Source organism: Pinus tabuliformis, chromosome 9 (genome assembly GCF_031772625.1).
Source record: "Pinus tabuliformis cultivar Carrire ecotype Pingquan chromosome 9, CPIR1, whole genome shotgun sequence".
NCBI classification, from domain to species: domain Eukaryota; kingdom Viridiplantae; phylum Streptophyta; class Pinopsida; order Pinales; family Pinaceae; genus Pinus; species Pinus tabuliformis.
Genome location: NC_142307.1, coordinates 1,879,689,409 through 1,879,761,497, shown reverse-complemented (window position 1 = coordinate 1,879,761,497; position 72,089 = coordinate 1,879,689,409).

Below are 72,089 nucleotides of genomic sequence, written 5' to 3'. Positions count from 1 at the left end.
GGCCATCCACCTCAACCCATCAAGCAATGGTTCCACCTCATATTTGGACATCACAAAACCATCATCAGATTAGTCTCTATCCAAGCCTTCTAGGGCTTCCAGAGCGTTTGTTCCAACCAAGGCTTCTAGGACTAGTAACTCAACCCACAATTACCATCGGGCTTTTAGAGAATTTGTCCAACCAAGGCTTCTAGGACTAGTAACTAAACCCACCAAGGGCTTCTAGAGTGCTTTTCCAACCAAGGCTTCCAGGATTAGTAACTCAACCCAAGCTGTTACAAGGCTTCCAAAGCACTTGTACAACGAGGGCTTCTAGGAACTAATAACTCAACCCAAGCTAAGGAAATATGAGAACCAACCAAAAGAAAAATCAGGAAATAAAACCACAATCTGCATGGCTATCCAGGAAATGGAAAGGTTAGGAAATCCACTGTCAATCCAAGCAATCCTCCACGCCAGTGACAGATCATGACCAATAATCTACATGTATTTTCCATGCATGAAAAAACTAGTGAGGAAAACATACATGCAACTCGGTACCTGCAAGAAAAACCCACTCTAGCTACTAATCCCGATGCCCTCTTGCACTTTCCTGCTCTTCCTTTGCCTTCTTGCTCCAAAAGTCCAAGTGTGCCACACCCTCCAAGAGTGCTCCAAGAAAAATCTAAGTATCCAAGAGTATGAGAGAGAGAGAATAATGAGAGAGATTCAAAACTAAACTGACAAAATGTTACTAACTGATCCTTGGGAGCCTTTTTATAAATGAGGCCTCTATTTCCTTCATTTTCCATTATTTTTGTTCAATTTCCTCCTCACATGCAACCTATGACCTTTCACCTCCATTTTATCCTAATTTCCATTATTTTCATAAATAAATGTGCCAAAAATGCCATTTTTCCTTTCCAAAGCCTTAGCCATTAATCAATCACAATTAATCCCCATCACTAGGATTTTTCCCAACATTCAACTTGGAATAAGTGTTCCATCAACCGTGGTTATTATTTTTGCCTTTATTAACTTTTATTACATGAATTTTTCACCAGAGATGTTATAGAACCCTCCCCCTTGAGGGACCATCATCCTCAGTGTTCAACAACACCTATAATGACAAGACTACTGTAAGAAAAACATACTACTGATGGAGCTTTATAACTTAGCTCGATGCAATATTTACAATGATCATTCTGCTGAGAAGCAAACCAACATGAAAACATAACAAACATAGAATCATAATGACATGACACCCATACCACTTATTGAAGCTTTATAAGATAGCTCGTTGCGGTATTTACATCCATATATGTATGTACATATACCAACATATACCAAGACATATACCAAAACACCAAACCAAAACTGGTTTGCCTAAACAGGTAAACAAGGAAGGATACATAGCCCGAATTTGATCCACCATCTCCAATGTAGCTTCATCGGGCCCAAAGTGCTTCCATTGCACCTTAACGTACTGGAGTGTTCAGTTTTAGAGCATGAGCACCCTTTTTAGCAATATACACTGGGGCTATTGTTGGAATCCCCCATCTGGTTCCACCTACAATACATACCAGTCAATCACATGATCAACATCTTTAACATCCTTCTTAGCCAATGACACATGGAAAACATAATGGAATTTCACTGACAGAGGTAGTGCAAGTCGATAGGCTACTGGAACAATCCTCTCAATAATACTAAAGGGTCCACAAAACCATGTTGCCTGCTTGGCACATGATCCAATCTGTAAGTGTGCCTTCTTCAATTTGACGCACAAGTACACTTGTTCCCCAACCTGGAACTCCTTGAAAAACCTGTTCCGATCTGCATAACATTTTTTCTTATCCCGTGCTTCCTTTAGATTCTTCTTGATCACCTACATTTCCCGTTCCATGTTTTCCAACATGTCTAGTCCAATAAACACTCCATTAATCAGATCACTCCAACTGATAGGAGTATTGTAACTTTGCCCATATAATGCTTCAAATAGACTCATCTTCAAAGATTCCTGATACACATTATTGTAAGCGAACTATACTAGTGGAAGATACTCTTCCCACTCTTGATGTTGATGCATCACATACATCCTCAGCATGTCCTCCAATATTTGGTTGACCCTCTCTGTTTGTCCATCTGTTTGCGGATGATAAGCTGTACTTAAGGCCAAATCTATGCTCAAACCTGCAAACAACACCTTCCAAAACTTGGAAGTGAACCTCACATCCCTGTATGACACAATATTATTTAAAACACCATGCAATCTGATGACATCTCTGATGAATACTTCTACTACATCGCTAGCTGAGAATGTAGACTTCACTAGAATGAAATGTGCAACCTTTTCCAACCTGTCCGCAATAACCATGATGGAATAGTGTTGTCTCACTCTCCTTGACAAACCTGTGATGAAGTCCATGGAAATGACTTCCCATTTCTACTATGGAATCGCAATCGGTTGTAGTAGTCCTCCTGGATGTTTAAACTCTTCCTTCACACGCTGACAATCGAAACACCTAGCCATAACCTTTGCTACACCCCTCTTCAGGTTCAACCAATAATAAAATATCTTCCCAGTTGTTAGTGTATTCTGGTAACCTGGGTGACCTGAATAACGTTTCACATGAAAATCCTGCAAGATCACCTTATTGAGCTCACTACTGTCTGGCACGTATATCCCGTCTTTGAATCTAGCCAGTCCTATTGTAAGATAATAGTCCACATCCTGCGCACCTGCACGCATACTTGTACCACTACCTGTACCTGTACCTATACCTGTAGCACCACATGTACTCCCACTTGTACTTGTACCAATACTCTGTTGCAACTTGTGCATAATCTCCATATATCTGACATCCTGTTTACTTTCCTGCAAGATCCTATCCTGTAAGTCTGTCCCATAAGAGCTCATAGTTGCTAAGTGATTTATTGTACCTACCTACTAAGAGCATCTTCCACTCTATTCTCTTTACCTTTGATATACTTAATCTCAAAATCGAACTCACTGATCGTAGCCAACCACTGAGCCTTCCTACCATTCAGATTTGGTTGGTCAAATAGATACTGCAAACCACTGTGATCACTCATCAATGTAAATCTCCTGTCCTGAAGATAGTGTCTCCACATCTTTAATGCATGTAAGATCACTGCCAAATCAAGATCATGTGTGGGGTAGTACTTCTTGTGCTTATTCAGTTTTTGTGACTCATAGCATACCACTTGTCCATCCTGCATAAGGACTCCACCAAGTCTTTTCTTGCAAGCATTTGTTCATACTGCAAACTCTTTTTCCGTATCTACAATCTTTAACACTGGTTCATGTGTTAACAACTTCTTAAGATGCTCAAACTAGCCTCACACTCCTCTTTTGATTCAAACTTCTTACATTTCCTCTGTAATAATAAAATAGGATAATAAATCTATTAGAAGTTCCTGATGAACCTCCTATAATAGTTTTCCAACCCCATGAAAGATCTCACCTCATCTACATTCCTGGGAGCTACCCACTCCATGATGGCCCTTATCTTTTTTTGGATCTACTGCAATGCCCTTGTTGGAGAAAACATGCCCAAAGTAATGTACCTCATTCTGAAAGAAAATACACTTGTTGAGCTTAGCATACAATTGATGCTCTCTCAACAACCTCAACATTGCTGCTAAATAATCAACAGGCTCTTTCTCATTTTTAGAATATACCAATATGTCATCAATGAACAAATTAACAAACTTATCCAAATACAGACGCGACACACTAATCATAAAGCACATACATGTAGCTATAACAATAGTTAAGCCAAATAGAACTACAAAAAACTCATAATGCCCATCCCTGGTCTAGAAGGCCATCTTGTAAATGCCCTAATATTTGATGCATACTTGATGATATCCGGATCTTAAATAAATATTTGAGAACACTGCTACTCCCTTCAACTGGTCGAACAAGTCATCAACCCTCAATAACAAATACGTGTCTTGATGGTCACTTTGTTCAACTGCTTGTAGTCAATGCATAATTTGAGAGTACCATATTTCTTCTTCACAAACAATACCGGTGCGCCCCATGGTGATACACTTGGCCTAATGTATCCCTTGTCCAACATTTCCTTCAACTGTAGCTTCAAATCTACCAACTTAGGTGTGCTCATCCTGTAAGGTGCTTTTGATGTTGGAGCTGCCCTTGGCACCAACTCAATAGAAAAGTTTACCTCCCTGTGAGGTGGAAACTCTGTAATGTCCTCAGGAAATACATCCTTGAACTGCTGTAGAACTGGGTACCTGCTCAAAACATCTACATCCTCAACTTCCTTACCCTTTTCACTAGAAATGTGTACTGCAAATAACACACACCCTTTTCGGCGACTGCACTTTGCCTGCATAACTGTCACCATCCTAATTGATGTGGATTTCTTCTTTCCCTACAAGACTCTTGGTTCACCATTTGTCATCTAAGCACTCAATGGCCTTGTAATAGAAATCCACCTTGGTTCTATTAAGATACAACCAATCCATGCCCAACAACATACTATATGATCCCAACAATAATACATTCAAATGTGTTGTGGTAGGAAAACCATTCAAATAAAATGCACAAGCTCTTACCCAATGGTGAAATCGATTCTTTGTACCTGTAGCCAACTTCACTAACCAAGATTCTACATGCAATTTCTTACTCAAACCACACTTATCCACAAATTCAAGACTAACATAGCTATAATTAGATCCAGGGCCAATCGAAATACAAATAACTTGATCACAAAGCTTATCGTCCATCTCAATGATAGATGTCTGATGGTCTACCTATTTGTTATCCAATGTTGCATAAATACGAGGAACACTCTGACCAACATCCCCAATAGTCTATGCGTCCTATGCACTATATATCTAAGGCCTACCACCCTCATTCTGCAAACAATATCTCTTGCGGTGATCTTTGCCACAAGTCCAACACTTTATCGGCTTCCAGTCTGCATCCTTATTTCGCTCCTCAGATTGAAGTCCCTAACTTATGTCTGATACATTGAAATTCCTAGATGGTGCTACATTCTCTTTATTACATGTACCCTGAGGTCTCACTCACTTCTTGTCCCATTTTCCTTTGTTTCTTGCATTACCTTTCCAGTCTAGCTTAGTCTTAGATCTGCGCTTTGATTGTTCATATCAATGCCTTAACTTTCGAATGGCCTCCTCCAATGATCTAGGCTCATTGAACTCAATCCTATCTTTGAATGCAACCGGTAATCCACTAATGAACCTCTGAATCTTGGCCTTCTCTTCCATGAGATAAGGCACATACCTCAATAGATCCAAGAACCTGCTAGTGTACTCCTCATCTGTCATCGATCCCTTATTTAGCTCACAGAATTCTTTTGCCTTGTCATCAAAGTATCTCTTTGACAAATACTTCTTTTTGAATAACCACTCAATCTCACTCCATGTCAAGTCTTCCTCATGAATACATTAGGTTTTTTGGAAGAAAAATCACACAAAGTAATATCTTCATGCTAGTTCCCACCATTTCCCTACTCAAAAACTAGGTGTACTCAACACCTTAGCCACTTGGGTGTTGCGATTTTCTGACGAAAATCACCTCGAAGCTGTAAAAACCCACGTCGTTAAAGTTTTTAATAGGAATGGTTATAGTAGATCCCAGGGCCTTAGAGCTTTCCTTAAGGTTGAAAAAGCTCCCAAGATTGAGAATGATCCCAAGGATCAATTTCTGGAGTTCATCTTTCTTTTATTCAGGGGACCACGGTGTTGTAGCAGCTACAACTACCCTCCAAAATTTTTCCTTAGCTTCATTTTGGAGCCTCCCTACCAACCATCCTCGTAGCATGTCTTGCATTGTCAAGTACATAAGCTTTAGTTTTTTTTCAATAGCTTTCCAGCTTGTGCATGATTCTTTGATTCACTCCCCTCACACGCTGCCATTCCAAACTTGGGCCGGTTGCTAGCTGAGCAGCTCCCTTAGAAAATTGTGAAATTATGGAGGGGAACCAACCTTCCCTCCAGAAATTGTGCAAATATGCTAGGCAGCCTACTGGGCCTAGAATGTGTGCAAATCAGTGAAACAAACTCCCTCAGGAAAATTGCACAATTAGGCATAGTTGTGCAGCTTGGTCCAGAAATTGCACAATCCCTCTGGACAACCAACCCAGCTCCTCCCATAAATTGTGCAAAAACCTCTCCCAGTCAAGCAGGCCATTTCATGTGCCTTCAGGTTGACCGGTTCCAGCCGAGATCCAGCAACTTGACTTGCATGCATGGGCTTTTTCCCAAAATAGAAAAAATAAACATGCAAAAATCATCCCTAGATTTTAGGGATCTGTTAGTGCCTAAATTTTCCTTAGGCTAAAGGAAGGCAAAATTCAGGGTAACCACAAACCACGCTCAGTCTGGTAGATAGCCCTACCAGAATAGGAGAGGGCTCTCTCCGGGTCACGCTTAGGAAAATAAACAATAGGCTCTGAGATGACACAAGAATGGATACTGATTTTAGGCTAGGTAAACAAATATGACGGAGGTATTTTGAAGAATGACTGAGTTTTCTGGGATGTGTGGGGCCAAGGAACAACATGAGCAGAGAATTTAACTCAAAGACGTAGGTTATTTCGTGAGGCAAGACAGGCGGAAAGTCTAGCAATTAAATTCGAAATAATATGAAGTGGAGAGATTGTTTAAGAGTGTGAAAAGGGCATAAATACATGAATCCTTTTCAACAGAATAAAACATAGAACGTGAAAACTATCCCAAGGCAGAGCAGTACACTGAATTCTACCTTTTTTACTCAGAAAGCTTTCACTGGAAATGAATATGAATGAAAATAAAAAACATAATGGAATACATATGAAACATAAAGAAGATACATTTGCTAAACTCATGCCACAGGAATCTCATGAACCAGAGCTGCAATCTTTCATTAATTCTCTGTCAAAATGTATAGTGAGTGACTGGGTTTATCTCCCACAGTTTCCCAGAAATTCCAACCAACCATTACAAAATGACTCTCAATATAGTAAATAAGTTTGCCATGAGAAATTTGATCAACCCAGGAAATGAAGAGCCAACCATCAGTAGTTACATTTAATTTCTATGAGGACCAATTAGAAAAAAGCAAACATGAGCATAGATTTTTTGGGTGGTTGTTCGCCATCGTTTGGCCACTTGAATAGAAGCCAAAAATGTTTTTTAAACTTTGCCTTTGATGCCAGGAAAAATGTGTTGTAAATGAGTGGGCACACTTGGAGAAAATTGCGAATCGAAATTTCGTGGAGCGGAAGTGATTTTGGCTTTTGGGTCTCTGTGCGCCGCGCCAAAAACTGTATGCGTCATGCCACTTTGGAGCTAGTTTTGAGGCACCTTATGAAGTACACATTGAGCCCAAGTGTACTTGTTGGAAAGCCCTACCTGTCTACTTTCCAACCCAAGTGGAATTTCTTAATTTGGAGCCCATTTGCCCATCCAAAAATTCAATCTCCCAAGACTGCTTCCTGTGTGTGAAATTAGGGGCAGAGAGGTCATTTTTTGGGTGTTTTTGACCTCCTAAGGACTCAAAATTGGCCCAAACTTCTTGGCCATGCACCAATAGTCATGATTTTCCATAGAAAACCCAAAACTATAAACGTTTTTGCATTTGGAGCCTCCTATTGTAAGCGCGCGCCACGTGGCGCAGCGCACAGGGAGAAAACCCTGTTTTTTGCACAAAAATTTACAAAAATACCAAAACTGCCCCAAATTTCTTGAAATTTGGGCTGGAGCTTCTTCATTAAGTGTTATGGTGGGCCAAGGATTGCCTCGGCCAATATCCAGAGTCGATCATGCTCTTTTTTCCTCTTTTTTCCTCTTTTTCCTTTTTGATGCCTTCTTGGTGCATGCAGTTCAGTGGTGGAAATGACTGTCTTGTTCATATGATGTTTCAGTGTCTGTCTCCATAATGTCCATGCAAGGTGTATGTTTAGCAACTTGTTGAAAAAGAGAATTTTGTACCCTTTATTTCAATGCCAAATATGTGCCAAGTAGGAAGGGACTGTGATGAATAGGGACAGTGGGTATAGTGGAGTGTGGGAAAAATGTGGTTCAATCAAGTGAAGGTGAGGACAGTCACTTGACTATGTTTGGGAATTGGGATTTGAGGATTTTACAAGTGAAATGAGAGAAGGAGAGTGATAGGGAATGGTAGGGTTTAGGAATAGGGATAATAGAACTTAGGAATAAGTGATTTGGGAATTGGGAGCATGGGCTTAGTGAATTTTGGGGGTATGTTAACTTGGGGAATAAGGGAAGTAAGGAGAGTATGGGATTAGGGAGTGATGAGGTGAGGGGATACTTACTTGCAACACAAAACCCTAGCAGCAATCTTCTTGGCAAATTTTGAAGAGATAGGGTTTGTTTTCTTTAACACACTTCACCATTCATCAAACACCATCAACAACCATCAATCTTGGATGAAAAACCATGAGAGAAGTTCAACCTACTTGTACCAATGGAAATCCATGCATTTTGGGGAAATCTTGGAGAAATTTTTTTAAAAAAATCAGCCTTGGCATCTCTATGCGCTGCGCCTTCCCAGTGCGCCGCGCCAGTGTAAATTTACACTGGAAATTTTCTCCCAGTGCACCACGCCTCCCTTGTGTGCCGCGCCTTTTTCCAGGTGACTTTTGGAGGCCTTCCCGGTGTCAAAATTGGGTGCAGGATAGCTCGTTGGAAAGGTCTTTGAGTCTAATTTTTAACCCAACCATAATTTTTCAATTTGGAGTTCATTTTCCCTATAAAAAATCAAATCTCCCAAGACTGGTCAAAATGTGCCAAATGAGGCTTCCTCAAGGCAGAGTGCTGTTACAGTCAACTTTTGAATGCCTTTATCAACTCCAAATTGATATCATGATAGCTCATTGGAAATATCTCTATGTCTAGTTATCATTTGACTCATCAAGCAAGTCATTTGGCCAACCGAGCTAGGAGAAAACTTGATTTTCCCAAGGTCACTTCAGAGGTGCATCAATTCTCCCGAGGCAATTGTATTTTTGACATTTCTCTAAAACCATGACACCTGTGTAAAAAGTGAAGGAGGTTTTTATTACTTGGCTTATTGTGGACAAAAAAATCTCTCAGGTTTCCAAAATTCATTTTTTATTTCTCAGAAACATCATTGGAGTAAAACCTATCCCGATGTGTGGAATAAGAGATTTGTCGAAATGAAGCGAAATGAAGGGGATAAGCGGCTTCTAAATTCTTGGGAAAATTATTGGAAGTAGGGAGGGATGTTAAGAAGCAGGGGAAAGTGGAATTTCAAAGATTGAGTGAGGGGAAGGGGTCCAAAAAGGAAAAACATAGGTCCAACCTAGAAAATTGCCAGGTTGTAGCAAGAAACTAGGGTTTGTGTGAAAATGAGGAATTTGGGGGATCTCAGTGATGGGAAGTGTGTGATAAGGTAATTTAAGGATAGGGGAAGGTGTATGAACATCAGGATACAAGTTTTGTCGATGATTTGACCGTCCAAGAGAAATTGCCTTCAAAACCCTAGGAGAGGGAAATGACCTTACCTAGGCGCAACTGAAGCATGAACAAGGTGTAAAATGACCCAGTGGAACTTGACATGATAATGAAAACCCTCTAAATGATGGTACACTCAGCTGAACGGTGACATGGACCGACATTTGGACAACTTTGACAGGAATAAAAGCAAACCCTAGATCTAATGCCTAGTGACCAAATTTTGCTTGAAGACTTACTGAAATGACAAAATTTGACCTTGACACTCTGAGACCACTTTGTAAGAGCATATTTGATCACTGGAGGAAGGCTGAAAAGACTGACACTAATAAGATCTATTTTTAGTAGCTTGAGGTTACATGCAAAGTTCATTCTAGAAACTTTCATCCAAGTGTCGCTTTTTCCTTGATTTGTGGCATACGCGTCATGAGCCTCAAACTTATTTATTCGAAGCTTTAGAGCTCATTATTCACATTGATTTTGGAGTTATGACATCCCACAACACATCCAGGAGTCTTCAACAAATCTAGCTCAACTATTTTTAGGTAAGTCTGCTTTACTTGTCTTTTGTAGCATTTCTGTTGCTTTTGTGTGTTTGACTTGTGTGAGTGTTGTCTGCTTGATTTTTGTGAACGATTATTTTTGTTTGAATGAATGTTAGCCTGTACAAGCATCGTTTCAGTTTTCATTTGCATCTCACTACTGTCGCATGCATGACACTGTTTTTCACGAAAGGTCGCTGATTCGACGACTCATTTCACACACATGCATGTTTTTCCATTTTCTGAATCTTGCATTCATTGTTTGAATGCATGATCATTCACATCTACTTACACTCAGTATCACCATGCATTCATATCTTCATATGCTTTCATTTTCTCGTAGGTAGGTCTGGGAAACCTTGGCTCGGACTCTGCCTTGCCCGGACAACATTGTGCAATTCTGAGATGGAAGGCTATGCCTTCCTCCCAAAAAAATGTACAAATATGTCCAGTCAGTGCCCTCCAGTATTGCTTTGAACAATATTGAGAGGTAGTGTCTGTTGGCCCAGAAAATTGTGAAATGTAGTCCTTGAGCCTGCATAACTTGCTAGCTGAAATTGCGGATTGCGCAATCTCAGCACCTAGCAAGCCAGTCTGGATTGCGCATTGCGCAATTCCAGCAGTCAACCAGCCTCTTGACAGTCTGGGCTGCATTTTGCACAGTTCCGATAGTCAGTATCTCGACCTCGCAATGAAAATTGTGCAATCCTTGTCAGCAATTCCCTGGGTATATTGCATGTCAATCCTCAAGTTTTCTTTAGTTTTAACTGACAGATTTCTTGCCATGCATGTCACCATGTCTCCAGATATAGCAGGTGTTTTTCCATCTCTTAGCAGCTCAGGATCAATGGCCCCCAAGGGAGCAGGGTCAAAGGACATCGTTGGAAGCGCAATTGGAGATGCAGTTGAGAGAGTGTCAACAAGTTTGCCGATTTACGAAGACACCAAACTGATTGTAGACAAATACATCAAGCTGAAATGGTAGGAGATAAATGGTACATTCTTAGGCACATTTGGGGAAGATTACTGCAAAGTCTATGTGAACATTCACAAGTCTGACTTGTACCAGATTGCATGAAGATATCATGCATTTCCATGCATGAACATGATACATTGGATCGTCTCGCACACTGATCTCGAGATGATGGTATTGAGCTGTGTCAGAGTGACAAAGATTTCTACCTTCAGGGCACAAGACTATCAACAGATGTACCACTTGGTGCAGCCAGTGATCACCATGGAGGCACCCTTCAACATACCCAGCAGCAATGCCAACTCCAGGGATATCTTGAAGAACTGGGTGAAGGAGCCAGCCAACTTTATGATGACGCCCAACCACATTTACAAGAGGAAGATACTACGAAAGGCATATTAGTACTAGGTCATTTTTTCATGTCGCTTTTGTGGCCAAGAGAGCACGAAGACCTTCCTGTAGAGTTGGGTGATCGTGTTGGACCAACTGGCCAGTGAAGGTAAATCATGCAACTGGTTCAACATATTGGCTCATAGGCTGAAGGAACATGAAACAGGAGCTCGAAAATGGCCCAAAGGTCAGCAAGCATAAATCAACATGTCCACATACATATTGGATGCAATTTGTGCCTCTTAGGAGTTCCCGGGCATGAACTGGGCATGGACATCAATGGAAACCTCTGTGAACACTTATTGCAAATTGTTTTCCAAATGCAGCTTCTGCAGAGTCATCACACAGTTGTCAGACCATTTTGTGACCCCAGTGTACAAGATGATATTTGAGTAGGATCCACCTTGCATGTTGAAGGAAGAAATAGAGGCATTGATCGACATAGCAGATTGGTACGCCTCACCTTTTGGCACCTTCATACAGATGTATAATGCAGAGAAGCCTCCGCATATTTTGTCGAAGTTTTCCACGGACAAGCTCATCATGCAAGAAGTATCATACCACATCTCGATAGGACTGTCAGCTACACTACATCGGAAGAATAAGGTACCCTAGCCCACTCTTCTTTTGCGGATCGAGTTGTATGAGATAGAAAATCTCAAGCATGCAGATGTCGTGACAGAAGAGTTCAAGAAATTCACTTTCGACACCAGAAGCTTTAATCCGTATGACCCATATTTGTTTGTGAAGGATCACTGTGCGAGAGTACAATTTCCATGGATCCATGGGGCATGTAAATAGGATGAGGAAGACCCATGGAGATATTGTCCCAAGTTCTCCTGGCCCAATGAACTAGTCAGCATCGCTGTGGAATGGTTAGAGAAGCAGCATCTAGGAGAGCACCAGAAGCAACAACAATATAGGTCAACATACTTGCACATGACAAAGGAAAGAGAAAGATTGTCGAAAGTGCAGAGGTAGAAAAAAGCTACAAGTTCAGAGTAGACCCTCTTGTGGAGAAAGAAGCTTTGGAAATAGAGGCAACAACGTGACAAGAGGACCGCATAAAGGTAGAGAGAAAAATAGAGAATGGAGGAAACAATGAAGGAATTGCAAGAGTTGAATGAGCAACTCTAGAAGGAACAAGAGCTACAGAGACAGGAGAAGGAAGCGCAGCAGGGACAGGTACAACATGGGGTGCAACATGTATAAATTGATGAAACTACGCCCATACATGTGGTAGACTCATCTGAGTAGTTGGCACAAAGCAGACAGGGTGAGCAGTTGTAGGAGTAGGACTTCGTTCAAGAGATTGAATGAGTACTTGAGCACATGGATACGGAGATGAAGCAGCCATAGTTAGAGAAAGGCATCGACCTCATGCCTTACCACCAAGATGTCAATCCACCAAATTCACCGAATCTAGAATCAGAGAAGGTCCCAAGCGACCAAGGAGATAATGTGATCCTTGGAGACAATATGGAAGTAGAGATGCACAACATATCATTCAACGAGTCACAACATAGAGTTGTGAAATCACACAGAGTGTCTACTCCGGATGACCACACATCTCCTACACAGTTTGAGGAACGAGTGATCATATTTGACGTGGACAAGCATCCAACATCATTGGCCAATGCTACTAGAGCATATGTCGAAGCCACTAGCTTGAGTGTTCACTTCTTGATAGCAAAAAACAAGTGAATAACTAAGGAGATACAAATGGCCAAGAAGGGAGGATAACTAGTTACAACATCTGCTCGAGAAGATTTGAAGAAGGTGATAATTTATGAAGTATCATCCCTTGGGATGGTCATGGGGGCATTGTATTCCAGGTTTGGTACCATGCATAGGGAAGTTGTCCATCTCAACGGTTGGCAGTAGCGATGTTCTTGGAGAGCATGTATCTTGACAAACTTGCATGTTGTTCTCAATTACATGAAAACATGGACAATGAGATACAAGGGATGCCCGTTACACTTTCCCAAGATGATGAAGCCCAGAGCGGTTGAGTTGAAGGCATGCATTCGAAGTCAGATCTGGAACTATGAAGAACTCCCATAGCTCATCACTAGTTTGTATGCTTCCCATGCACAGGTGTTCAGAAGCTTGGATGTTGTTGTGCGTGCACCTGCGATACCATCTATTGGGACACTCACCGAGGAAAAAAAAGAGGGACAAGTCCAATTGGAGTTAGACTCGTACTTTGATGAGTTGATGCACATAGTCGCCAGTGCAGACTTGGCGATCAGTGTTGACACCATGCATATGTATGTCGCTGGTCTGGCCACACTCAAGAAAATGATGCACATGTTATCAGATGAGCTAGATAGAGGAGCCAAAGTAGTGTACCCGGATGCTATAGAGGCAAGAGTTCATTTCCAGAAAGATGTCACCATAGAGTACATAGAAATCATCACGGACTACCGAGCTTGGCATCAGTTCGCTGTTGAAAATGCAACAAGATGATGGAGCTTAGTGAAAGGAGTCGCCTTCACTAAGTGGGCTCGCAGGTTATTTTTGGCGCAAAGTCTATTTTTAGACTATGTCTATTTTTAGCCATATGGATCATGGTCTATGAGTTGCAGGATGCTATTTATGGATGATTGGTCATGTTGGTAAAAAATAGATGGACTTCCATTTTTAGACATATGGGCGGATTCTATTTTTAGACTGCCAGGCTAAAAATAGAATAGTCAAATATTATTAGCTCATAATAATATTTGGACTATAAACATTATCTTATCCTCTTGGAGCACTTCAGTTTGAGCTACAGATGTGGCACATGCAGCTGTCAGAAGGAAATACACTTTTCTTATGAGTCAGTTGAGCTTTTGCATGGTGGACTTCAGTTAGAACTCAAGTAGTTGAGTTTGGTGGAGTTGATTGAGGAGTTGATGGAGTTGTGTTCAGTTTGACTTGGTTAAAATAGTTGTATTTAGTCTAACTGCAGAATACACTAGTGATGAGTGATGTGAAGTAATTGTTAAATTAATTCACTAATTATTAACTCATAAAGCAACTAAAGAATACATCAGTTAACTCAGTGCATGGACAGTTCAGTGGAGACAGGTGTTAGAGGTTGAGATTGCTATCAACTGTGACTATAGTTGTGCATGAGATTTTGCACATGCATGGATTGAGTATTGCCAATGAGGATTGTGTGGTTCAGCCATGGAAAAATGAGTTTTCTTCATCCATTCATCATTATTCTCATGCAGGATTGCTCAGTGGAGGCAGGCAAGCAGTGGAGGAGATTTGAACCTGTGATTGATTCACATTTGAGCTAGTTTGTGTGTAACAGGTGGAGATAGTAATGAGTACTTGTGAGGAGTATTGTACTATGTATTGTTACATGTTCTCAATCATTATAATATACATATAGTGTGGGGTTTTTAGCTGTATTCTTTCCCTGGTTACATACTGTGTTAATGTGCGCATGCGATTGATGTTTCATTGTTTTTAATTCCGGAAAATTGATGATCAATGTAGAGGAGGTTATGTATTATGCATGTATTCTGCAATAGTGTATAATTGGGATAATCTCTATGAATAAGTGTTTAATTATTCAAAATTTCTACATGGTATCAGAGCTGTTGATCATCAGATCTATTATTCAGAAAGTGTTTACATTTTATTTCTTCAGGCAGAGTCTGTAACCGGGCCAGGTAGACTCTAGATTCATCCTTCCTTTGGAAGGTGAGATATCTGGTGAAAGCCCATACAGTGAATCTCTATACAAGAAATAATTTGTTCGCACGAATTTTAGATCAGAAGCGGTTGAGTTTTGAGCTGGTGGAATTCGAATTTACAGCAGTGTTTTCTTGGTGTCAACGTTGCAATGTCTTTCAACAGATTGCGATTGGAGTATGATCTTGAGGGCAGCTCGAATTATATTGCATGGAAAGATAGGATGGAGGTGGTGTTAGATGATAATGGGTTGAAGGAGTTCATAGAGGCTGAGGTCCCAAAGCCTACTGATACTGCTCAAGTTGATGCTTGGCAAAAGAAGACAACAAAGTGTCAAAGGATTCTGTTGGAGGGCGTGAAGGATCACATTGTGTCCAGCCTGCATGGAAAGGCTTCTCCATACTTGATGTGGAAAGCGTTGACAGATCTATTCCAAAGCAAGAGCGACCAGAGGAAGTTGGCGCTCAAGGATAAACTCAGAAACATTAAGTGTGAGAATGGAGACAGTATGCCCAAGTATCTCACGAAGTTCACCCAATGTCAGGATGAGCTGGGAAGTGTGGGGGTGACTGTCGATGATGAGGACTTGGTGAGCTTGGCTCTCCTTGGTCTTCCGAAGAGTTGGCATTCCGATCAGGACTCTGTCAATGGTCGGGAGAAATTGCGAGGATGGGAGAGACTCTGGTCAGATCTTGTGCAAGAGGAGATCAAGCGGAATGACAGGGACGGATCTTCATCAAAGGCATCTGATGAAGAAAATTGTGCTTTGGCTGCCAAAGCAAAGAAGGGGAAGGAGAAGGGTTCTCTTTCCAAATCCAGTTCTTCCAATGATGGGAAGAAGGTTGACAAATTGAAAGTGCGATGCTTTCGTTGTCATGAGGTGGGCCATTATGCTGCAAATTGTCCACTGAGGAAATCCAAGAAGGGATCGGGGGAAGGATCTGAAGGTGAGGCACTTGCTTCACAGTTTGAGTTGGATTTCACACTCTTCGCATCCGCGGTTTCATCCATGGTGGGAAGTGGTTGGTTTCTTGACAGTGGATCTTCTTTCCACATGACCGGTGACAAGAGTTTGTTCAGTACTTTGGAGGAGAAAGATCTCCAGATACTCATAGCAATGGGTAATGATGAGAAGTATAATGTCTCAGGTGTAGGCATGGTTATTTTTCAGAGGGAGCATGGAGCTCGCCTTACCTTGACCGATGTCAAGTATGTACCAGGACTAAAGAGAAACTTGGTGTCGATCGTGATGCTGGAAGATAGAGGCTGTGATGTAGTCTTCAATAAGGGAAAGGTTTTCCTTAGACACATCATCACTAGACAGGTGAAGCAGATTAGTTCACGGGTCAATAACCTGTATGCTCTTGAGGTTCAAGATGCATGCAAAGCCTTGAGCAGCGAGGCAACTGTTAGAGACTTGGTGGTTGAGAGGGAGCGTATATTACCTCTCAACATGTAGAGCCAGAAGAAGTCTAAGACGATTGTGGAGGAGCCACGATTGGTGCAACAGCTTCAAGAAGTTGTGGAGCAACCACAACAAGGGAAGCTGAGAGGAGATCGAGTAGAGACATCTACTCATGCAGAGACCTCCAGTAGGGGGAAACTTCGGGCCAGGTGGGCTGAGGGATCACATGCAGCCATACCTCCAGGTAGGAGGTGGGGCGATATAGAGTGATCGTCCCAAGGAGGAGGGCCAGATCCTTGAGGTACCCAACCTCTTGGATGAGACCTTGCTACGGGAGTCCCGATGTGAAGTAGAAGGAATTGACTGATTGGGTAGAGACAGATGCGGATGGAGCAGCAGAGAGAGCGATAGTGTAGGGAATCCCAGGACAGTGCATAGCTAGCAGGCTACAACAATGCGAGAGGCACAAGTGTTTTGCATAGTGCTAGGTGGCACAAAGAAGTGTGCAATGGTGCAAGATGCATGGAGATGTTGCAGTAGCGCAGATGTCAAAGAGGGAGCACTTGTCAGTAGCAGGTAGAGCTTCAGTATCAGAGTATGTTCCTAGCCCAACATAGTGGTCAGTTGGGAGTGTTTTTGTTCCAAGTGTTGTTGGAGCAAGTGGACCGGGCAAATGTGTTGCATGTAGAACATTCCAGAGTTGCAGGATAGGGGTTGCAGATAATCCATATCTTGTTGAGAGGGAGTGTTGAAAATGCAACAAGATGATGGAGCTTAGTGGAAAGGAGACCTTCACTAAGTGGGCCCGCAGGCTATTTTTGGCGCAAATTCTATTTTTAGACATATGGATCATGGTCTATGAGTTGCAAGATGCTATTTGTGGATGATTGGTCATGTTGGTAAAAAATAAGTGGACTTCTATTTTTAGACATATGGGCGGATTCTATTTTTAGACTGCCAGGCTAAAAATATAACAGTCAAATATTATTAGCTCATAATAATATTTGGACTATAAACATTATCTTATCCTCTTGGAGCACTTCAGTTTGAGCTACAGATGTGGCACATGCAGCCGTCAGAAGGAAATATGCTTTTCTTATGAGTCAGTTGAGCTATTGCATGGTGGACTTCAGTTAGAACTCAAGTAGTTGAGTTTGGTGGAGTTGATTGAGGAGTTGATGGAGTTGTGTTTAGTTTGACTTGGTTAAACTAGTTGTATTTAGTCTAACTGCATAATACACTAGTGATGAGTGATGTGAATTAATTGTTAAATTAATTCACTAATTATTAACTCATAAAGCAACTAAAGAATACATCAGTTAACTCAGTGCATGGACAGTTCAGTGGAGACAGGTGTTAGAGGTTGAGATTGCTATCAGTTGTGACTATAGTTGTGCATGAGATTTTGCACATGCATGGATTGAGTATTGCCAATGAGGATTGCGTGGTTCAGCCAAGGAAAAACGAGTTTGCTTCAGCCATTCATCATTATTCTCATGCAGGATTGCACAGTGGAGGCAGGCAAGCAGTGGAGGAGATTTGAACCTGTGATTGATTCAGATCTGAGCTAGTTTGTGTGTAACAGGTGGAGATAGTACTGAGTACTTGTGAGGAGTATTGTACTATGTATTGTTACATGTTCTCAATCATTATAATATACAGATAGTGTGGGGTTTTCAGTTGTATGCTTTCCCCGGTTACATACTGTGTTAATGTGTGCATGCGATTGATGTTTCATTGTTTTTAATTCCGCAAAATTGATGATCAACGTAGAGGAGGTTATGTATTATGCATGTATTCCGCAATAGTGTATAATCGGGATAATCTCTATGAATAAGTGTTTACTTATTCAAAATTTCTACATTCACTACCGTCGACCATCATGAGGATGTCGAAGAGTTGGTCTTCCCACAGTTGTCCGAGTCATAGTGATGTCTCGCATGGCTTGCGCAATCCTATTTTGTCTGACATGGGTACATGTGCAGATTGTATGTAACATCTTGTCAAGTGGAAGTTCAAGTGTTGATAGTTGAATGTAACAGTCATAGAGTAGTTGAAGAGTCATGAGGGTAGATGAATTGTCACAAAGGGGAATGTCAAGGGTCACCCCACCCTTTGCTATATATAGTACCTCATAACTCATTGTATAGGCTTTTGGTCAACCAAGCTTCCAATAGGAGTATCTTATAGAAATATTGGAGGGTATTGTAACGAGCCTTGGCTCCTCCACAGTGCAGAGCTAGTACATCTCTTTGGAGGAGCAGGTGGCAGTGACTGTAACATTCTGCTATTGGGACTAGTGGTTGGTCATGGTTGTACTATATGATTGGAACTTTCATTTTTAATATAATAGAGCCAGCATGTTTCATGCATATGTTGTTATTGTAGTTCATCTATCTTGGTTACTCTAATGATATATGTATCTATTTTCTTACGCATGCATGTATGGAAATTTTCTGTATAAGTATGTAAGAATATTACTGAGATGTGTTTCTGGTATAACCATCACTTTGGATTGTTATCTTACTTGATTTCTAGTTCGTGATGAATCTTCGCTCATGTGTTCCCTTCCAATCCGCGTGCTTCCACAAGTTTTCAAGGGGCACACTCACCTCACTTTCCGTGTGTTAGAACCATTCATGCACCTTCCTTGGCTTTCTGCATTTGTCACACCCTTGCTACCAACAAGGAAATCTTACGTGCCTCTATGTGCAACAGTGTCAAGGCTATACTGTATGACCCACTGCTGGGGCTTCTATACCAAACGATTTGAGGTCTAGTTGGGACTTCTTACCTGGGAGATCCCCTGACATGTTGATGGGTCCATCACGGTCAACATTTTTGGCGCTAGGAGGGCCAGATGACAAGTTGTGTCCTCTCATCCTATTTTGAACCTTCGCACATCTATCATGGATTTTGTTATCCCTCCACTATGTTTTTTGCATGCCGAAACTCTCAACATCAAGAGGGAGTTTTCTCATCTCTTGTCCAAATTCACGTATGATGGTGAGAGGGAAGTGGCCTAGCCTATGTACCTACAAGACTTCTTTGCCATGATTGACAAAGCAGATGAATGCTATGATGAAGAGGCCAGCCTGCTGCTTGCATACACACTTCACGAATCCCCCACTATGGTGATGCTAGAGTCTACCTTCTGGTAGCGTGCACTCACTTGAGCAATTCTATGATCTCATTGAATCTACTTTCCATCATTTTGATCTAGAACCTCTTGAAAACAAATGTTACAACAATAGAAGGCCTCACATGAATCGCCTATGGAATTTTGGGACCGTTTCCATGTGTTGCAGTTTCAAGCTCCGAAAAGTCATATGAAATTCGAGTCTCTCATGGATAGATTTGAGTACTGTCTTACCAAATCTGTTAATCCTAAAAATAAGTTCAAGCCCAATCCTTGCTCAGCATACTTCGATGATGGAGCTACACAATCACAGACGGACACAATCACTGTCATAAGTGATTGTCTGTTGTCCCCTCATAAAACAGCTCCACCACTGCAGAGTGATGTGGAAGAATAGGCACACACATTCGTTCAACTGTCACTTCTTGCCAACTTCGCTTCTCTCAATTTTCACGCAGATTTGGTTACGAATCCCATGGGTTGTCACATGTATTTTGTACCTCAACCTTCGTCTTCGTATTCTAATGATCCTCTAGATTGCACTGTATTGTGTTCTTCCATTCCGGACTCTACACCTGTTGTGAAAGAGGATCAAGCCATTGACGGATTTGGTGTTTCAAAACCAACCTGCGCTATCGTTCATGAAGAGTATGACTGGGAGTTTGAGCATCAATCCTTGGTGAAGGATGACAACCTTCTATCTGAGCCTCCTCTATTCTTCCCTGGCATATTTGGTGATTCTTCCATCCATGATTTCACATGTGTATCTCCATCTACAGATGCAACCATTGTTGATTATTTTCAGAACACCCTAGATTTCAGTCCATCATCCGAAGATGGAGAGGATAAATCATTCATTGAAAATCCACTTGATTTTTCAACTAACTTTTCCAGAAACATAGATGGTGAATTTTTCCACTTCTCATCTACCCCTCTGTTTGATTCATCTGATCATGAGGATACCACTGAAATCATTGATTTTGTTGATCATAGATGTCGTGATCTATTTACTCCCATATTTGATCACGATGAGGATTCTATTGCTATTGATTTTTCAAAGCCATCTATTTATGATGATCTATCTGTCGATGAAGTCGAACCCCCCATAATGTTGATGCACTTCAGCCTGAGCTGATGGCTATGTTAGGCCTTCGTTGTCCTGAGGTTGGTTTTGCTTCCGATCAGGAAATTGTTGAATCACCTAAGGCTCCTCATCACTCATCTGTATGCATTGAAGATCAATATCACACACAGATTATGCTTCTTCCACTCAAAATACACGATCCCATCGCTCATTCATTGCAGGAATCTTACATAGCAAGCACACGTGCACGATGCAAGTTTTCTTTGTTTCTTTCGTTTGCTTTCATGTCATAGTCAATAGTTTGTGTATGCTTAGCAACTGCATGTAGCGTCACATAGTATCATGGTAAGTTCATAGATTACATCCCATGCACTTGCACTCCCTTATGTTCTGTGGACACTTTTAAAATCAGAGTGTGTTTGTCTTCATTGTTATATCTTTCTTGTCTGTTGGTTCGCACAACTGTGTTTTTCGCAAACCATGCCTTCACCAACATGGGTCAACCAATGCACCGGTGGCTGCATTGGAAGTATCACTTCAGGTGAGCAGACCCATGCATCGTTAGCTCAGGAGTAGGAGTAGTGTTTGCTTGCATGATTGTTTGCTTCTTGCTTTGCATGTTTTTTTGCTTGCCTACTTTTTTATTTACTTGCTTTGCTTATGAATTTACTTCTGCTTTTTCTTTGTTTTGTCTTTGTTTGCTTGTTTTATGTTAGTAGGTTAGTTTCACATGGAATTGTGTGTGACTCTTGAAACAAGCTGGGTAAAGTACAAGAGGACTTGTGCAGTTATCAATACTTGGTTATCTGTCATCCTGCCTCTGTATGAAGAACTTGTTATCTTCATTCCATGATATGCCAATGGAAAATATGTACTGTTCAAAGTGAACCTTGGTGAAAACACAACGCTTGCGCACTAACTAGTATCACCTACTCTAGTCGGTTGTTTTTGGGTTAATCCTTGTCATCTTAGTGAAGTAGAGTAAGGGGAGGGGGAAAACCTTATATATCTATCTATATATATATATATAGATATATATATATATATATATATATATATATATATATATATATATATATATATATATATATATATATATATATATATATATATATATATATACATATATATATATAAACTACTTCTCTGAAGGAACAACCTATTCTACTCTCAATAAGTTGGGATCCCTCTTCTACCTTTGAAATCAATAAGTGCTATGCATAGTTACAAAAAATAAAAAATAAAATGTGAAAATTTTCAAAAAAATGAAAAATGACTAAGGCGAAAGAAGATAAAGGCTTCATGCGCAGAGAGGTCATGCAAGTAACTCCGTCGGGGTACTGTCCAGGCTCGCTAGCAGCGGAGTGATGCTTGTGTTCCTGCGTGACTCTGTCGGGGTACTATCCATGCCTGCTAGCAGTTGAGCAACACCAGAGATGAAACTAAAAATCTGATGATCATACGACTTGTGCACCAATATACCCCTCATCCCCAATTGAAACAACTGTTTTGGTTTGGCTTGGAATGTGTGTCAATTGACCAAGAGTCTGGCAGATGATACATATTACAATTAAGAAAGTGTGGAAACTAAGATGAACAGAGAACTAAACAATACTTTCGAAGGTGTTAGACTTGCTTTCCACAAACAAGGTCCATTCAAAGAGCTGGAGTTCTACTAGTGTGTTGCCAAGTGTTGTAGCGGCTAGAACCACCCTCCAATATTTTTCCTTATATTTTTTTTGGAGCCTCCCTACCAACCATCCTCGCAGCATGTCTTGCACTGTCAATTACATAAGATTTAGTGTTTTTTCAACAGCTTGCCAACCTATGCTTGATTTTTTGATTCACTCCCCTCACAGGTTGCCATTCTGGGCTTGGGCCAGTTTCTGGCTGAGAAGCTCCCTCAGAAAATTGTGCAATTTTGGAGGGGAACCAACCTTCCCTCCAGAAATTGCACAAATCTGTCGGGCCCAAAAATTGCGCAAAACAGTCAAACAAACTTCCTTAAGAAAATTGCGCAATCTGGCCTAACAGTGTAGCTTAGCCCAAAAATTACAGAATTATGGGCAGCAGTCACCTGCTCCTCCCAGAAATTTGCAATACCTCTAGACAGCCAGCCAAGCTCCTCCTAGAAATTGTGAAAAAATCTTTCCCAGTTAAGCAGGCCATTGCATGTGCCTTCAGGTTGACCGGTTCCACTCGAGACCCAGCAACTTGACTTGCATGCATGGGCTAATTTTTCCCAAAATAGAAAAAAGCAAAATGAAAAAATCATCCCTATATTTTAGGGATCTATTTTAGCAACTGGAGGTTACATTCAAAGTTTGTTTTAGAAACTTTCCTCCAAGTGTCACTTTTTCCTAGATTTGTGGCATGTACATCATGAGCCTCAAAATTATTTATTCGATGCTTCAGAGCTCATTCTGCACATTGATCTTGGAGCTATGACATCCCACAGCACATCCACGAGTCTTTGGCACATCCAGCTTAGCTATTTCCGGGTAAGTCCACTTTACTTGTCTTTTGCAGCATTTCTGTCACTTTTTGTATTTTGGCTTATGTGAGTACTATCTGGTTGATTTCTGTGAACGCTTACTATCATTTTCATGCATGTTAGCATGTACAAGCACCATTTTAGTTTTGTTTGCATCTCACTACTGTCGCATTCATGACACTATTTTGCACGAATGGTCGTCGATTTAGCGATTTGTTTCACACACACGCATGTTTTTCCATTTTTTCTAAATCTTGCATTTGTTGTTTGCATGCTTAATCATTCAACTCTACTTACACTCAGTAATTCCATGCATTCAAACCTTCATTTGATTTCAGTTGCCTGTCAGTGGGTCTGGGCAACCTTGGCTGGGACTCTGCCTTGCCCAGATAACGTTTCAAAATTTTGAGAGGGAAGGATCTACCTTCCTCCCATAAAATGTGCAAATCTGGCTAGTCAATGCTCTCTAGTCTTTCTTTGCTCAATTTTTAGAGGCAGTGTCTGCTGGCCCAAAAAATTGCACAATGCAATCTCTGGGCCCGCATCACTTGCTAGCTGAAATTTTGCATTGTGCGATATCAACACCCAGCAGGCCAGTCTGGATTGTGCGTTGTGTAATTACAACAGTCAAACAACCTCCCGACAGTCTGAGGTGCCTTTTGTGCAGTTCCAGCAGTCAGTCTCCCAACGTCCCAGTGAAAATTGTGCAATCCTTGCGAGTAGTTCCCTAGGTATGTTGCATGTGAGTCCTCAAGTTTGCTTTGGTTTTAATTGACAGATTTCTTGCCATGAATGTCATCATGTCTCCAAATATAGAAGGTGTTCATCCATATCTTAGCAGATCAGGATCAATGACCTCCAAGAGAGCAGGGTCAAAGGACACCGATGAAAGCGCAACTGGTGATGCCGTTGAGTGAGTGTCAAAGCGTTTGTTGATTTACGAAGACACTGAGCTGATCGTAGACAAAGACATCAAGCTGAAATGGCAAGAGATCAATGATACGTTCTTAGGCACATTTGGGGAAGATCTTGAAGACCACAAAGTCTATGTGAAAATTCACAAGTCCAACTTCTACTAGATTGCATGAAGATATCTCACGTTTCCACGCGCGGACATGATACATTGGATCGCTTCGCACATTGATCCTGAGACGATGGTATTGAGCAGTGTCAGCGGGACAAAGATTTCTACCTTCAGGGCATAATACTATCAGCAGATGTACTACTTGCCGAAGTGAGTGATCACCATGGAGACACCCTTCAACACACCCAAAAGAAATGCCAACTCCAGGGATATCTTGAAGAATTGGGTGAAGAAACCAGCCAAATTCAGGATGACACCCAACCATATTTACAAGATGAAGATACTACAGAAGGAGTATCAGTACTTGGTCATTTTTTCATGTCTCTTGGATGGCCAAGAGAGCACGGAGACCTTCCTACAGAGTTGGTGATCACGTTGGACCAACTGACCAGTGAAGGTAAATAATGAAACTGGTTCGACATATTGCCTCACAGGCTGAAGGAATAGGTAACAAGAGCTTGAAAACTGCCCAAAGGTTAGCAAACATAAATCTACATGTCTGTATACATCTTGGATGCAATCTGTTCCTGTCAGGAGTTCCTGGGCATGACGTTGGCATGGACATCAGCGAAACCTCTGTGAACACTTATTGCAAACTATTTTCCGAATGCAGCTTCCTCAGATTCATAACATAGTTGTTAGACCATTTTGTATCCCTTGTGTACAATATAATATTTGAGCAGGATCCACCTTGCATTTTGACGGTAACAATGGAGGCACTGATCGACACATCAGATTGGTACACCTCACCTTGTGGCACCTTCATACAAATGTACCGTGGGGAGAAGCCTCCACATGTTTTGCTGAAGTTTTCCATGGACAAGCTCGTCATGTAAGAAGTGTCGTACCACATCTCGACAGGAGTGTCCATGAGAATCCATCGGAAGAAGAAGGCACCCTAGACCACTCTTCTGTTTTGGATCGGGTTGTACGAGATACAAAATCTCAAGCATGCAGATGCCGAGGCAGAAGAGTTCAAGAAATTCACTTTCAGCACCAAAAGCTTTAATTCGTATGACCCGCATTGCTTTGTGAAGGATCACTACGCGATAGTAAAATTTCCGTGGATCCATGGGGCATGTCATTGGGCTGAGGAAGATCCATGGAGATATGTCACAGCTTCTCTAGGCCCATTGAACCGGTCGACATCGATGTGGAATGGTTAGCGAAGCTGCGTGAAGCAACATCTAGGAGAGCACCACCAACAATAACAACAGAGGTCAACATACCTGCGTGTGACAAAGGCAAGAGAAAGATTATCAACAACGCGGAAGAAGAACAAACCTATAAGTTCAGAGAAGACCCACTTGTGGAGAAAGTAACTTTGGTAATAGAGGAAAGAGGCAACAACGCGACAAGAGGACCGTGCAAATGTAGAGAGAAAAACAGAGGATGGAGGAAACAATGAAGGAGTTGCAAAAGCTAAAGGAGCAACTCTAGAAGGAATAGGAGTTGCATAGAGAGAAGAAGGAAGCACAGTAGGGACATGTACAAGAGGGGCCGCAACATGTACATATTGATGAAACTGAACCCATACAGGTGGTAGACTCATCCGCGCAGCTGGCACAAAGTGGACAGGGTGAAGTCGCAGGAGTAGGACTTCACTCAAGAGATTGAACGAGTACTTGAGCAGATGGATCATACAAAGATGTAGCGGCCATAGTTAGAGAAAGACATCGACCTCATGCCTTACCACCAAGAGGTCGATCCACCAACTTCACCGAATCCAGAAGCAGAGCAGGTCCCAAGCGACCAAGGAGATACTGAGATCCTTGGAGACAATCCAGAAGAAGAGATGCACAACATATCATTCGATGAGTCATAGCATAGAGTTGTGCAATCACACAGAGTGTCTACTCCAGATGACCACACATCTCCTACACAGTTTGAAGAACGAGTGATCATATTTGACATGTGCAAGTAGCCAACAACATTTTTCGATGCGGTCAAAGCATATGCCGAAGCCACTAGCTCGAGTGTTCACTTCTTAAGAGCAGAAAATGAGTGAATGACTAAGGAGTTACAGATGACCAAGAGGGGAGGAGAACTGGTTATAGCATCTGCCCGAGTAGAGTTGAAGAAGGCGATACTAGATGAAGTATCGTCCCTTAAGACAGTCATGTAGGCGTTGTATTCTAGGTTTGGTATCGTGCATAAGGCAATTTTCCATCTCAAAAGTTGGTAGTAGCGATGTGCTAGGAGAGCACATATCTTGTCAAACTTGCATGCTGCTGTCGATTACATGCAAACATGGACAATGAGATACAAGGGATCCCCGTTACATTTTCCCAAGATGATGAAGCCCAGAGCGATTGAGTTGAAGGAACGCATTCGAAGTCAGATCCGAAATTATGAAGAACTCATGCAGCTCATCACTAGTTTGCAGGATTCCCATGCACGGGTGTTCAGAAGCTTGGATGTTATTGTGCACACACATGCGATCCCATCTCTTGGGACACTCATCGAGGCAAAAAAAGGGGACAATTCTGACTAGAGTTAGACTCATACTTTGACGAGTTGATGCACATAGCCACCAACGCAGACTTGGCGATCAGTGTTGACACCATGCATAAGTATGTTGCTGGTCCGGCTGCACTCAAGACAATGATGCACATGTTATTAGATGAGTTCGACATAGGAGCCAAACTAGTGTACCCGGATGCTATAGAGACAAGAGTTCATTTCTAGAAAGATGTCACCACAGAGTACACGGACACCATCGCGGACTACCGAGCTTGGCATTAGTTCGCTACTGTTGACCATCACGAGGATGTCAAAGAGTTGGTCTTCCCACAATTTTATGAGTCATAGTGATGTCTCGCATGGCTTGCTCAAGCCTCTTTTGTCTCACATGGGCACATGTGCAGATTGTATGTAACATCTTGTCAAGTGGAAGTTCAAGTGTCGATAGCTGAATGTAATAGTCATAGAGTAGTTGAAGAGTCATGAGGGTAGATGAACAGTCACAAAAGGGAATGTCAAGGGTCACCCCAGCCTTTGCTATATATAGTACCTCATAACTCATTGTATAGGCTTTTGGTGAGCTAAGCTTCTGATAGGAGTATCTTAGAGAAAGCTTGGAGAATATTGTAACAAGCCTTGGCTTATCCACAGTGTAGAGCTAGTACATCTCTTTGGAGGAGCAGGCGACAGTGACTGTAACGTTCCACTACCGGGGCTAATGGTTGGTCATGGTTGTACTGTATGATTGAAACTTTCACTTTTAATATAACAGAGCCAACGCATTTCATGCAAGTGTTGTTATTGTAGTTCAACTATCTTGGTTACTCTAATGATATATGTATCTATTTGCTTATGCATGCATGTATGGACTTTTTTTGTATAAGTATGTATGAATCTTACTGAGATGTGTTGTTTGTTTAACCATCACTTTGGATTGTTAGCTTACTTTCTTTCCAGTTCGTGATGCATCTTTGCTCGTGTGTTCCCTTCCAAGCCGTGTGCTTCCACAGGTTTCCAATGGGCGCACTCACCTCACTTTCCATGCGTTAGAACTATTCATACACCTTCCTTGGCTTGTTGCGTCTGTCACACCATTTCTACCAACAAGGACATATTACTTTCCTATGTGCGCAATCGCGGTCAAGGCGATACCATATGACCCACTGCTAGGACTCCTAACCAAACAGTCTAATGTCTAGTTGGGACTTCTTACTGGGGAGATCCCCTGACATGTTGGCAGGTCCACCACCATCAACACACGGATAAAATTGCAAGAATCCTGAAAAAGCATAAGATTTCTTTGACATTTAGGCCCCTTAGCACTATTTGGAGTTCTGTTTGATTTGTTAAGGGCCCGATAAACCCCAAAGATGGGAAGGGTGTCTGCATCATTCCTTGTTCCTGTGGGACCCCTTATATTGGTGAGACTGGTCGATTAATAAATCAAAGGATTCATGAGCATGCTACGAACATCAAGCATGGGAGGTCTCGCTCTTCCGCTTTGGCAGAACATGCATGAAAGACCAATCATCACATCTGCATAGAAGAGGCGAGGGTCATTACTAGGATTGACCATTTTCATCATCGTAATTTAGAGAGGCCTTAGAAATTGAGAAGAGGCTTGTTAATATGAATAGAGATGATGACTGGAGCATCAATAGGTGTTGGATCTGTGCTTTATATTTCTAGGTTTTTTTTTTTTTACATTAAAGTATATCTATATCTATATCTATCTATCTATCTATCTATATATATATATATATATATATATATATATATAGATATATATATATATATATAGATATATATGAATGATTAATGATAATAGTGGTAATATTAAAAATTCATTATAATAATATCTTAACAATATTATCTATAGTATTAATCATAATACAAAATTTGAGTAACAATATTACCTTTGATATTTTCTTTTTTTGGTTTCATAATGTATGTATTTATTATTTATTTATATATTCTTTTAAGATTTTATAGAATTATTTATATTTATTTTTTTAGAAAAATCTATGTGATTAATGATTCTAATGCTAAGAATAAAAATTCATTATAATATTTTAATATTATTATCTATAATATCAATATTATCATAATACTATTTTTAGTAATAATATTACCTTTGTTAGTTTCTTTATTGATTTCATATTTTTTTAACAAAAATCTTTTTGATTAATAATATTAAGTATTAGATTATATTTAATTAGAATTTAATAATAATTGAACTTATAATAGAATTTAGTTTGGTTCCCTTTCCCTTCTTGGTCAAATCATAATTTTAAAAATTATTAGTAACGGGTATGAAGTCAAACTAGTTGTTATATTCTAATGGCTAGTTAGCTCCTCTCTTCATTTATTTATTTCATTGCCTAAATCCGATCCCTCATCTTGTCCTAAAGATGAACCACATAGGTTGGTTCAAAATGCATCGACGAGATTGTCTCCTATGTTATCTTTACCGAAAGATGTTGTCATAAATATTTGACATTCTTCACATCTTCCCACCAAATGTCAGCTTTACCTTTGAGACTTAATGTAGCTACTCTGGCTTTCTTGTTCTTTGAATAGTCATGCAGCCTCAGGAACTTCCTCAAGCCAAGAAACCATGCCTCTGCATCCTGTGTTTTCTTCATCTCTACATGAAAATTACGTGGCTTTTCTTTCTTAAACTCATCCGACAAGTATCCCCTATCACTCCCTCTACAAGGATGATAACAATGACGATCGTAGTTCCGATCTGAATCAGAACTAGAATAGTACCTGTGCCTATCCCTTCTCTTATCTGAAGTGTCCAAAAATCTACCATCTCTAACCATGTCACCTCTATCTAACCTATGACCACCATGCGATCTACTACCATATGCCCTATTAGTTCAGTCCTCTTGCTCATAGCTAATCCGCCGGTCCCTGTTAGGTTCCTATACCAATAGGAGTTATAATTTTGAATGACTAAGGTTAAGCCTTGTAATATTGTACATATCTTTGCTTTCTGCAAATGTTTTCCATATTAAAAAATTAAAAAACGTAAAGAGGGTATGTCCTAAAAGAACAATCAAAGGACAAGAAGAATGAAAAGGTCAAAAAATGAAAATATATGAACCCCAAAAGACAAAAAGAGACCATGAAAGTGTGCAAGTCAAAATGGCACTACTATTTGATTTTTATGCATAATAAATGATTTTTTGCAACTTGTTACTCATGCCACAATCCATGATAATAAAATTGTTTAAACTTGGCTATTTCATGTTTTAAATTTTATGCTTATAGTTAGAGAATAAAATCTAACCAAACAGTGTAATCTTGGCAAATCATTAGATAGGTAGAGTGAATAAAAGGACTTCATCAGTTTAATCTGAGCCCTTGGATGATATAAGGTTAGATTTAGATAGTTTTCCATGTAAAGAAAGAAAAAATATTGATAAGGGTTTGCTAGCCTAAATGCACCCACATAAAGTGAAGAAAAAATGGTAGGGTAAGTAGTAGAAAGGTTGCAGAAACATCATGTGATTGCACAAAAAAGCAATTATGTCATTGTTTCAAATGCATCTTTCAAACATGCATAAGTGGTAAACAAAGCAAAGGCAATGGTTCACAATATGATTTAGTTAACATCCCCATCATTCATTTTAACCCCTATGACATTCACTAACTTCCCTTTCATAATAAAAATATTAATAACTATAGTTCATTAAGTCAAAAAGGCTAAGAGCATTGCTCTGACTTCTGATGGGACCAAACCCTCGGCTTGATGACTTAAGAAGGAAAGGTGTTAAATTCCCTTGCAATTCATTCATCCCCCTCACAAAACCCCTTTTCCTAAAGGTTAAATTCTTTTTCCTAGGAAAACCCCATGATAAACATATTTTATGCAAAAAACCCACCAAATTACATTTATCCTAAGTACTAAATATATGGAAAGCATATAATATTTTCTTTACCTAAGTACAATACCCCTTCCGCTCATTTCACCTCATATTAACTTTTAATTAAATATATAAAATTCTCGAAAAACCCATTAGCCTGTATATATTTAACTCCTTTATATAAAATAACCCCACCCCTTAGTTTAGTTATAAACTATATGACTACCCCATATCCCACAGAAATATATTAAAATCCTGCCCTCAGTCCTTAATCCCATATTAAGGTGCCCCCGATGAGATTAAGTATTAATCTAATCCTATACCACCGGTGATTAGACCCATGGCCCCCCCGAAAACTTTATGTGTAAATCACCATGCAACTCCATCTCCCGACCACCGTTGATCATCCCTCCCCCTCATCCAATGGCCCATGATCATATCGGTCACGCTCAATGTCCGTCCTTTACCCCGCCTGATAAGTCAGTTTTCCCTGACCCCCAAGATGCTACATGTCGCGTGCTCGACTAGATTGGGTGAGCCCCCCTCAAAACCACTTCCCTCTCAAAAGCGGTGCGATGACCCCATTAAACCACCTTCCCATATAACCGAAAAACTGCCCACTATTCATCATTTAATGAACTCGCCAAAATTAACGTTTTTTCCTATATAAGTTCAATTAACCCTCTTTTCACTCTTTCCGCATATCCGTTAGTGAAAACTCAAAAAGTCGTTGCGACCCTTGCAAACTGAGAATTCGTTCACAAACCTCTGCCATTGCTCCACAGACACTGCAGATAGTCCAACTCATTCATCAGCCCGTAGCAGAACTGTACGAACCTTTGTAGCCTGCATCAACCACCAGTTACAGTCAATTTCACCCAATTCCAGGTTTTTAACCGTGGAAAACCAACTCCATTGTCAAATTCCAAGTAAATTCACCCTCATAACACTGTTAATTAAGTAAAAAATATCAAATTTACTTTGATTTTTACACTCTGAGCCATAACCATCTGCAAAAGTGTCGTTGCCCTAAAAACTCTGAATTACCCCCCACACTCAAATCCACAAGAACTGAGTATGGCTACCCAATTGAAATGGATATAAGGCCCATCTCCACACCTCATTTAGACCCGGACCACCTTCCTTTAGCTAATAAATATTTCAAAATAAAAGATACCATTGCCCTAGAGTCCCTACTCAAAGTACATTGCCAAAGTAGGGACATATACCTCAACCATGCTGATGAGGTTGGCCTTTGGGAGTCAAATTTTCCCAAATACCAGTTCCCCTAAGTCCACATTTTCCCAGAGATTGTCCATTACTGCCATGCCAATTACATCCCTAGTCAAAGAGCAGTCATGTCCCCAAACCAAACCATACTTTTCACCATCACCGCTGAGTCCATAAAAGAAATGTTGCAGCTCCAACCAAGGCCAAGTTTAACTCCCCTCTCAATTGGAGACCTGCTGGACCTGTATCCCAAGCTTAGTCCTGCAAAGTTGGCCCAATTGTTCCAAACCTTTATTAGCGACGAAAAACACATCCCCAAGGACGCTATTCCATATGTATCAACCACTTTCTCTCCATGGGGCTAGAACATTGTAGCTATGATATCATGTGTGTTAGGGTACACCACTAGTGAATACATTGATGACTTAATCCTTGCCTTCATGTCCATCTACACTCCAGGACAGCCTCCTGCTATCATTTATGACTATGCCCAATTTATAGCTGATAGGATGCATGAACAATTCCTTAGAATGAGCAATGAAAGAGTTTTCAAGTATTCCTCAATCTTATACCATATGTTCTTGTATTATAAACCTGATAAGTTCCCATTCACTCTTCAGAAGCTGGACACCTAGGGTGAGCCCAGGTCAGTCATTTTTTGGACACCATTGATCCACCAATATCAGTCTCCATACTCTTATTCTAATTTCATTGATTTATTTGTACACCCAGTCATGGAAATGTTGACTGGAAGCCCTCCTCCTAGAATTAGTCCAGAAATAAAAAGAGTCCTCTAACTTTCCAAGCAGACCAAAGTGGGTGATTGGTACTTGTACCAAAACCACACCAAAATTAGAATCTACGGTTACATGTTGGCACCATACAACCTATCCAGATACCTCCCCATGAGGTTGTTTTCCTTAGAATACTATAGACAAATCATCAATGCAGATGAAGTAAACTTCTTCAATGCCAAGAAGTAGGCCAATTTCAAAATAAAAGACCAACTAGGCCCCTTCATATGCAACTCTAGGGAGGCAGGCAAAGAAGAAAAATTGATATTGCAGAACATGAAGTTCCAAAGAAGTTTTGCTTGGAGATATGACCCTTTGCAATTCATCACAAAGAAGAGACAAAAGGTCAAGTTAGGACCTTTCATTCACCATCCCATACCTGAAATAGAAGCCTATGCCAACCAAACAGAATGGGTGGAAGGTACCCTAGTGGACCAAGACAACACCAGGGTAGACATAGAGAATACTCTCATTGATCTAGAAAGACAACTTGATGAGGGTTCTTTCTTGCAGGTATCAGAGCAATCAAACCAACCAGAGATAGCCATGAGTACCCCTCCAATTATAAATACTCCTCAAAATGAGGAGAAAAACCTAAAGAGAAGTAGGGAGGAGGCACCTACATCAACATGAGAAACCTCATTTGCTCAGCCAGAAACAAGCCAAGCAAAAAGGCAAAAAATGAATCCTGTATTCGAACAGGAGGATATAGAGGGCTCAGCTGAGGTCACAAACACATAAGGAAATAGAAGTATGCCTACCACTCCATCTGAAGGCATGCAAGAGACTTCCACATCACAAACTAAGATGTTGGAAAGGCAACTTAGTGTGGAAGTGTCTTCATTCAGCAGGCCTACTGATAGAGACCAGGACATCAAGGAAAGATACAAGGAAATCAAAGCAAGAAACAAAAGGCTCAAGGCCCAAACCTATGCTCAATATCTAAAGATGACTCCTACCAATCAAACAAGGCTAATGTCAGCCTTTAACATTAAAGAGGTAAATTTGCAGATGGCATTCATTAAACCTACAGCTCAGCAACCAAAGACAACATCTGATTTCAAAAAGGTAGACTTTGAAGTGTTGGCAAGGGATATTCATCCCATAGACCAAATTGAACTGCAAAAACAGACTGCAAAGATGATATACTCCACCCTGGAAGGTAAAGCCATAGCTTCTCACCAGCTACAAAACTCTCTAAACAACATTTCAACACAATTTTAGTTAGATAAGGCCTCCTCACAGGCCAAGGATACCAGGATCAAGTCCTTAGAGGACTTAGTGATTGAATTGGGACATGATCCCAAGGATATAAAAGCCACAGAACAACTTATTAAAAAGAAGAATGATGATATAGTTGCATTGAAGAAACAACTAAAAATACCTCAGTTGCAGCATCCACAAACATTGGAAGTCCTAGAAGCCCAGCAGGGGCATGAAGAACTCATGGACTTAGTCTTAAAGCTGAATGATCAACTAAAAGAGACAGAAAAGGAATTGGATGCTTTAATCCAATTAAAACAAGTGGATGTGGCCACTTCTTCAACAAATGTTATCCCTATAATCTCCACAGCAGTTCCATCAACACTAGCAACATCTTTGGCACCTACAGCTCCACTTGCAACAACCTTTCCAGCAACAACAGAATCTACATCAACATCAGGTGCATCAGGAGAGAAAGAAACAGAACTGATTAAAGCCATGGAAGAAATGTCTATCCAGGGTATTGAAATGAACAGGTTAAGAGAAAAGATTGCAAGTTTGGAAACTGATTGCAAACTTGCCCAACTTAATCAAAAAGAAGAAGCACAAAAAGCCCAAAGAATGAGTGAAAGAATCAAAGTCTTAGAGAAAGACTTAACACTGGAGAAACCACTTGGGCAAACCAAGGAAATGCAATGGGCCAATATCATTGACTATTTCAATGATATTTGGCCATCAATCCAAGTTATTTTTGAACAAATAGAGTTAGTAAAGATAGCTACAGAAGTTATCCAGAAAGTGAAGGAGGAGTTGGGAGATAAGCCAAAGGATGCCAATAGACTCATCCACTTCCTCAACAACAAGAATAGATATGAGCTCCATGAGCTAAATATAGAAGATAGGACTGTGACCATTTTAGAAATAAGGAAGGTCCTTTCCAAAAGGAACCTTATGCTTAATTTAGAAGAAAAGTGCCACAATATGCAGGTAGCCATTGATAGGTTCATTGCTAAATTCTAGATTTTGAGGGAGAAAGGTCTGCCCAGTCCTATGGTTATCAATGACAAACTCATGACACAGTTGGACTATGGTAATAGACTCAGACAGTTGGCTAAGGAACAAGCCAGCTCTTCATCCATAAAAGCATTGCCAACAGGCAAAGTTTTGTACAACACATTTGAAAACTTGTTTTTCTTGAAGCATGAGATCAAAGATTTATTCCTCACCAAGCACAATTTTGCCAAATATACTGAAGCTGATGAGATCTATAGGAGGATGATGAATGTAAAATTACCTGATGTAGAATGGTGAGAGACAATGACTGATTTACTGTGATAAATTTATAGCAAAAAGTTATTGCCCAGTAAAAACAAAACAACCAGGTAAACAGGTGAAAACAACACATCAGGGTCAAAGAGTATCAGGGTTAAAGAGTATTAGATAAAAGGTAAAAGTTAAAGAAGACTCCAGCATGAAACACTACAACAACAAAGCCAGCATAAAGGGCTACAAATCCAACAATAAAGGCCAACTCAACCATAATAAAAGGGACAACATGAAACAGTTCAATAGCTATCTCTATCTTCTTGCAAGAAGATATTTGTATTTCCTAGATTAAATATCAAGTTGTTTTGAGATATTTTGTAATAATTTTTTGTATAAATACTTCATAAATCGAAGTATGTAGGGTGGATTCCAAAGCATTTCTATAGACTTCTTGTTCTTAAGTCTAAAATTCTATTGTATCAATGACTGGATCAGCTAGTTGGATCAAGGAATAAAGATCAGATATTTCACTGGATTCTTGTGTAAAGCAAAGTTCAAATAAGTATTCTCTCACATTCAATGTTATTTTCCTTTAAGTTTTTCTGCAATCTTACTTGTATCTCTAAAAATATGAATGCTATAACATGGAATGTGATCCGGATTTAAACGGGAACACAACAAATTACAGAGATAACCATAAACACAAAGATGCATCATAAATAATACTTCATTTCATTAATGTAAAATACTGAAATATGCTTACAAACAAAAATGGAAGTAAACCAGCTAGGGCGATGGTAGCTTATCTCTAACAAGAGATGTGGCAACTACATGCCTCTGAGCTGCCTTACAATGAGGCTCAAGGCCCATTTTATTATTGAACAATAAGAGCAAACCCTAAACAACCAAAACCCTAACCCTAGGAGATGTAACACCAAGAGTTTATGGGCCCTGTTGGGGTGAGTTGGACAGCCAACTTCCCAAGGTCGCGACTTGGTCATATTATCTCTGTTTGACACGCATGATAACCCATTAGAAAGATCTCTCTGAGGGCTACGACGAAAAAATACGATTTAAAAAAATAAAATTAAAAAAAAAATCGCTGGCAGTAGATTTCCAAAAAAAATGTTGTTTAGGGCCTCAAAACGGCTCCGGAATTTTAGGACCCGAAAAACTACTAAAAATAGTAAACTATGCTACAATTAAGGAAACTAAAAAACTGAAAGAAGCAATGGTGGGGGTCCAAGTGGAATTGGTAGATGGCCACCAATATCCACCTGGATCATTTCTCCCCACTTAGGAAGTAATGGTGCCCATTGCGTTGAGTTCCTCCATGAGATGAGGAAACTTCTGTTGAACTTGGTCCCTGGTGAGCCACTTGCCATGGTGAAGGAGTTGGCCTGCTTTGACAACTCGATACAGTTGGATATTCTATTGGTGAGTGTGCTTTATCTATGTGTCCATGATCCGATTAGTTGCAGCTTGTTCCATGCAATCTGGATTTAACTCTGTGGGTGTGAGTTGTTCTGCAATGTCAGATGTGTCTAGTAATGGTGGAAAGTATGGCCGCAGGCAATTCACATTGAACACTAGGTGCAGGCCAAGTGATGGGGGAATGCTGAGCTCAAATGCATTGTCTCCAAAAACCTTGGTAATGGTGTAAGGACCATATCAGAGTGATCTGAGTTTTCGATAGGCTTCATTAAGGTGTTCCTTTTGCAAATGCAACTAGACTTTGTCACCCACCTGAAACTTGTGTGGCACCTGATGTTGATCATGTCGATGCTTGTACTTGGCATTTGATTTCTCTAGAATGTCATGGACCTACTGGCGAATATGTTGGATGTGCTCAATGAAGCTGTTTGCCTTATCTGTTTAAGACTGGACATGAGCCGAATCTGCGTGAGTAGCTATAAATGGCGTGGCCACATCAATGGGACATAGTGGCTAGAATCCCAAGCCCACCTGAAAAGGGTTATGTCCAGTCGAGCTGTGGAGAGCCCGGTTGTAGCTGCGCTGAACATAGGGTAGGCTCTCATCCCATGTGCATGGATGCTTTGAGTTGTACATGCTCAAAATGTGTGCGATCATCCTATTGACAACCTCTGTCTGGTCATCAGTTTGAGGATGGAAGGTTGTGGACTTAGTGAGTTTGGTGTCCAGCATCGACCAGAAACTGGACCAAAATTTATTGAGGAACCTGATGTCCCGATCTAAGATGATAGACTGTGGGATCCCAAAGTGTACCCATACTTGTTCAAAGAAGAGTTTAGTAGTGGCTTCGGCTGGGATATTCTTCTTGCAGGCCGCCATAATGGTCATCTTCGAGAACCGGTCGATGACCACAAAAACACGATCATTGCCATGCTTAGTGGAAGGAAGGCCTGACATGTAATCCATGGAGGTGGATTCCCAAGGTCGACTAGGGGTAGGTAGCGGGGTATAGAGGCCTTGCTTCTTGATGGTCAGTTTGGCAATGGCATAGGCAATGCATGATCTGATGTACTTTCCGACATCCTGTTGAATATTCGGGCACTAGAAATACTTCTATAGGACTGCCACCATTTTCTTGACCCCGAAATGCCTAACATCCCGACTGTAGTGTGCTTACCAAATAGTCTTGGCAAGCTCGCTTGAAGGAACACAAAGGTGACCCAGGGGGCATAACAGGGCATCCCGGAGGTGAAAATCTGGAACATGCTGACCCTCTAAGAGTGTCTGGTATGTGTGGCTGAATTTTGGGTTGCTTTTGTAGAGAAGTGTCCAATCAGAAGTCTCATGCCCAAAAGAGTTGAGCACGGTGGTTAATGCCATGATCGGTGGTCGACTGAGGCAATATGCAACATTATTGGTGCTGCCCTTCTTATACTTGATATTCAAATGGAACTATTGCAGGTATGTGTACCACTTCTGATGGTGATCATTCTGCAATTTCCCTTGGGTCTGTATGAACTGAACGGGTCGGTGATCTGTGTGGATGACCATTTCCTTCCCCAAAATGTAATGCTTCCATTGTCGGCAGGCCTGCACAATGGAATACATCTCTTCGTCATAAGTGGGATACTTCCGAACTATGTCTGAAAGTGTCTCACTGTGATATGCCACTGGATGCCTGTGTTGAGTAAGGATTGCCCCAATAGCATAGTCAGAGTCATCTGTCTCGACCTCAAATGGTTGTTGCAAGTCTGGTAATGCGAGCACTAGTGCCAAGCAGAGGCAATATTTCAACTCTATGAATGCCTTCTGTTGAGATTTAGACCAAAATAATTTTGCTTTCACTCCTCCCTTGGTGACTTGAATCAAGGGTCAAGTGATATGAGAAAATCCCAACATGAACCTGCGGTAGAAGTTGGCAAGACCTAGAAAGCTGCAGAGCTTTATCAGAGTGGTTGGAGATGGCCAATCCCAAATGACTTGGATCTTGGCTAGATCCACATGCACCCCTTTTTCATCAATAATGTATCCCAGATACTAAACCTGGGTCATGCCAAAAGTTCATTTCTCCAAATTGGCACATAACTTGTGTTGTCGCAGTGTTTGGAGAACCTGTCAGATGTGGTGGAGGTGCTCTTCCCAACTTTGGCTGAAGATCAGGATGTCATCCAAGTATACCACTACAAATTATTTGGTGAATGGCCACAATATGTCATCCATTAGCCTCATGAAGGTTGCAGGAGCATTCGTAAATCCGAAAGGCATAACCAACCATTCGAAAAGGCCCTCCTTGGCTTTGAAGATAGTCTTCCACACATCGGAGGGTTCAATTGGTACCTGGTGATATCCTGACTTAAAATCGATCTTGCTGAAATATTTTTCCCCCTTCAGTTGGTCTAAGAGGTCATCAATCTGTGGGATCGGGTACCTATTAGGGACAGTGATCTTGTTCAGCGCCCGGTAGTTAATACAGAGTCTCCAAGTCCCATCCTTCTTCTGTACTAACACAATCGGGCTCCCACAGGGCAATGAACTTGGACGGATGTGATATTCTTGTAGCAGCTCCTAAATCTACCTCTTGATTTCATCGTTCTCCAGAACGGAGCGCCGATAGATTGGTCCATTGGGCAGTGGTGCACCTGGGGTCAGATTGATGGAGTGCTTGACCTAATAGTGCAGAGGAACCCCTACGGGGGAGGTGAAGATGTCCTCGTACTCCTCCATGACCTTGTCCATCTGTAGTTGTCATGCGGAGGGGCCCTGTCTAGAGGTCGTGGCCACCGTCTTCTTCTTTCCTTGAGGGTGTATCATCAGGAAAACAAATTTCCCAGTTTTGGAAATGAGCTTACTGAATTGTTTTGCAGTAACCAAAGAGATGGCAGTAGGTGGTGCTACCTCTGGTATCCTATACAACTTATTTCCCAAAGTAACAATAACAGCACGGGGCCTTGATTCATACACATCATGTCACTTCCACAAGTATGGTTTTCCTAATAATACTTCACAAACTTCAAGGGGAGCAATGTCACACAATATCTCATCCGTGAAGGGCTTGATGTTGTATAGAAGGCGACACTCTTGGCTCACGTGAAGATCCCGTCCTTGGTGAAGCCACCTGATGGTGTACGGTTGTGGATGTGCTGTGGTCGGTAAGCCCAACTACTTCATGACCTCTGCCGAAATGAGGTTCTTTTGGCTCCCGATGTCGACAATGAACTATAGCGGGGAGCCCTTTACCCACATCTAGGAGTGGAATAGACGCTCCTCCTCCTCTGGATCTTTGGGTTCCTCCTTCTGGATCTTTGTGGTGGCAACAGTAGCGTTGGGCTCCGCATCGATAATCTGATTTCCTTTGTCATTCCCCTTGTCGGGTTTTGATTCAGAGTCGGAACATGCATCTGATTCTGAAATCGTTAGCTCAGCCACTAGTGACTGCTTGGCCCGACACTCACTTGTGTTGTGAGTGGAGCTCTAATGGAACTCACACCACTTTCTGTGTCCTTTTTTGGCTTGATGGTGTTGTTCTTTGCTTGTGGCTTTGGCGAGTTGTCTTGGGCCGCCTCGCCTTGGCTTTGTCCTTTGTTCTGTGGTTTGGGGTCACCTTTCCCTTACTTCAGATTCGCATATCCAAAGTCTCGCTTATTCTATTTAAACTTTTGCTTGACCTCGACAGTATATCAATATGCCGTGATGAGCAAGGAGATGTTTAGGAATTCTATTTCTTCCTGGATGTACTTGTGCAGGCAGCCACAGTATTTGAGTACCAAATGTTGCTCTGAATCCTTGATACCCAACTTTGTGTGAAGGGTATGGAAAATATTGGTAAACTCCGACACGTCTTGGTCCCTTCCCTGCCGCAGCATGGTCCACTTTATGTATTGATCCTCATAGCTTCTGACAGGGTAGTACTGCTTGTTGATGGCATCCCGGAATGAATTCCAAGTGGGTGTGGCTGAAAATAGTGAGCCTTTACTTTCATCCTTCTACTTGCAGTAGGTTTCCCACCAATGCTTGACGTGGGGTGTTGCTTTGAGAAGAGTGAAAATAATATTTTCCCGATTGGAAAAATCATGAATAGAAAAATAACCCTCTATCAGATTTAACCATTTATCGATAGCATTTGTGTCTATCTGACCATCGAATATGGGGATTTCAAAATTAACTTGTACCTTAAAAGGTGTGGCGTTTCCATAGTAGCTATTGGAAGTTGATGCGTTGCCCTTGGGTAGCCGCTGAAGGATTCGGGAAAAGTTGTCCATCATTGCGTTCTTTTGTCACTCAAGGGATTCTTCGAGTAATATTTTAATAGGATCTCCTGCCCCCTCGTCTTTCTTTTCATCCGCCATGGGAGGTCGTTGGGATTTTCGAGGCTGGTCTTGCAAAGGTTCGACCAGTTCAAGCCCTAAATCCTTATATCCTGACCACATTGGGGACATGCAAAGAAAAAAAAGAGAAAAATTAGACCCCTCTAATACCAGTGATCCAGATTTAAACAAGAATGCAACAAATTGTAGAGATAACCATAAAGACAAATATGCAGTGGAAATAATACTTTATTTCATTAATGTAAAATACTGAAATATGCTTACAAACAAAAATGGAAATAAACTAGCTAGGGCGATGGTAGATTATCTCTTAGAAGAGATGTGGTAGCTACATGCCTCTGAACTGCCTTACAATGAGGCTCAAGGGCCTTTTTATTATTGAACAATAAGAGCAAACCCTAAACAAACAAAAACCTAACCCGAGGAGATGTAACACCAAGAGTTTATGGGCCCTATTGGGGTGAGTTGGACAACCAACTTCACGTGGTCGTGACTTGGTCATATTATCTCTGTTTGACGTGCATGATAACCTATTGGAAATATCTCTCTGAGGGCTACGACAGAAAACACAAGTTTTGACAAAAAATTGCTAATGGTATATTTCCAAAAAAATGTCGTTTAGGGCCTCAAAACGGCTCCTGAAGTTTAGAACCCAAAAAACTACTAAAAATAGTAAACTTTGCTATAATTAAGGAAACTAAAAAACTGAAAGAAGCAATGGTGGGGGTCGAAGTGGAATTAGAGGATGGCCACCAATATCCACCTGGATCAGAATGATATCTTAGAAATTTCTTAGTTGCACTCTGTTTTGACTGTTATGCATACTGAATGCTTTCTTCACTAATCTAAGTTAAGGAGTTCTTGATTTCTCCTTAGTTTAGGTGGTTCCTTGTGATCTATAGCAAAGGATTCTTAATTGCCCTTTGTTCATGATTATCCTTTCTTCATTTTAACTCCGGCCTGAGAATTCTTAAGTGCTCTCTCACCCTGATTAGGATCATTTCACCCATTCGACCTAAATATTTGCACTTTAGTTTGCTAGCCTACCCTGTGAACATTCCCTTTAATGAATTGATCCAATTCTGCTATCCATTTGTTGACTCCATATCCCAATGGCTTAAAGACCTTGTTCTATCTGTCTGTTCCAAGAATTCCACCACCCAATCTTCAATTCAAATCAAAAACCCCATGAACATTAAGAACTACCCTAAAATCCCTGTAAAACAAAGCTAAATTATATAGAGAGAATCCTCTCTGAGTCATAGGTTGGCTAGAGCCTATACTTAAAATATTGGTTTGTGGTTACCTCGGTCTCTTCCTTCTTCTGATAACTTCTAAGGAAAATTTTGAGTGATAACATAGTGGCGACCATACTGGGGAACTCAAACCCTCAGTCCTAATAAATCTTTAAGAAATTTTGAATCTGTATTTTGAGCCTCTTAAAGTAATTTATCAGAAGTTATTTTTAAAATATCTCACAAAAGAAAACAATTAGAAAATTTTTGAAATTATGGCTTCAAGGAGAACTCATTATACTAGGGCTAACCCAGATCCAAACCCTGCCCTAGTATTTGATAATCCTAACCTAATTTCAAGAAAATCCAAAAAAGAAGAAAGTTCAGCTAGTCACACACCATTGATTAAAGCTAATTCATATCCCGATGAGTGGTTGTTTTTAGAAGATCTTCCCTTTGATGAAAAATTTGATTTGTCATTATTTAAGTCAAAGTTTGAAAGTGAAATATACAATAAGACCCTGATTTCATTGTAGAACTTGAAGTCCAAAAATCCAACCAGTCAATTGATGAATACATTCTGAATTCTCCACAATCATCCCTAAGTACTGCTAAGATTCCTAAGCTTTCTGAACAATTGTCCACCACTTTCAGTTCACCATTGTTCCCTTCAACTTCTGAAGTCCATTCTCCACCCCCATTTATACCTTCACTCCCTCACCAACCTATTATATCCCATTTACCACCTACTAGTCTTGGTTCTTCATCCATTCTTCATCCACATCTGAACCCCTCCCAGCCTACAACCATGGCAAACAGATATGCTCCTCTTGTTTTACCTGCCCCACTTGGTGCTATGCCAGCAGACTACCAGAGTAAAGTCGTTCAATTTGATGGCACAGGACACTACACTGCACAGCACCATGTCAATAAGATGACAAATTATTTTGAACTACATGAAATTGATATTGTGGATGTTCAAATGAGACTATTTGCTCAGACTTTAGCTGGTGATGTTAGGAAATGGTTTAGAGAATTTCTTGATAATAGTATTGATAGTTTAGAAGTATTTCATCAGCAATTTTTGAACAGATGGGAAAAGAAGAAAAATCCCCTACAAATCCTTTTAGAATATGAAAATATTAGAAGGGGACCTAATGAAACTGTTCAAGATTACTGCACTAGATTTAACAATATATATAATGCAATCCCAATTAATCTTAGACCCCCACTTGAATTAGCCTTAATAAAGTTCCCTGATGGATTTGACACAAATATGGCATTCCAACTTAGGGAAAGAAACCCCCCAACATTAGAAGAAATGAAAAGTGTAGCTGTTAGTGTTGAAGCTAATTTGTTAGCTAAAAGAGCTAGGGCTAGAAATGAAAAGAGAGGAATTGCTAAAGATGAAGCTTCACCATCTAACATCAAAATAGATAGTTTAGCTAAAAGTATGGAGAGACTAATGGATAGAATAGATAACATAGAAAGGAAACCCCAATGGGATAATCAACAAGCACCTCCAGTTAGAAACCCGAACTTTAGGAAAAACCAAAACCAAAACACTGCAAAAAATGGACCTGATCAGAATATTAAGCCTCCTTTTCAAGAAAATTATGCAGAAACATCCCATCCTGAAGACCTAGAGCAAGACACACAGATTAACCTGATGGGATTAGATGATGAAGATGTTGTTTTTCTGACCCAAGATGATCAAGAATTGCATATGTTGCAGCAATTGCAAATCCAGTCCGGAGAGTCATTTGATTATAAACAAGGTTATGATTCTGCCATCTTTGAAGTGCATAAACAGTATAACCTAAGGAGTAAAAAGAACTCTGATATCCCTAACCAAACCAAGAAAATAGTGTCAAATCAACCCAAGAAAATCAAAGAAGCCCCGGTTTCTAAAATCCTCCAAATTCTCCCCAGACAAAACCAGAATCCTTCTGGCCCCACCATTGTAGATATAACCCCTAATCGACCTTCTGATGATCAGTCCTCCACTTCAATTCCCCCTAAAAAACCAGTGGACACACCTCAAAACACCAGACTTGAAAACCAACAAAAAGAGGTCCCCAATAGGGGAAAAGAAGACCATCCCACTCAAATCCCTGCTGTGAAAATTCAAAACCCTCAAATAGAAAAATTCCCTTTGCCATTCAATTTGGGAGCAGAGGTAGCTAAGCTAAAGATTTCAGTCCCTTTAACCGAACTAATCAAGAATGTAACCTATAAGACACATATAAACCAAACTTTAAACATTGTGGAAAATGAGGATTCGGTCAACCTTTTTGATGACTAGCCAAAACTTATATTTGGTCCTGATGTCAATGGAAAACCACTAGAAGGAGGAATACCACCTTTCTACATTAGCCTTAGCACCCATGAAATAATTCTTCATAATGCAATGTTGGATTCTGGGGCCTCCCACAACTTAATGCCCAAATCAGTAATGGATAAATTAAACTTAGACATTACAAGGCCTTTCAAGGACTTATTCTCATCTGACTCAAGTAAAGTAAAGTGTCTGGGATTGATTAAAGACCTGTGTGTTACCTTAGTTCAATATCCTGCCAAGAGCATCTTGATGGATATTGTGGTTGTTGAAAAACCACCAAAGTATGGCATGCTGTTATCTAGATCATGGGGAGCCAAACTACAGGGATCTTTACAACTTGATATGTCATATGCAACAATCTCTGTTTTTGGACAACCCAGGAAGCTGTACTGAGAAACTTTAATGAAATACATGGTAAGTACCCAAGATCGGCCTCAAAAATTTCCTATCTACTCTATAAATTCAGACATTGATTCCTTTATCCTGTATAATGTTGATCAAACACAAGAAACTATTTTAGACAGTGTTGATATAAAACCAAAAGAAATTGTAGTTTCAAAACAAGAAGAAACTGTCCAAACTTTAGAACTTTCCACTAAACAAAGTAGTCAAATTGCTATAAATGAGGAAAAGTTTGTTGCACTAGATGATGAAAATTATGAACATGAGATATTGTGGCATATTGAATTTGATGGATCAGTAAATAAGTTTGGAGTAGGAGCAGGAGTTTGGATATACAATCTGGAGAATAATCACTCAGAAGGCCATGCATACAGACTAAATTTTAAATGCACAAACAATATGGCCGAGTATGAAGCACTAATTTTAGGCCTTAAATTAGTTAGGAATCTAGGAGCTAAAAGAGTTTCTATCATGGGAGACTCTGAACTAGTGATAAAAAAGATTGATGCTATATATATGACCAAAGACCCTATATTAAGTTGTTATAGAGGAAGCATTGTAGAAATACTAAACACTTTCTTAGAAACCAAGCTTGCTATAATTCCTAGAAAACATAATATGCAGGATCATAGTTTTGCAATGTTTGCCAGCACCTACAAGTTACCTTTTCAACCTAATCATTAGTACACTGCTGAAGTTAGGCACAGACCTGTAATCCCAGATAGTTTGAAGAATTGGAAAATATTTTCTAATGACAAACAGACAATTTTTTAATCTTGGAAGAAGAATTTGTAAATAGCAATATAGACATTGACACATCAAAAGATCCTAACATTCAAAAAGAAATAGAAATAAATGAGATAGAAGGTGAAGAAATAGATAGATTTCATCCCACTAAATTTACAAAGTCAGATGTAGAAAACCTAAAGCAAGTTGAGATTGATGAAATAATTAACGAAGACACTGAAGTAATCAATCTCAAAGATAATTTCTTACCTAAGGGATTAACCACTTTGGAATATTTGTTTGATTCAAATGATGTTCCTAGGAAGCTTAGAATGGAACCTTTGAAATCTAATATAGAGGAGTGTAATATAGGCACTGATGAAAATCCAAAATTGATCAAACTTTCGAAATCACTACCTCCAACTGAAAAAGTAAGATACATTGAGTTATTAAAAGAATTTCAAGATGCCTTTGCTTGGAGTTATGAGGACCTCAAGTCCTATGACACCAACATCATACAACATACAATCCCTATAAAAGAAAATCAAAAACCTTTCAGACAAAAACTTAGAAGGATTAATCTTGTCTTATTACCTTCAATTGAAAAGGAAATCCAAAGAATGTATGATGCTAAAATAATTGCACCAATCAGATTTTCTGATTGGGTTTCCAACTTGGTGCCAACTAGGAAGAAAACTGGCGAGATCAGACTCTGTGTGGACCTCAGGAACCTCAACAAAGTATCATTAAAAGACAATTACCCTCTCCCCAAAATGGATCATATTTTATAAAGGGTAGTTGGATCAACTAGAATCTCATTATTGGATGGGTTTTCTGGTTACAATAAAATCTTAGTTCATCCTGATGACCAAGTCAAAATTGCCTTTACTACTCCTTGGGGCACATTCATGTATGTGAAAATGCCTTTTGGACTAATGAATGCAGGAACCACTTTCCAAAGGGCTATGGAAATACCCTTTTCCAAATAAATTCATGATTTCCTTGTGATATATCTAGATGAAATTACTATGTTTTCAAAATCTGATAGTCAACATTTGGATCATCTAAGGCAGGTTTTTATTAAATGCAGGAAGTATGGAATTGATTTGAAACCCAAAAAGTATTTGTTTGGGTTAGAAGAAGGAAATTTATTAGGCCATATAACCTCAAAAGATGGTATCCAAATAGACCCTGCAAGAATAGAAGCCATCTTACAGATACAACATCCAAGGAACATTAGAGAATTACAAGCTTTCTTAGGGAAAATTAACTTTCTTAGAAGATTTATTTCTAACTTGGCAGAATTAATTAGATCACTAAACAATATGCTGAAAAAAGATTCGACCATAAAATGGATTGTTGAGGCTAAGAAGTCCTTTGAAGATATAAAACTAGCCTTAACTAAAACACCAGTTTTGATCAGTCCAAAATTTGACAGAGATTTCATCTTATTTTCCTTTGCTTCTGAGCACACAATTGCTGCAGTTCTACTGTAGAAAAATGACTAGGGCTATGAACAACCTATTGCTTTCTTTAGCAAAGCCCTGAGAGATGCTCCCTTAAAATATAACATAATGGAAAAACAAGCCTTTGCTTTGGCCAAAGCTATCAAGGATTTTAGGGTATACATTTTATATTCTCATATAGTAGCATATGTTCCTAATTTAGTAGTCAAAGACATCCTAACCCAGGATGGTCCAGATGGAAAGAGGGGAAAGTGGATTGCTACTATTCTAGAATATGATATAGAGATCAAACCAACCAAGTTAATCAAGGGCCAAGGTTTAGCCAATCTCATGGCTGAATCAAACTATCAGGCCTTGGGTATAAACTTTATTGCTAAAATAGATAATGAAGAGGAGATGGCGACTCCACTAATCAGCCAGGTCTTTAGTGAATCACCATGGCACGCTGATATAATTTATGTTTTACTGAATTTACAAGATCCTCCTGAATTATCTAGGACCAAAAGTAGATTTTTGAAGATGAAATCCTTAAAATTTTGTATATTAGACACTACTTTGTTTTGGAAAAATCATGAAGGTATTCTTCTCAACTGCTTATTAAAAGATGAATCTGACAAAGTATTACAATAATTTCATGCAAGTGACTGTGGAGGACACCTTTACTGGAAACCCACTGCTGATAAAATTATTAGAGCTGGTTTCTACTGGCCTACCTTGTTTTCTGATGTAAAGAAATATGTGACCTCCTGTCACAAATGTCAAATTTTTGAGGGAAATAAAAAGCTTCTACCTTTACCCCTCAAGCCAATCTCTGTTGAAACACCTTTTCAACAATGGGGTCTAGACTTCATTGGTGAAATTCACCCACCTTCCTTTGCCCAACTTAAATGGATCCTTACTGCTACATACTACTTTACAAAATGGATAGAAGCCATACCTTCAAGGCAAGACACTCACACTGTTATCATAACCTTCTTTGAAACCAACATTTTATCAAGATTTGGATGTCCAACTAAGCTCATTACTGATAATGTAGCAGCCTTTAAATCCAAAAGAATGATATATTTCTGCAACAAGTATCATATAACCCTGGGCCATTCCACAGCCTATTATCCTCAAGGAAATGGACTGGCAGAATCCTCAAACAAAAGTTTGGTAAACATCATCAAAAAGTTGTTAGAGGACAATAAGAAAACATGGAACAAAAAGCTAGTCAATGCCTTATGGGCAGACAGACTAACCACTAAAAAATCAATTGGTACCTCTCCCTACCAACTAGTTTATGGGATGGAAGTTGTTTTTCCATCCTCCTTGGGAACACCAGTAATGAAGTTGCTTCAAGAATTGCAGATTGAACCAAATAGTATCCAAAGAAGAATCAACGAAACAATTCATCTTCAACCAACTAGGGAGGAAGTATATATTATATCTCAGGTTGTGTAGGAAAGGATTAAAAAGATTTTTGATAAGAGAACCAAGGCTGAAGATTTCTACCTTGGTGACAAAGTCCTAAAGTGGGATTCAAGGAGGGAAGATAAAGGTAAACATGGGAAATTTTATTTCCTATGGAAAGGCCCATATGTCATTTATGCTTTCAGAGGTAATAATGCTTTCTTCCTAAGGGAAATGGATGGTACAAAAGCAGAAGGTGGACCAGTGAATGGTCGAATGCTCAAACACTATTTTGAACCTAACTACTGATTTTTATTTCCCATTGTACATATTTCATTTTTCAAAAAGTCTAGTTTGGATTGGATGGTGATTTTTGAAGTTGAAGTTCGAAGAGAAGGCCCTAAGCTTTAAGGATTTATTGTCATAAGCATCAATAATGCAGAGACATGGAGAAAAATATTGCAAGGTAACATCAACAACAATTCAAAGGCTACTGATCTATAAATTTCTTGAAATTTCACCACGAAATGCCATCCCCAAGTGGAGCCACTGTTAGGTTCCTATACCAATAGGAGTCATAATTTTGAATGACTAAGGTTAAGCCTTGTAATATTGTACATACCTTTTCTTTCTGCAAATGTTTTCCATATTAAAAATTAAAATATATAAAGAGGGTATGTCCTAAAAGAACAATCAAAGGACAAAAAGAATGAAAAGGTCAAAAAATGAAAATATATGAACCCCAAAAGACAAAAAGAGACCATGAAAGTGTGCAAGTCAAAATGCCACTACTATTTACTTTTTATGCATAATAAATGATTGTGTGTAGCTTGTTACTCATGCCACAATCCATGATAGTCAAATTGTTTAAACTTGGCTATTTCATGTTTTAAATTTTATGCTTATAGTTAGAGAATAAAATCTGACCAAACAGTATAATCTTGGCAGACCATTAGATAGGTAGAGTGAATAAAAGGAGCTCCTCAGTTTAATCTGAGGCCTTGTATGATATAAGGTTAGATTTAGATAGTTTGCTATGTAAAGAAAGGAAAACTATTGATAAGGGTTTGTTAGCATAAATGCACCCAAATAAAGTGAAGAAAAAATGGTAGGGTAAGTAGATGGGTAAGTAGTAGAAAGGTTGCAGAAACATCATGTGATTGCACAAAAAAGCACTTATGTCATTGCTCCAAATGCATCTTTCATACATGCATAAGTGGCAAAAAAATCAAAGGTAGTGGTTCACAATATGATTTAGTTAACATCCCCATCATTCATTTTAACCCCTATGACACTCACTAACTTCCCTTTCATAATAAAAATATTAATACCTATAGTTCTTTAAGTAAAAAAGGCTCAGAGCATTTCTCTGACTTTTGGTGGGACCGGACCCTCGGCTTGATGACTTAAGAAGGAAAGGTGTTAAATTCCCTTGCAATTCATTCATCCCCCTCACAAAACCCATTTTCCTAAAGATTAAATTCTTTTTCCTAGGAAAACCCCATGATAAACATATTTTATGCAAAACCCCCACCAAATTACATTTATCCTAAGTACTAAATGTATGGAAAGAGTATAATATTTTCTTTACCTAAGTACAATACCCCCTTCACTCATTTCATCTCATATTAACTTTTAATTAAATATATAAAATTCCCGAAAAATCCATTAGCCCGTATATATTTAACTCCTTTATATAAAATAACCCCACCACTTAGTTTAGTTATAAACTATATGACTACCCCATATCCCACAGAAATATATTAAAATCACGCCCTCAGTCTTTAATCTCATATTAAGGCACCTCGGATGAGATTAAGTATTAATCTAATCCTATATCGCTGGTGATTAGACCCATGGGCCTCCTGAACACTTTATGTGTAAATCACCATGCAACTCCATCTCCTGACCACTGTTGATCATCCCTCCCCCTCATCCAACGACCTGTGATCATATCGGTTGCGCCTAATGTCCATCCTTTACCTGCACGATAAGGCGGTTTTCCTTGACCCCCGAGATGCTACGTGTCACGCGCTCGACTAGATCGGGTGAGAGCCCCTCAAAAGCGGTGCGACAAATGCATTAAACCACCTTCCTGTATAACCAAAAAACTATCCATTGTTCATCATTTAACAAACCCGCCAAAATTAACATTTTTTCCTATATAAGTCCAATTACCCCTCTTCTCACTCTTTCTGCGCATTCGCTAGTGAAAACTCAGAAAGTTGTTGCGACCCATGCAAACTGAGAATACGCTCACAGACCTCCGCCATTGCTCCACAGACACTGCAGACAGTCCAGCTCATTCATCAGTCCGTACCAGAACTGTACGGACCTCTGCAGCCTCCATCAACCTCCCGTTACAGTCAATTTTGCCTAATTCTGGGTATTTAACCGTGGAAAACCAACTCCATTGTCAAATTCCAAGTAAATTCACCCTCATAACATTGTTAATTAAGTAAAAAATATCAAATTTACTTTGATTTTTACACTCTGAGCCATAACCATCTGCAAAACCATCGTTGCCCTAAAAACTCTAAATTACCCCCCACACTCAAATCCACAAGAACTGAGTATGGCTACCCCAATTGCAATGGATGTAAGGCCCATCTCTACACCTCATTTAGACCTGGACCACCTTCTTTTAGTTGATAAAGATCTCCAAATAAAAGATACCACTGCCTTAGAGCCCCTGCTCAAAGTACATTGCCAAAGTAGGGATAGATACCTCAACCATGCTGATGAGATTGGCCTTTGGGAGTCAAATTTTCCCAAATACCAGTTCCCCCAAGTCCACATTTTCCCAGAGATTGTCCACTACTATCATGCCAATTACATCCCTAATCAGAGAGCAGTCATGTCCCCAAACCAAACCACACTTTTCACCATCATTTCTGAGTCCATAAATGAAATGTTGTAGCTCCAACCAGTGCCAAGCCTAACTCCCCTCTCAATTGGAGACCTGCTGGACCTGTATCCCAAGCTTAGTCCTGCAAAGTTGGCCCAATTGTTCCAAACCTTCATCAGAGAGGAATAACACATCCCCAAGGATGCCCCTCCATATGTATCAGCCATTTTTTCTCTATGGGGCCAGAACATTGTAGTTATGATATCATGTGTGTTAGGGTACACCACTAGTGAATACATTAATGAGTTAATCCTTTCCTTCATTTCCATCTACACTCCAAGACAACCTCCTGCTATCGTTTATGACTATACCCAATTTATAGTTGATAGAATGCATGAACAATTCCTTAGAATAAGCAATGAAAGAGTTTTCAAGTATTCCTCAGTATTATAACATATGTTCTTGTATTATCAACCTGATAAGTTCCCATTCACCCTTCAGAAGCTGGACACCAAGGGTGAGCCCAGGTCAGTCATTTTTTGGACACCATTGATCCACCAATATCAGTCTCCATACTCTTATTCTGATTTCATTGATTTATTTGTACACCCGGTCATGACAATGTTGACTGGAAGCCCTCCTCCTAGAATTAGTCTAGAAATAAAAATAGTCCTCCAACTTTCCAAGCAGACCAAAGTGGGCGATTGGTACTTGTACCATAACCACACCGAAATTATAATCTATGGTTGCATGTTAGCACCATACAAGCTACCCAGATACCTCCCCATGAGGTTTTTTTCCTTATAATACTATAGACAAATCATCAATGCAGTTGAATTAAAATTTGTCAATGCCAAGAAGAAGGCCAATTTCAAAATAAAAGACCAACTATGCCCCTTCATATGCAACTCTAGGGAGGCAGGCAAAGAAGCAAATTTGATATTGTAGAACATGAAGTTCCAAAGAAGTTTTGTTTGGAGATATGACCCCTTGGAATTCATCACAAAGAAGAGACAAAAGGTCAAGCTAGGACCTTTCATTCACCCTGCCATACTTAAAATAGAAGCCTATGCCAACCAATCAGAATGGGTGGAAGGTACCCTAGTGGACCATGACAGCACCAGGGTAGACATAGAGAATACTCTCATTGATCTAGAAAGACAACTTGATGAGGGTTCATTCCTGCAGGTATCAGAGCAATCAGACCAACCAGAGACAACCATGAGTACCCCTCCAGTTATGCAGACTCCTAAAAATGGGGAGAAGAATCTAAAGATAAGTAGGGAGGAGGCCACTACATCAGCAAGAGAAACCTCATTCGCTCAGCCAGAAACAAGTCAAGGAAAAAGGCAGAAAATGAATGTTGTCTTTGAAAAAGAGGATACAGAGGGCCTAGCTGAGGTCACAAACACAGGATGAAACAGAAGCAGGCCTACCACTCCATCTGAAGGCATTCAAGAGCCTTCCACATCACAAACTCAGATGTTGGAAAGGTAGCTTAGTGTGGAAGTGTCTTCATTCAGCAGGCCTGCTGATAGAGATCAAGATATCAAGGAAAGATACAAGGAAATCAAAGTAAGAAACCAAAGGCTCAAGGCCCAAACCTATGCTCAATATCTAAAGTTGACTCCTACCAATCAAACAAGGCTAATATTAGCCTTTAACATTAAAGTGGGAAAGCTGCAGATGTCATTCATCAAACCTACAACTTAGCAGCCAAAGACAACATCTGATTTCAAAAAGGTAGACTTTGAAGTGTTGGCAAGGGATATTCATCCCATAAACTAGATTGAACTGCACAAACAAGCTAGAGAGATGATATACTTCACCTTGACAGGTAAAGCCATAGCTACTCACTAGCTACAAAACTCCCTAAACAACATTTCAACACAATTTCAGTTAGAGAAGGCCTCCTCACAGGCCAAGGATACTAGGATCAAGTCCTTAGAGGACTTAGTGATTGAATTGGGACACGATCCCAAGGATATAAAAGCCACAGAACAACTTATTAAAAAGAAGAATGATGATATAGCTGCATTGAAGAAACAACTAAAAATACCTCAGTTGCAACATCCACAAACATTGGAAGTCCTAGAAGCCCAACAGGGGCATGAAGAACTCATGGACTTAGTCTTAAAGCTGAATGATCAACTAAAAGACACAGAAAAGGAATTGGATTCTTTAATTCAATTAAAACAAGCGGATGTGGCCACTTATTTAACAAATGTTATCCCTATATTCTCCATAGCAGTGCCATCAACACTAGCATCATCTTTGGCACCTACAGTTCCACTTGCAACAACCTTTCCAGCAACACAGAATCTACATCAGCATCAGGTGCATCAAGAGAGAAAGAAACATAACTGATTAAAGCCATGGAAGAGATGTCTATCCAGGGTACTGAAATGAACAGGTTAAGAGAAAAGATTGCAATTTTGGAAACTGACTGCAAACTTGCTCAACTTAAGCAAAAAGAAGAAGCACAAAAAGCCCAAAGAATGAGTGAAAGAATCAAAGTCTTAGAGAAAGACTTAACACTGGAGAAACCACTTGGGAAAACCAAGGAAATGTTATAGGCCAATATCATTGACTTTGTCAATGATATTTGGCCATCAATCCAAGTAATTTTTGAACAAACAGAGTTAGTAAAGATAGCTACAGAAGCTTTCCAAAAAGTGAAGGAGGAGTTGGGAGATAAGCCAAAGGATGCCAATAGACTCATCCACTTCCTCAACAACAAGAATAGATATGAGCTCCATGAGCTAAATATAGAAGATAGGACTGCGACCATTTTAGAAATAAGGAAGGTCCTTTCCAAAAGGAACCTTATGCTTAATTTAGAAGAAAAGTGCCACAATATGTAGGTAGCCATTGATAGGTTCATGGCTAAATTCTAGATTTTGAGGGAGAAAGGTCTGCCCAGTCCTATGGTTATCAATGAAAAACTCATGACACAGTTGGACTATGGTAATAGACTCAGACAGTTGGCTAAGGAACAAGCCAACTCTTCATCCATAAAAGCATTTCCAATAGGCAAAATTTTGTACAACACATTTGAAAACTTGTTTTTCTTGGAGCATGATATCAAACATTTATTCCTCACCAAGCCCAATTTTTCCAAATATACTGAAGCTGATGAGATATATAGGAGGATGATGAATTTAAAATTACCTGATGCAGAAAGGTGGGGGACAATGATTGATTTACTGTGATAAATTTACAGCAAAAAGTTACTGCCCAGTAAAAACATAATAGCGAGGTAAACAAGTGAAAACAGCACATCAGGGTCAAAGAGTATCAGTGTTAAAGAGTATCAGCTAAAAGTTAAAAGTTTAAGAAGACTCCAGCGTGAAACACTACAACAACAAAGCTAGCATAAAGGGCTACAAATCCAACAATAAAGGCCAAAACAACCATAATAAAAGGGACAACATGAAACAGTTCAACAGTTGTCTCTATCTTCTTGCAAGAATATATTTGTATTTCCTAGATTAAATCTCAAGTTATTTTGAGATATTTTGTGATAATTTTTTGTATAAATACTTCATAAATCGAATTATGTAGGGTGGATTACAAATCATTTCTATAGACTTCTTGTTCTTAAGTTTGAAATTATATTGTATCAATGAATGGATCAGTTAGCTGGATCAAGGAATAAAGATCAGATATTTCACTGGATTCTTGTGTAAAGCAAAGTTCAAATAAGTATTCTCTCACGTTCAATGTTATTTTCCTTTAAGTTTTTCCACAGTCTTACTTGTATCTCTAAAAATCTGAATGCTATAACATGGAATGATATCTCAGAAATTGCTTAGCTTCATTCTGTTTTGACTGTTATGCATACTGAATGTTTTCTTCACTAATTTAAGTTAAGGAATTCTCGATTGCTCCTTATTTTAGGTGGTTCCTTTTGATTTATCGCAAAGATTCTTAATTGCCCTTTGTTCATGACTATCCTTTGTTCTTCATTTTAACCCCGGTCTGAGAATTCTTAAGTGCTCTCTCACCCTGGTTAAGATCATTTCACCCATTCGACCTAAAGATTTGCACTTAAATTATTTTGCTAGCATGCCCTATGAACATTCCCTTTAATGAATTGATCTAGTTCTACTATCTGTTTGTTGACTCCTAGCCCAATGGCTTAAAGACCTTGCTCTATCCATCTGTTCCAAGAATTCCACCACCCAATCTTCAATTCAAATCCAAAACCTAATGAACATTAAGAACTAGCGTAAAATCCCAGTAAAACAAAGCTAAATTATATAGAGGGAGCCCTCTCTGAGTCATAGGTTGGTTAGAGCCTATACTTAAAAGATTGGTTTGTGGTTACCTCAGTCACTTCCTTCTTTTGATAACTTCTAAGGAAAATTCTGAGTGATAACAGACCCTGTCACTATAAATTTGACAAACTCTGAAGTATCATTGCATTTACCTCTTCTTGTTTCTCCTATGTCTGCATGATTCTGTTGTTATCTACCTTACAACTCCTTATTTCTTCCTCTAAGCTTCTCAATGTATTTTCCAAATCGGATGAGTTCCCAACACCATATTGCTCATTTGATTCATAGGGAGAGTCTTTGTAGTCTACCATCTTGCTAACAATTTGATATTTCTTCCTGCAAGATATATCATGTCCACTAAACTGAATCATAATAAACCAACGTACCTTAGTATTGCTCGGGTAGGATACCTTGTTTGTAAGATCAACAAATCAACGTGATAGATGTATAACATAATCATGACAACATATAAAAACACACCACATAAGCATATAACCATGCAACCAACATTCTAGCTAGGGTCCAATCATCAATGCATGACCTTATCAACAACTCATACCATGACCTCATGCATGAAAACAACCACTACATCATTTTACACTTGACCACATGCAAACATTAACATGCATAGGAAATGCATAACCAACCACACACATGCATAAACACTTGTAACCAAATCTACAAAAATGATACATGAAACTAAGCATACAAGAATGTAACCAAACATATGAGAATGTAACCAAGAATACAAAAATGATACATGTAAGCGACATATAACAACATGTAACCAACCATACACTCATGACAATGCATCCCACAATAACAACATGAACTTCCACATGGTGACGTCACTACAACCATGATCAACATTATGAAAATGCAATAGGCACATGGAATGCAAGCGTAAGAGACACACACGCAACTGACATGCATGCATGACCAACACACAACCCATCCAGTCCGAGGGGTGGACCATGCTCTGATACCACTCTATAACATCCTCTTCCCACATCTACCCAAGCAACCAAACAATCGGGGTAAACATGTGACGAGAGGCCACTATGATATGATTCAACCTCCTAAGTCACATTAAGGAAGTGGAACCAATAGAAAAATGCCATACAGACATTCAACATCAGCATTAGGACCCTTAGGAACCAATTCAACCTTTCTACCAACTAGCCCCTGGGTCCCACTGAGCTTTTGGACCAATTGACCTCTAGACACTCTCATGCTATGGGCATACCAACGTCTAGGGACCTCTGGACACTCTCACATGCCTACAAGCTAATGTCCAGGGACTATTTTGCACAATGTTGTGCCAACATCCCCAAGATTTGAGCCACTTTTTCAGGCCCAGAGCCCAGATCACTACCCAAAATAGAATTACATCTTTAGAACAATAAAATAACAAGGAAATGACAGTATAAATGCAATCACTTGAATGAGACCTTGACTGGACTGCTACTAGCCATGACAAGCATTTCTTCAAAAATATCATGAATATGTAAATCTACATGTGTAAATAACATATCTGAGCACACGGGTCTCATACTTAGTTATGAAATGCTAAGAAACATTGATGCCTCAACATGTCAACTTCCACTTCATCCATTAGGTCATAGATACATTGTTCATTCATTTACATGTAAAAACATCATGAAAGCCATACATAGCTATTGTCATAAAACATATATATAACCAACATAATAACAATGGAAATACCAATGAAATAACAACCATATCATCCACATATAAACCAATATAATACTCACAGAAATACAAGGAGAAATAACCTCATATTGATGATGAAAAATCCAGACCTGCGAAGGGAATTCCACATTCCACGAGACCGTAGAATGACTGAGCCAAATATCTCTTTAGCCATTCACCTCCATGCCATATTCCAGGCATGAATGTGGGATATCATAGAACACATCAATCCAAAACCATCCAGGGTGTCCAAAGGCCATACACCTCAAACCATCAAACAATGATTCCACCTCACGATTGAACATCACAAAACCATCATCAGATTGGTCTTTATCCAAGACTTCCAGGGCTTCTGGAGCATTTTTTCTAACCAAGGCTTCCAGGACTAGTAATTCAACCCACAACTTCTGCTGGGCTTCCTGATTGTTGTCCAACCAAGGCTTCCAGGACTAGTAACTCAACCCACCAAGGGATTCCAGAGCATTTGTCCAACAAAGGCTTCCAGGACTAGTAACTCAACCCGCGCTGTTATAGGGCTTCCAAAGCATTTGTCTAAGTAGGGCTTCCAGGAACTAATAACTCAACCCAAGCTAAGCAAACATGAGAACCAAAAAAAGAGAAAAGGAAATAAACCCATAATCTCCATGGCTATCGAGGAAATGGAAGGGCTAGGAAATCCACCGTCAATCTAGGCAATGCTCCATACCAATGATAGATCATGACCAATAATCCACATGCATATGACATGCATGCCAAAACTAGTGAGGAAAACATACATGCAACTTGGTACCTGCAAGCAAAACCCATTGTTGCTGCTGATCCCGATGTTGGGTTGTGTTATATTCTTTCCACGACTAGCCCACGTAGTTAACCAAGGGGTTAGAAGGGGGGCAAAGCCCCCCTTTTGTTCGGCCGATTGTGTAGCGGGGGGTCACAGGGGGTTTGAGGGGTGTAGGTAACCTCCCTTTGGACCCTATATTAGGTTGGGCGGACCTACCTATGGTTTTTTGCATGACTTTCGGTCCATGGTTTTGGACGCGATGATTTTCGGTCCATGGTATTGGATGCTTTAGCATGTATAAATATGTATTGTAACATTGAAAGGAACATAATGAAAAATCAAGTTGGTAGTCCCAGTTTTGGGATCTAGGGGAAATATTTGTGTATATGTGTTTTATGTGTTATGCTCTCGCATTGTTTATTTTCTATGTTTTAGAATTCGTATGCAGGTAATTTCTATACGGGGTTAAAACCTACATTTGGTATCAGAGTTGTTTTGGCTTCAAGGGGACGCCTTTGTTGCTGAGGGGTTTTGCTCGGACCTATGGTAGATCTTGTTCAGTGGGAGATCTGCGAGATCAATTCTGGTGGTGAAAGAAGATGGCGAACAGTGTAAAGATAAAGATCAAGAAATTTAATGGTCATAGTTTTGAGTTGTGGAAACTCAAGATGGAGGATCTGTTGGTGGATAAGATCAGTGGATCATGGTAGATCCAAGTACTAAACCAACGGGAGTGTCCGATAAAGAATGGAAGAAGTTGGATCGGAAGGCAAAGAGCACAATATGACTTTGTGTCTCATATTCGGTATTGTTGAATGTATCAGGGGAAGCTATGGTGAAGGATTTGTGGGACAAATAGGGACTTTGTACCAATCTAATTCTCTGGTGAATAAACTGTTCCTACAGAAAAAGCTATATAACCTAAGGAGGAAAGATGGAGACTCGGTGACAGAGCATCTGAACGCATTTAATACTGTGGTAAGTCAGTTATTATCTGTCGATATTAAAATTTCAGATGAAGATAAGTGCATCAGTTTGTTGTGTTCTCTACCACATTTGTGGGATAGTCTGGTTATTGCAATAGGTAGCAATGCAACTGCCTTGCAGTTTGATGAAATAGTCTCATCCTTGTTGACAGAGGAGATGAGACAGAAAAATATGGAGAGCCAAAATGGTGATGCCTTGTCTGTACAAGGACGGTCCCAGAATAGAAACAAAAATAAGTCATCGAGTGGGAGATCTAAATTTAGAGGGAGATCTAAATCTCCAGGAAAACCTGCAAAGGTGGTGTGTTGGAAATGCGGAGAGGAAGGGCACTAAAAAGGGACTGTAAATCTAAAGCTCCTAATAAAGGAAATGGATCTGATGATGCTCCTTCTGCAGAGGCGAAAACCACCTTAGATGAAGGTGGGGATGTGAACTTGGCTTCTTCAAGTACACATGTAGATCATGAGGGATGGCTGATTGACTCAAGTGCATCCTTTCACTTCACTCCCCATAGAGAGTGGTTCTGCGAGTATGAGAAATATGATGGTGGTGATGTCTTCTTGGGGAATGACAGGAAGGCTAGAATCGTTGGTTGTAGAAAAGTAAAGTTGAAGTTGTAAGGTGGAAGGGTTAGAACACTTCCAGGTGTTCTGCATATTCCTACATTAGCCAGAAATCTGATTTCTATAAGCAAGTTGGATTATGCATGTGTAAAAATAGTGTTCGAGAAGGATACTTGTGCAAAGTGATGTATTTGGACCTGTGAAGGTTCCACCACTGGGTAAGTCTGTGTACTATGTATCATTTATAGATGACTTCTCAAGGAATACATTGATATATTTCCTTAAGAAGAAATCTGAAGTCTTTGACAGGTTTAAAGAATTTAGGCTCTGGTGGAAAACCAGATAGAGAAGAAGATAAAGTTATTGAGGACAAATAACGGTGGAGAGTTTTGCATCAAGGAATTTGAAGAATTCTGTAAGAAGTGTGGTATAGCACAGCATAATACTACTCCATACACACCTGAGCAAAATGGAGTTTGTAGAAAGAATGAACAAGACGTTGATGGAAATGGCAAGAAGCATGATCAGTGGTGCTAGGTTAGGACAAGAATTCTGGGTAGAGGCAGTGGAGACAGCTTGTTACCTAGTCAATATATCACCTTCATCAGTGTTGGAGGATAAGACTCCACAAGAGGTATGGACTGGTAAGAAACCCTCTCTTTCACATCTGAAGGTATTTGGATGTGATGCATATGTACATGTTCCAAAGGAGAAAAGAACCAAGTTGGATAGTAAATATGAAAAGTGCATCTTTATTGGGTATAAGGATGGTTTAAAGGGTTATAAGATTTGGAACCCAGTAACAAGGAAGGTTGTGTAGAACCGAGATGTGGTGTTCAGAGTGGTGAAAGATGCTTAAGTGTGAATTCCAACCAAAGGAACGTGAGAAGATAGAGTTTGAGCTTAAGGAGGAAGAATCAGACTCTATAGAAGAGGAGGAATCAAAAGACGAAGAGCCACAAACTTCGGGTGTGAGATGATTAGTTCGAGAAAGAAGGTAACCAGAAAGGTATAGTCCATCTGGTTTCTGTTCAAATTTTTCTTTATTTGTTACTGATGATGATACCAGAACTATGAAGGAAGAAGTAGATTCAGAAGATGAAAAACTCTAGAAAGAGGTAATGGTTGATGAAATGGCATCTTTGCACAAAAATGAGGCTTGGGATCTGGTGGAGTTCCCCGCTGGAAGGAAACCCGTTGGCAGCAAATGGGTGTTCAAGAAGAAGACAAATGCAGAAGGAAAGATGGAGAAATACAAAGATTGGTTGGTAGCAAAAGGTTATTCCCAAGTGCCAGGAATTGATTTTGGTGATATTTTTTCTCCTGTTGCCAAGGTAGCTTCTATTAGATTACTTTTATCTGTTGTTGCTACTTTTGATTTTGAGGTAGAATAGATGGATGTGAAGACAACATTTCTTCACGAGCATCTGGAAGAGGAGATCTACATGAAGCAACCTGAAGGTTTTGTGGTGAAGGGTAAGAAAGAAATGGTATGCAAGTTAAAGAAGTCTCTATATGGGTTAAAACAATCACCAAGGATGTGGTATCATAAATATGATACATTTATAAGGGGACTTGGCTTCACTAAAAGAAAAGCAGATCATTGCGTGTATTTTAAATTAATTGGTGAGCGTGTTATTTATTTGGTCTTGTATGTGGATGATATGTCGCTGGTTGGAAATGACAAAGAAATTATCCAGGATTTGAAGACCTAATTGTCTTTCAAATTCGACATGAAAGATATTGGTGCTGCAAACTATATTTTGGGCATGGAAATTAAAAGAGATCGGGAAAAGAGGAAGTATGTCGAGACAATATTGCAGAGGTTTAATATGCAGGATAGTAAACTAGTGAAGGTTCCTATTCCTGTAGGTGTGAAGTTATTTGCTGGACAATGTCCCAAGACACAAGAAGAGGAAGAGGACATGTCTCGTGTTCCATATGCAAGTGCAGTCAGTAACCTAATGTATGAAATGGTCTGTACTAGACCAGACATTGCACATGCAGTGGGAGTATTGAGCAGGTTTATGTCAAAACCAGGGAAGGAGCATTGGACAACAGTGAAGTGAGTTTTCAGGTATTTGTGTGGCACTAGTGATTATGGTTTGTGCTACCAAGGAAGACCAGGATTGGACAGAGTGTTAGATACTCATGGCTTTGTTGATGCAGACTGGGCTGGAGATATGGATCAGAGAAGATCTACAAGTGGGTATGTGTTTAACCTACTTGGAGGTGCAGTCAGTTGGATGAGTAAGAAACAATCTGTAGTGCCACTATCAACTACAGAGGCAGAATACATGGCAGCCACTCATGCAAGAAAGGAAGTAGTTTGGTTGTAGAGATTGTGTTCAAGTATGGGATTAGTACAAGGAGCTACAAGGATAGACTGTGACAGCCAAAGTGCAATTTTCTTGGCAAAGAACCTTGCATATCATTCAAAGACAAAGCACATTGATGTTAGTATCACTTTGTGAGGGATATGATAGAAGACAAAAAGGTGTTGCTAGTAAAGGTGGACACTTTGAAGAATACTATAGATGCATCGAAAAAATCTGTGAGCTCTGAGAAGTTCTCTTGGTGTAGAGAAACAATGGGTGTTGCAGGGCTGGATACATGACTAAGCTCTCTAGTGGCCCCCTATGGAAAGAAAACAACAAGTGGGAGAATGTTGGGTTGTGTTATATTCTTTCCACGACTAGCCCACGTAGTTAATCGAGGTGTTAGAGGGGGGCGGAGCCCCCCCCCCCCCCCCCCCCCCCCCTTCGTTGCACCGATTGTATAGCAGGGGGGTCAAAGGGGGTTTGAGGGGTGCAGGTAACCCCCCTCTATGGGGTTCGGGGCAAAGCCCTGGAAAATTTTATTTTTTGGACCCTATATTAGGTTGGGCGGACCTACCTATGGTTTTGTGCGTGATTTTCAGTCCATGGTTTTGGACGCGATGGTTTTCGGTCCATGGTATTGGATGCTTCAGCATGTATAAATATGTATTGTAACATTGAAAGGAACATAATGAAAAATCAAGCTGGTAGTCCCGATTTTTGGATCCATGGGAAATCTTTGTGTATATGTGTTTTATGTGTTATTCTCTCGCATTGTTTACTTTCTGTGTTTTAGAATTCGTATGCAGGTAATTTCTGAATGGGGTTAAAACCCACATTTGGTATCCGAGTTGTTTTGGCTTCAAGGGGATGCCTTTGTTGCTGAGGGGTTTCACTCGGGCCTGTGGTAGACCCTGTTTAGTGGAATATCTATGATATCGATTCTGGTGGTGAAAGAAGACGGTGAGTAGTGGAAAAATAGTAACTCAACCCAAGCTGTTATAGGGCTTCCAAAGCGTTTTTCCAAGTAGGGCTTCCAGGAACTAATAACTCAACCCAAGCTAAGCAAACATGAGAACCAAAAAAAAAGAAAAGGAAACAAACCCATAATATCCATGTCTATCGAGGAAATGGAAAGTCCAGGCAATCCACTGTCAATCTGGGCAATCCTCCATGCCAGTGATAGATCATGACCAATAATCCACATGCATATGCCATGCATGCCAAAACTAGTGAGTAAAACATACATGCAACTCGGTACCTGCAAGCAAAACCCATTGTTGTTGCTGATCCTGATGCCCTCTTTCATTTTCTTGCTCTTCCTTTGCCTTCTTGCTCCAAAAATCCAAGTGTGCCACACCCTCCAAGTGTGCTCCAAGAAAACTCCAAGTATCCAAGAGTATGAGAGAGAGAATAATGAGAGAGCTCCAAAACTGAACTAACAAAAGGTTACCAACTGGCCCTCATAAGCATTTTTATGAATGAGGCCTCTATTTCCTTCATTTTCCATTATTTTCCTTCAATTTCCTCCTCACATGCAACCTGTGACCTTTCACCTCCCTTTTCTCCTAATTTCCATTATTTCCATAAATAAATTTTCCAAAAATTCCATTTTTCCTTTCCAAAGCCTTAGCCATTTCCTTTGCCAATTTCCTTAGCCATTAATCAATCACAAATGATCCCCATCACTAGGATTTTTCCCAACATTCAGCTTGGAATAAGTGTCCCATCAATCGTGGTTATTATTTTTTCCTTTATTAACTTTTATTACATGGAATTTTCATGAGGGTTGTTACATGCTTGTGAAGGAATACAAGATACCCTATGTTGGTACAGTGGAAGTGATTAGCCCCAAAGAAGAATTTTGGCAGGATATCCATGAGAAATTGGACATGATGAAGCAAGCAACTATCCAAGATAATTTGGAGCCTACTAAAGAGACAATCACTGAAATTATTGTAGGACCATGTTGCAGACCAAGCTTTCAATGCTCGCTTATCAAAGAGGTTGGACCAGAACATCCTTTTGCTAAACGCCATAGAATTCCAAATGAGGTTTGAAGTGGAGATATCAGAGAAAGTCACACCAATAAAAATTGACTACAAAGCATGGTACACATACTTGACAGAGGAGATACATGCAGAAGCCCCGATCTACCAATCATTGGTCTTGTTCCTTAAAGAAATAATTATTCGATTCCATATATTTTGTAAATAAAGTTATTTTTAATTAGAAGACATGTAGATGGTCAAAGGTCATGACGGAAGTTGAAAAGTCATGGAAGGTGAAATTTCACCTATTTTGTATAAATATAACCTCATGACCAGTTAAAATGGACTTTTAGTTTTGGAATTCATTTGAGCATCTTGTTTTGAGAGGTTATAAATCCTTCTGAGAATTCAAGTGGTAGCCTAGCATCTCCACTAATGCATTTTATGGGTATTTCATGTGATGGTGTTATCAACTTTTTATCTTAATTTTGAGAGTCTCTTTGAGCTAGACAAGCAATTCCATACATGTGTTTTTTAGCATTGTGACACAAATCTCTTGGTAATTCAATAGTATATGTTTGTGCTTTGATCATGTGTTTGGTTAATGAACTATTTTTTAGATTTAGACACATATTATACTTGGGATTGTATGCAATTCATGCTTTCATTAATTTTGTCGATTAGGAACTAATTCATGATCAATAAAAAACAAATTCTTTTACATAGATGCATTTTATTTGAAGTTTGTAACACTCTTCATTAAGATACATGTCACAATGTATGGTTGTCATTATATTTGTAGCATCTCGTATGTAAAGTTTTCCATAAAGCTGCTTTAACTTGTATTCAAGGGTTTTGTTAGTTTTCCAATGCCATCTGCTTATTTTGTCCAAAACAAATCATAGAGCAACATGGTAGTAGTTGGGCCTACATAGCATATGAGACTCCTATCTCAAATGGTGTAGAGTCTGTTTGCGATTTTTCACCAGGGAGATCCCCTAACTTTTGGTGATGGATTTTAACCCATCAACAAATCCACAATGAAGAGGTCTAAGCTTGTGATGATGTGTTTCAAATGTTTCCTTTTGGATATGCAACCAAAATTTGTCACCCCTATTGAACTTGTGATGGACATGATGCTTATTGTGCTTCTCAATGATTTGCTTAATAATTTGTTGATTTTTATTGACACTAAATTGATTGAATTTGCATAATTAATCAAGCAACTTTGTTTGATTTCTACGCAATTGTAGATTCTGTGACAGCTAGTGGTGGAGGGGCTATGTCAAGAGGTTATGTTGGTTGGAAATTTGTGCACACCTGGAAATCATATTCATTAGTAGCATTGTGTTTAGTACTGTTGTGCTCTCCTGGATACATGATAAACCTTTTTTTTTTTTTTTTTTTTTTTTTTTTTGTTGTTTGGTGAATGAAATTATGTAGACATGGTTAGTTTCATATGTCCATTAATATGCCAAAGAAATTCCTAGACCGTGTTGGGAAACCTTGAGTCTTTGCTGAATATTATTGACATAGGGAAACTGATATGCCCCCACATATACTTGAAGAATAATTCTTTGTCTTGTGTTGAGTTAGCTTATGGAATTATTCCATTATGTAAGAATGAACTTCTTGGATAGGTTTACACCATGAAAATGCTATCAAAGTTGTGCTTAATAGTTGTGATATTTGTAAGGAGATGCATGGAGATAGATTCCCAAGGTTTATTGGGGCTTGGTAGATGTGCATACAACCTTGATTTTTGTTTATGCTGCTCCTCATCAACACAAAAATTCAACTAGAAGTACTTCTTCAACAATAATTGCAAGATTTATCCAGACTCCAAAATTTCCAATCGATTTGGAGCAATGAACCTGCCAAATTAGTTTTTACCTTTGTTCACCTCATGAGACACACATGTGACCAAGGTTGTAAGAAGTCATTGTATTAGTAATAGCTTGAGATTGGATAATTGTTAGCATATAAATTGTGGCAAGCCTGTGCCAAATAAGGATTGACTTTATACAATTGCAACAAGGTGCTTGTGTCAAGGCCATAAGGGTCAATGACTATAAGTAGTGCATTTATTGGTCAATGAATCAAATGATTTACAGTAGGATTGGATGCACCCTTATTATGCTTGATTTCTAATTGGAGCTGCTATAGGAAGGTCATTCACTTCACCTATTTGGTGTTGCATAACTTGCTCCATTATTAGAAAAAATGCAACATTTTGTGGTTAGAGTGAATGATGGTTTCCTTGCTTATGATGTAGTGCTTCCATTGTTGCAGTGCCTGGACAATAGCATACAAATATTGAACATATGTAGAGTACTTGAATATGACATCATTAATTATCTTATAATTTTACATGACGAGATGGATCTCTCCCTCTCTCTTTGTCGCTATCTATCTCCATGATTCTCCCTCTCTCTCTCTATCCATCTTTGCCTATATCTCCCTCCCTATCTCTCTCTCTCTCTATGTGTGTGTGTGTGTGTTTTCCTCTCTTATCACTCCTCTCTCTCCCTCACTTGAAATCTCTCTCTTCTTCCATTTCTCCCACTCTCTTTGTCCACCCTCCAAATTTGTCCTTATCTCCCTCCTTCTCTGCCTCACTCTCTATCTCTCCCTTCTTCCCTCTCTCTCACCCCCTAGCTCCTCTTCTCCCTCTCACTCTGTCTCTATCTCCTTCCCTCTCTATCCACTCCATATTTCTCTCTCTCTCCACCTTTGTTTTTCTCTCCCTACCTCTCTCTATATCCCTCACTCTCCTTTCTCTTCCCCTTCCCCTCTCTCCCCCCCTCTCTATCTCTATATACCTCCATCGCTCTCCTTCATCTCTTTCCATCCATATTTTTCTCTCTCTCCTTGTCACTCGTTGCCTCTCTCTCCTTCTCACTCATTTCTCCCCCTATATCTATCTATATATATTCCTCTCTTACACCTCCTCTCTCTTCCTCACTCTCAACCTCTCATTTCTTCCCTCCTTCTCATCCTCTCTTCCCCATATTCAACTCTCTCTCTCTCTCTCATCTAGATATGTCTCTATGTACTTCCCTCATTCCATCCATCTCTCTCTCTCTCTCTCTCTCTCTCTCTCTCTCTCTCTCTCTCTCATGTGAGGTCTCCCTTTCTCCCCCTTCCCCACTATCCCCCCTTTTTCCCTCTCCTTCTTTGACCCTCTCTCTCCCTTCCTCACTATCCCCCCCTTTCTCCCATATTTCTTTGACCCTCTTTCTCACTCACTTTCTTTGTCTCCCTCTCTTTGTCTTCACTAGCCCCCCCTCTCCCATTTTGCCCCTTTTCCCCTCCCTCTCTGTCTATTCCTCTCCTTCCACACTCTTTGTCTCTTTCATCTTCCCTCTCTCTCCCCCTACTCTAGTTTTCTTTCTATCTCCCTCCCTCTCTCCCTTACTTCTTCTCTCTCTCTCTCTTTGTCTTCATCTCATATCCCTCTATCTTTACCTCTCTCTGTGTCTCTCACTCTCCCCCACCCCCTACTGACTCCCTCTTCTCATTCATATGCACCTCCCTTTCTCTCTTCCCATCTCTCTCCCACTCTCTTTCCCTCTCTCTCACTCCTCTCTCTTCACCTTCTTCTTTTTCCAGCCCTCTCTATCTCCCTCTCTCCCTCCATCTCACTCTCCGCCTTGCTCTCTCCCTCACTTTGTCTCTCTCTTCTTCCCTTTGTCTCTCCCTCTCACTCCCCCATTTAGATATGTCTATATCTATTAATATCCCGAGGAGAGAGTTAGAGATCCTCTTTCTAAGGATCAGATCCACAAAGATGGGGATTAGGGTTCCATAACGAGAGGGAATAAATTCATGAACCATGGGATAAGGCCCAAATAGCTAGGGGTTTGAGTCCTTCTTGTTGGTATAATATTCCCCAACAAGGCTTCTAGAAATTGTGTTGAATCATTTATATATCATATGCCTTTGATCCTTTCTTTATTATTGTGTTTGTAGGTCTAGATTCTAAAGATTGGGAAGTTGCATCAAACCATAGCGAGGATATTCATTAGACATTTCATTTGAAAGCTATGTATTTCACATTCCATTAATCTTTCTTATGATTCAATATAAATGGACCTAGGGAAATATTTACTAATTTTTTTGTTTGTTAGTAGATTCAATCATTGTGATCCAAGGGATCAAAATATGCTCAAAAATAAAAATGCTTAGAATTTCCCGAAACTGGTGCTAAATCATAGATCTCATTGTTTTGATTCCAAGGATTCTTGAATCACCTCAATATGAAACCATATGTGAAAGTTGTCGCATTCTGAAGTTTTTGGCAAACAACTAAAAAGCTATCTTGTAGGGTTGGTTGGGTTGCTGAGTGGGTAGGCCATACAAGTGACGTGTCACTGACATTAGCAGGTGACTGGGATGTACAACATATAAGTGGAACAATCATGTGTTGACACATGGCAATTCGTACAGGTGGTGTTGGTGCATTTTTATTGGTTTCTTGGTGTTAGGTGGCTCAATCATGAGGTGCCACAAGGCCCAATGGGAAGGCACCATTTGGGCCTCGGGAACTGTGCTAAAATTTTTATGGGTTGACTGACCAACCCAGCCGAGATTAAACCCATGACCTCTCAGAACTAATCAACATTATTGCTGCCAATCCACGTGTTTAGTTCTTATTGCATTAAGGTTGGTGGTTATATTTAATTACAAGTGGATGAAATGTTAATGGAGGGGGTGAGGCACATGGCCCCAACCCCTTATTTTTCGACACCCTTACAACTAAGTAGCAAGGAGATGGGTGAAAGAGGTTAGCTCAGGCCCCCAGTCATATTAACTTCCACAACTAGCAGTCGGAGTGCCCAGACTGGAGGAGCGGGCATGTGGCTCAACCCTGAGCCATATGGCGCATGATAACACCATGGAGGAAGACCGTGGTCGGCCCCCAGTCCCATTGTTTCAACATGACAACCACTCGAAGTCAACGATGGAGGGGTCGATGCATGATGCTAAGCCATGGCCACATGGCCACCATGTGACCAAAAAAAAGGTGGAATTTTTGGGAGCGAAAGTTTTTTTAAATTAGCAATAATTTGCACCTTTTTGGAGGAATTTACGCCGCTCCCATGCCGATTTGTCGCCTATCAGTTATGTCAAAGGAAAATTTCGTTTCCTGCCAGTTTGGCTAATTTGTAGGACATATAATAGAGAAATTTTCTAGGAGGCCTAACTGGGTCATTTTTAAGTCTTTTTGAGCCCAAGAAGGGCCTACACAGGATTTTTTGGGTGTTTTGGACACAATGGAAACATTATTTTTGTGATATGAGAATTTTATTTTGGACAATTTTTAGAGTCAAGTCCTCTTGTGTTGTAGGAAAAGACTCTTTTGAGGTCATATAGAGACCTTTTCTAGCATAGAAAGAGCCTATCCAAAGGCTTTCAAACCTTCTGGATGCATCTGCAACATTTGTTTCTTCATTAGAGAAACCAATTTTTTTGTTTATTCTCAGTATGTTTATGGAGAAAGACCATTTAGAAACTTCATTGTGAAGTAGTTGAATTTGCGCTTGCTTTTCTATTTCAGAATGAATATGAGGACCTGTAGCCACATTCAATGAGAGAGTCATTTTATTTTTGTGCCATCATTTATTTATAAAAGGGAGTCAACTTGTGAGTGAGAGTTCTTCGAAGGAGAACAATTCTTTGAAGGAGAAACAATGCCACTCTAGAAGGAGGTTTACGTTATGAGTCAAAGATCTGTAATGTACTCTCTTTGTTGCTGAGATCAATAAAGTGGCCTAGCCATTGGTGCAGGGCCCAGATACATAGCCCAAGAGGGGTGAACTCTGTTATCACTTGGTCTTTTTCTTCTTTATTTTTGTCATGTTAGGATTCAAATAATTTTTTTTCATCTTTAAGTTCATTCAAAACTGAACTATTCGCAGTTGAATAAGTTACAAACTAAGTTAGCTTTTGAAGACCCAAAATTTATCACAACTTGCAAAGTGTCAAAGGATGATTGATTTTAAGATCACATTGATTCTAGGGAGATATTGTCTTGTCCATCAGAAAAAATTTGTCTGCTTAATACATTGGTGAATGAATGTCTTTCTAAGGGATCATGATGTTATCTCTACATTCTCTATTATTCTTTAGCGAATTGTAGCAACAACTTGATTGTCCTCTTATTGTGATGCTATGGTGTGAGGGTATTTTGTTGGCTTGTGAACCCCACCAATCAACCTAAAGACAAAAACATGTGACTTTCATCCTAGCTTGCTCTTCATCACCATTGACACACTCAATGATCTTCTCTCATAAAGGAAAATCAAACAATCTATTGTTATCAAAGGAACTACTATGGTACTCTTGAAGAAATCCTATCCCAACACAGACATGGTTGTCCAACGAGACCACCCTTAAATCTATGCCACCAAACCAATCGTCTATTTGAATGGGTATAAAGTGTACAACTCCCATGTTTGGTTTTACTTGATTGACCATCTTGTACCAACTCTCATCCTTCTCTAGTTTCCAATGAATATAGTTCATTGTCTTATTTTTAATATAGTTGTGGGTTGCAGTAGTGTCCACTAATGGAACCACCTTTTCCCTGATATCTTCAAATCAACGGAGAAAATATGAGACTCTCCTTCAATTCCCCATGACACCTTATCTTCTTCCCTTTATTGCATGAAAGCTACAAGTCTTCCAATTGTCTCAAGATATTCTCTTGAATTTTGTTTTATCAAAACCTCTTCTCTAATAGGTGAGCTCTCCTTTGCTGGTGTTTGCAAGACTTCCCCTTCATGCACTAGTAGGATGAATCTCTCCTTCAATGGATAGTCCATTATACAATATACCTCAAAGCATACAAAAGACTCCAACTTCCTTTCTTTCTTATTCCTCATTGTCACAAATCCCTCTGGACAGGTTTCTTCAAGTAGTTTGTGGTTCAAAGTGGTTGTTTCCTCACTTTCCTTGAGAAATTTGTCCTTCCATTTACATCTACTCACAAAATGACCCTTTTAATATAAAGAACATATATGATTATTACGCTTTTAATACACTAATGGGGTTGTTCTATTGTGATAATAACTCCATCCTCATTAGGATGCAAACTCTGTGATCCTCCCAAAGTACTTGGGCCTAATTCATCTTGATCTTTTTGGAATCCTCCCTGTTTATCAAGTTTTTTCCTGTTTTCTCTCGAGCATAATTCAACAATGTTCTTCAGAATATATGCAACACTTAATATCTTCAACTACCATTTTTTTTGTGGCAATAGTATCCATCTTAGCCACTTCCACCTAGAAAGTGTCAATATCGACCAATAACTTGGTTTCCCTCTCTTCCCACTCACTCCATTGTGTGATGATTTCTAACATTCAAGCCATAATTTAGTCCACAACCTCAACATTTGGGTTCGAGCTTTCATCATTACAAAATACCCCTTATCCCATGGTTCATCTTCCCGAAATGATCGGATGACCAACAATTTTGTTACGCGTTGCAATTTCCTACCACGTTTTTACAACACTGTGATTTGATATCACATGTCATGGTTGTAACATTGAATAATGTGCCTTGTCTTGGAAACTTTCTTTTATACCACATGTCACATCCCTAAAATGACCCACATAGATTAAGGCATTTAGTTGACCTCTTGGCATGCAACACCAATGTTTTTCCTCCCAATGACATACCCAAAATTAGTTATACTCAACTTGGATTATGTGTCTGCTCTGTTCCTAATTAAGTCTCTACTCTTTTCCTAATTAAGTCTTTGGTGGAATTTTATGCTTAACTAAAATTAAATTTGAAAATATACACCATAAGCAAATGACAATAATATAAAGATGGGCATCGAACCAAACTCGACCTAACTCTGAGTTTAAATGACATAATAACAAATTATTATATGGTCGATATCATTTAAATAGATTTCAGCCAACCAAACTCTATGCATAACTCTTGGCCAAGCCAACTTTATGCGACGACTCAACCAACCATCCTACTAGACTCAATCCAATAGAACTTGCATATAACACTTTGGCCAACTAGTCATTGGCTCAAAAATGGCACACACCTTACAAAGTATCACTTAGTCCTATTACAAACTATCCCAAGAACACCCTGGCCTCGAGTTAGCGAGTCATGTAGCAGTGAACGAGTCATGTTGCGATGGACAAGTCGTGGGCG